At 42.1% G+C, this 66,859-nt stretch overlaps 4 protein-coding genes across 4 annotated transcripts; 3 read left to right on the top strand and 1 right to left on the bottom strand.

Annotated features, from left to right (window-relative positions):
* Positions 1–16,533: 16,533 nt before the first annotated feature.
* Positions 16,534–26,196, top strand: stom (stomatin). The gene is made up of 9 exons (XM_061068454.1): positions 16,534–16,579; positions 16,699–16,761; positions 17,773–17,805; positions 18,484–18,593; positions 18,883–18,955; positions 21,264–21,346; positions 21,502–21,705; positions 22,130–22,264; positions 23,371–26,196. The coding sequence occupies exons 2-9, from the start codon at positions 16,701–16,703 to the stop codon at positions 23,557–23,559; spliced, it is 888 nt and encodes a 295-aa protein (XP_060924437.1). The 5' UTR covers positions 16,534–16,579; positions 16,699–16,700; the 3' UTR covers positions 23,560–26,196.
* Positions 26,197–27,035: 839 nt separating this feature from the next.
* Positions 27,036–32,613, top strand: LOC133004831 (stomatin-like). The gene is made up of 8 exons (XM_061074364.1): positions 27,036–27,093; positions 27,840–27,923; positions 28,245–28,354; positions 28,633–28,705; positions 29,331–29,413; positions 29,574–29,777; positions 31,286–31,420; positions 32,425–32,613. Exons 1-8 carry the CDS (start codon positions 27,036–27,038, stop codon positions 32,611–32,613), a joined length of 936 nt encoding a protein of 311 aa, XP_060930347.1.
* A 546-nt stretch (positions 32,614–33,159) lies between these two features.
* gsna (gelsolin a) lies at positions 33,160–49,451 on the bottom strand. Its single transcript, XM_061069128.1, has 16 exons — positions 49,339–49,451; positions 42,637–42,837; positions 40,662–40,816; positions 40,090–40,251; positions 39,823–39,972; positions 39,662–39,751; positions 39,440–39,572; positions 38,952–39,256; positions 38,562–38,695; positions 37,573–37,663; positions 36,005–36,175; positions 35,724–35,898; positions 35,070–35,191; positions 34,871–34,948; positions 34,721–34,781; positions 33,160–33,926 (listed from the first exon to the last, which is right to left on the bottom strand). Exons 2-16 carry the CDS (start codon positions 42,830–42,832, stop codon positions 33,757–33,759), a joined length of 2,193 nt encoding a protein of 730 aa, XP_060925111.1. The 5' UTR covers positions 42,833–42,837; positions 49,339–49,451; the 3' UTR covers positions 33,160–33,756.
* Positions 49,452–53,566: 4,115 nt separating this feature from the next.
* ppp2r2ab (protein phosphatase 2, regulatory subunit B, alpha b) lies at positions 53,567–64,518 on the top strand. Its single transcript, XM_061075784.1, has 10 exons — positions 53,567–53,801; positions 55,725–55,793; positions 60,277–60,374; positions 60,578–60,743; positions 60,889–61,001; positions 62,195–62,372; positions 62,576–62,740; positions 62,855–63,024; positions 63,310–63,401; positions 63,873–64,518. Exons 1-10 carry the CDS (start codon positions 53,795–53,797, stop codon positions 64,150–64,152), a joined length of 1,338 nt encoding a protein of 445 aa, XP_060931767.1. The 5' UTR covers positions 53,567–53,794; the 3' UTR covers positions 64,153–64,518.
* The last annotated feature ends 2,341 nt before the right edge of the window (positions 64,519–66,859 follow it).

Below are 66,859 nucleotides of genomic sequence, written 5' to 3'. Positions count from 1 at the left end.
TCTGCCACATGAAAAGAAGGGTGGGCTTAGGCTTAATCTCACACCCCATTCTGTTATTGACTGTGCATGGCGCTGTATTCAGAGCGGGAGTGAGAGTGTGTGTCAGTCTCCGCCTGCCCCTGTGAGATGGTCGATATATATCACAGGGAAGAAGTGAGATTGCATTTATATTACATGTATAGGTGACAGCCAGTGTTGCTGAGTGTCTCGGTGATCGACAGTGAAGCCGAGTGTTGTGGAGAGCCCGGTGTGAGATTCTGCAGAGCTGCTACACGGACAAGTGTCTGTCATGCTGAGCTCTCTCCCTCTCTCCCTCTCTCTCTCTCTCCCTCTCTCTCTCTCTCAGCTTAACTCCCACCCTGCGTCTTCTTAAACAGCCTCTCTCCCACAGCTCGGGGCCAATTCAATAAGACAGTCCATTGTGTGTGTGGTCAATTTGGCCCCGAGGTTTTAGTGCGTTAAGGCCCTTTTGTGCCTCGTGTTTACAGACGCTTTACGTTCCTGGCAGATTTTTAAAAAAAAAACCTCCCGCTCACCACGAACCTTTGCTCAAAACCAAACGGCCTAATTCTCGTAATGCGGCGGCTATTGTGGGTTTGATTGAACAGAGGAACACCGGCTTCATCGAATTATCCCCGTCACGTATTTTCCCAGACAGCCTGTGCCATTTATAGAAGCTGTGGATTTACTCGGTGGTCAGAGAATAACGGCAGTATTTTCTTTAAAAGTTGACACCTTGTTAGGATTCTTTGTTTGGCCTCAGACTTTAGAAGTTTGGCTTCAGCTGAAAATGACAAACCGGATTTGTTGTAATTTAACATTTGCATCATTGTAAATTGAGTGTCATTGACCTTTCCTCAGTTTTTCCACCTGATTTGACTGTTATCAGGCCTCTGATTGGTCGTTTACAACAAACTGGACATCTCAAATCAAATCAAATCAAATCAAACTTTATTGTCACATGCACCAATGACAGCGTCATTGGAGCAGTAAAATTCTTGGGACATGGCAGGCAGCATCTACACAGTAGACGGGCTTTACAAAAATTTAAAAAATTGACATACCATATCATATAACATATAACGTATAACATATGAAAATGAAGCAGCAGTTTACAGGGTGAAAGAGTGGGGTATATTAAATTAAATAATATGAATATATGTGAGGTAAGTACCTATTAAGTGTGACCTGTGATCTTGTGACATGGCAGGCAAGGGCTCTACAAAATAAAAATAAAATAACATACCATATAACATATAACCTCTAACATATAACATATAACATATAACACATAACATATAACATATAACATTTAACATAGCAAAATGAAGCAGCAGTTTACCAACAGTTTGAAGCGAGGGGGATATTAAATTAAATAATATGAATATATGTGTAGAAAGTGTATTTGTATGGGTGGTGGAGCAGAATGTCTGTCCCATACACATGAGCTGGAAGGAGCCGACAGAACCCACTAGTAGGTTCAGCAGGACCTATTTATTTCATGATCTAGTTGGTGGAGCCCATGTAGGAGCAGAGGATCTGTTATCAAGCATTTGCTTTGCAGCTTGACATGAACCTATTATTTTTATTGATGGATAGATTTTCAGTCAACTTGAAGATGTTTCTTTGGACTCTTTCATTATTGTCTGACATGTTATTGACCGAGCAAATGATAAATCGTAAAGATAATCGGCAATGATATTGGAATGAAACTCCGCAGTGCACTCCACGGATATCCATTCACCTGGTGGAGGGATATGGGTCAGGGAAGAACCAAAAAATAAATTTTACTCACTCAGCATTCTAGATCAGGTTGGAATATTTATGATTATTCCTATATTACTGGATTTGCTTAAAATAAAATCTCTTCCCGGGCACTTTATGAATGTCTTATCCCTGGTGAGTTTAAAGTTGACTATAAACTCTATAATGTTAAATTCTCTAAATTCTAATGTTGCATGTTATTAAAATTGGAAAGTTATTAATTATAAAGAATATTCCGGACTCTCTCTCTCTCTCTGCGGCGGCGTCTGTGACCGTCACTTCACCCCAGGAAATTTAAACAATGCCAAGAGTTTGGACTTGAGCAGCTACTTTCCTGTAACATGACACCTCTCACATTGCCCTGATGGAGCCCAATCTCTTGCACTTTTTATAAATACAGTTTGTTCAGGGTCCTCCCCCCCCCCACCACCTCACCCTCCCTCTGCCATTCCACGTCTGTGCTTCCCCTCACACACTGTCCCTCTAATTTGCTCTCCGCTCACAACCTTTTGCTGTTTATTGAGATGCTCGCTCGCTTTATGAGCACCTAATCCCGAGGCAGGGGTGGGGGGGGGGAGATAATTTATGAAGCATTTACATGAAGAAGCCCAGCTAATTGGAAGCATGTGTCTGGCTAAGCCTTGCCAATGCAGACACACTGCAGATGAGCAGGGCCAGGATTCTCACCGCTTGTAATCATACATCATAATCATTATTTCATCTCAAAATAAAAAACAGATTCTGCACGCTGGCCAGGTCCTGAAGCCCGTGTGTTCGGGCGGCGCCATATGTCAAAGAGCCTCTCAGCGTGGAGAGGCTCTGGAAAGCTGTCTTTTGTTTGCCTGTACACGTACGGAGGAGGCGTTCTTCTCGGGCTAACCGCTCCATCAGCAGAGAAATGAGCCGTCCGGGAACCACTCGGCGCTCTGAAGCCTCTCAAGGCTTGACCCCCCCCCCGGTCTGCCGTGTCCAGGGGGAGGTCAGAGGTCAGGTAGGCAGGTCTTTGCCAGCCATCCAAGAGGGCACACGGCTGTTCTGATGTCAGATGACTCCTCGGCTTCTCCAGTTCACCGTGGCCCTATTCTCTCCGAAAACCCCTGCATCCTCCCTGAAAATACTCCCATCCTCATTTACATCGGGTCGTTTGTTATGACTTTATGATTATATATGGGGCTTTGTCTGGCTGTGCATGTACCTTCACCACTCCCAGCTGGTCCCCATTAATAACCGGGCCCTGGTGGAGACAGAGCCGGGGAGACGGAGGAGCTTGTTAGCGTCAGAGCCGAGCGCTGGGGCTCAGCGTGTGAGAGTGGAAGGGCCGACAGGACAGGAGGGAGACACACACAGACTCGTACACACACAAACACACACACACACAGTCACCTGGAGTATCCTCTAACACTCAACCACCAATTTGAAGTATATGACATGATGTCCAGCATTTGTCCTAGCAATTGCACAAAGCCATCACGGCGTGTTCGTGTGGAACTACATGTGTAAATGTGTCACTCGGCCTCTGTGTGTGTGTGTGTGTGTGTGTTTGTGGGCCACTGGGCATGTGTTGTGGGTGAGAGCATAATGAGGCTGACTGGTCGGACTGGGGACCCCGCCATGCAGACAGGCTCCATTGTGGGGTCCCAAACGGCAGCAGAAGCCCCCCAAAAAAAACCTGCGTCCTATGATCCGCGCTCCAGGAGTCGGCTGGGAATAAAGGCGTGGAAATAGGATTTATTTAGCACGCCTCATCAAAAGGGAATTAGCAGGGTTTGGGGAGGGAAGACGGGAGCTCTGTTTAGGAGCTAAGATGAATGGCAGGATCATCTCTGTAATCCTACGGGGCCCCCCACCCCACCCCACCCACCCACCTTCCTCTCCTCCTGCACCCCCGAAGAAAAAGGAGAGAATCACCCACATTAGCTCTGAAGGCGCCTCATCCAGAACCTCAAAACCGGGATAAATCAGCTCCCCGGCAGGTGAGGTTAAAGCACACAGCACCTGGAATCTTTTCTTCCTCTCCCTCCTCTCCCTCCTCTCCCTCCCTCCCTCCCTCCCGCCCATCTCTATCTTTTAATTCCTCCCCGGCGCTTCAAAAACATGGCCGCCGCGGAGGAGCTGTCACCCTCGATGACGGCGAGGGCTGACGGCAGAGAAGCTGGCGCGCCAACATGCAACAAACAACCAGCGAGCGTGTAAAACTAAAGCAAACAAAGCCCCTCTACCCGCTCCTCCAAAGGCAGGATCCCTCCCACCTGCCACCCGGGCGCCGCTGATGAAACGTACAGTAACAGAGAGCAGCCATTAAATGGGCGAGGGGGTAAAAATCGAGTTGTACAATATGATAGTGAGGGTGGGGAAGGGGAGGGAGGGGGGGGGGCTTGTTGTGGCACATCCCGCGCTCAGTCACACACACACGATGCTTGTTCATTATCATCCCCTGTTCGTGTTTGTGTTTTCCCTCCGACTCCGCGGCTCCAGACATGGCGGCGGCTGGGTGCATTGTGGGGGATTTGTTACCTGGGGGGAAAGGTGACAGGCTACAGCTAATCTCTGTCAATGAGGCAATAAATTTGTGGGTTTTGCTCCGGGTTTTCCGGACAAATCTCATCAACATCCCCACCTCGGTATTTATATAATCACATCGGGAGGAGGCTTCGCTAATTGACAGGCGGCTCCATTTTGCAGGAGTTGGGCAAAAATATAAGGTGAAACTATCCGGAGCCACGGAACAAAAACCAGCATCTGAAGTGTTTTTTTCTCCTCCTGAGAATGTGAACGTGTTTCTGGTCGATCTCTTAATTTCCCCTACCCACACTTAAATGAGGCTAAAGTCCACACATTTAGACAAATGAAGTTTTAATTGTGGTAAAATATGCAACAGTATTAATCTACATTTTCTCCTCCCAGGGGCTCATCTTCGTTCCCACTGTTCCTCTCCCTCCTCCTCCTCCTCCTCCTCTTCGTCTCAGGAGCTGATATAATGGGCTTGGCTAGAATAAGCAATGTTTGCCGTGGCCGTATATATATCTCGGCGCCCGGGTAATTCCAGCTCACTTGATGTGTCCTGGAGGCCCCGGCAGACCCATAGCTCCTCTCTGTAACACCCAGGAGAATCTGCCCCCTGCACAGGTACAGGCCTCGGAGAAACAAACACCATCAGTAACCTGTCTGCCGTGCACCGGGCTGCCGGGCCCACCTCCACCCCTCCTCCTCCAATCTATCCGTCCCCTTTTCCCCCTTCTCTCTCTTCTCTCTCTCTCTCTCTCTCTGCACCCCGCTACCTAATCATCACCGGCCCCCATTCCCCGTGATTTATCGCTCTACGCGCTGCTGAAAACCAATAGATCAGGCTTGCAGCGGGGGGGCCTTCGGAGGTAGAGAGGGACAGGGGATGGGGATGGGAGGCCCGGTAGGAGGGGAGAGGGAACCTGGAGAAAAACCCACCTATGATGAAGTGCTGCTGTGACGTGGAGAAAAAAAAACAGCAACAGCGACATCACGGCCTCTCAGTCGGCGTCCTGCCGTCCCTCTGAGTGCATCCCTCTTTCCCTCCTTCTCTCCATCTCTCTGCTGTGTCCTCCTCGGCTTCTCTGCCCCTCTCATCTTTTCTCCTCCTCTCTTGTTAAAGCTTCACTGTCTCACCATCAGAGCTTCAGGTTTGCATTAGGATCATTTTCTTATTTAATGTGCCCACAAAGCCTTTGTTCTAAATGCTGACGCAGCACAGTGACGTGGGATTCTGGAGAAACTGAAGTGATGAGAACAAGTGATTTGTCCTCCACCACCAGCCTGAGATATGAAGCCCACAATATTCTACAAAGCAAGGCAGCTATTGACACCCAGCCCTCAACATTAATTTATTAATTTATGATATATATTTATACTGAATAGTACAAAGTGACAAGTTCATCAGAGGAAGAGGCCTGAAAAAAGTCTATCGTCTCTGAATCCTTTGACCTTCTTGTTATAGTTTCTTGCAGAACCCTGCATACGGAACATTGTTTGGACACAATGTTTTTGTTTAATCATCAAAAAGTGTATTTTATCTTCAATTGATCCATTTTTTAAATTCAACAAATCTATTCATGTTGATTCTTTTTAACTATTGCAATACATGCATGTGATATTTGGATGATATCTGTGTCTTTCTGTCAATCTATTGAGCTGGAATATATACAGTTTATATATATTAAGTTATTGATCAATCAATTAGAAAACAGATTTATTTAAATTCAATAAATCTATTTTATTCCAATAGATAAATGTGATATTTGGATGTCTGTCTATATATATATATATATATATATATATATATATATATATATATATATATATATATATATATATATATATATATATATATATATATATATAATCTACCAATCTGTTGATCTAGTATGCATAGTGTATATATATATTAAATTGTATTAAGGTATTAAATTATTAAATTAGAACGTAACCTCTGTTGTGGAGAAAATAAATGATTTAATTAATTAGGTCAATTGATCAATTGAGGCAACATATCAGTAGTTATAAAACAATCCATTATAAAAATAGCTGTTCATTTCTTTTCAGTCAACTCACTGATTCCCTGGTTGTTGAAACTGTGTATTGTTGTAAAAAAAGGCCAAAGGCAGAATTAATAACGACTCGTTTGCAGTTTGTTTTAAAGATAATAAATAATAAGTATAATTTACCTGCTTTGCACCAAACCTCTCAATCTAAAACCAAACATTGTGGATGACAGAATCGATCCCGGCCTTGGGAAACGCTCAGAGTTGTGCAGGTACGGACGCACACTTAGACACTTGACCTTCTACCACCTGGCCTCTGTTTCCACAGCGGACACATGGCGTCGGTCTCCAGAGAGAACACTTCATTACAAACATAGATTGGATTAGTTCGTCCACAACAGACAAACCGTGTCCAATCACTGTGGTACGGCTTTGAATGAAGAATATTCACCTTATGTCTGCACCGGCGGGTCGGGAAGGTTGACACACGCACACACACACATGCACACACACACTCAGAGATTTGCCCTCCTGGGGACTGGTACACCGGGCTGACAGGGGGAACATGGGGGCATAAGAAGAAGCGAGGGGGGGGGAGTGAGAAAGAAAGAGAAATGTCTTTTAAATGACATCCCCATTGTGAGCCGGAGCAGGACGATGGCACTTTGCAAAACTGCTAACAATGAGCGCAGGAGAAATCCCTTCTCCTACAGGGGCCCGGCAGCATGCTCGCCATTACCATAGTCATTTAAATACAGTAATCTCATTTTCTGCCTCAGCCGAGAGGGCATGCTAAATTTCCCTGTGTGGGGGGGGGGGGGGGTGGAGGGAGGGAGGGGTGTGCGTGACGTCCAGGGCATGCAGGATTAGTGACTTCTCCTAATCTGTGTCTGCAAAAAAGCTCCACACTGTGGTCTCACTTTCACAGCTCGGGCCCCTCAAACATGTTGTAATCGTCACGTTGTGTTCAGGAAATTAGTTGCTAACGTTGTTTCATCAATAAAACGAAAAAAGTCTGATATGTCAAAAATCAATAGCAGTCACACGATCAGATGGAATATTTATAAATTAGTCAAACATGTATTTGTAAGTCGGGAAGAAAATTTAAGGCAGTGAAGCTATAACACAAAATGACCATTTTATTATAAATTGCTAAATTGTTTGTGATGTTTATTTCAACCTCCTCCACTGGGTTCTAATTTTGTGATGTTGTTGTTTACAGATCTTACACGGTTAGAACAACGTTATCCTGAATGATAGAAACAATGGAAAAGGACCCAAGTTGGAGTTATCACAGCATCCAATGCAGTGCAGGAAACTTTATATTCACTGTTAATTTATACTTTGAAATATAAGCGAGGGTTCCTAATTATAGGACTTTACATTTTCAGTTTGTATATATATAAAAATATCATCAATTAATCATTCTGTCTATAAAACACTGAGTCTTCTCATCTTGACCAACTAATTGTCCGAAACCCAACGATGAGGTTGTGAAGACGAAACAGAAAAGAAAATCTTCACAGTTCAGAAACTTCAACCCGAGTCTGTCTGTTGTGGATTAAAGGGCAACTCCATAAATTCTCCATTGAACTTCCATAAAAATGCAGTCACATGGTGAACGGATGTAAAGATAGAAAAGTCTTTTGCAAAATTACAAAATCTTCGCTCAACTCCCATATCCCAACAGTCTACTTCATAATAAAATTATCAAATGAAAAACAAAACATAGGCTTTGATGTTGTACATTTAAAGTCTTAAACCAAAAACCCACATAATCCCAACGACATAATCTGGGGTTGTTTTGTCAGATTTGTGTTTGCTCAATTTACACTAATTGTTGTTGTTGTGTCGCTTTGTGAATCTTACAATCAATTCAGTGTTTGAGCACCAAAATAAAGTTGATTCTGCTGGATGAGAGTAAAGTTGACTTCTAGAAGTTTACATATATGAGAACCCAACCTTCGGGACTTCATTGACAAAAGCGACTTGGTGATGGTGGACATTTTTCTTTTATTTTTTACACTGCAGGTGTCTATATGCATGAGCTAGAGTGTGTGTTTCATGATGGAAGGAGGAAGAATGTTATGTGTGTGTGTGTGTGTGTGTGTGTGTGTGTGTGTGTGTGTGTGTGTGTGTGTGTGTGTGTGCGTGTGGGCGCAGGTCGGGGTTGTGTTGCAGCTTTGGGGAATCATATCAGATTGAACAACAAAAGAGGAGCGAGGGAGAGAAAGCTGTTTCCACACAAGCTGTTTTCATTCTTCTCCGCTTCCGGTCCAGTGGAACAGTTGATGAAGTTTAAATGAAGCAGAATTAGGAGATCAAGCAGACACACACACGCACACATACACCCCCTCCGTACCCTGGAGAATGGAACCAGGGGCAGCTGCCCTGGATGAAATGGAGAGAAAGGGAGCCGTGGAGAAAAGGAGAGAAAAAGGCAGGAGGAGGAGGAGGAGGAGGAGGAGGAGGAGGAGGAGGGGAGCCGAGAGAGATAAGGGGATGAAGTATCTCCTAAATGTGATAATCTCCAATCACCTCTAACATCAATTCTGTCAAGGCCTGGGTTAATGAGCTCACAGCCGATCAAGCGTTATGCCACCGCCCCCCCCCGACACTCTCCCTCTCGCCCCCTTCGCAGTTGCTCTCATCATCATTGTTGTTCTTTTGATTTAATCCCTCTTACTTCAGCTGATTTGAGCAAGAGGGGAGAGAGAGAGGGATGCAGGGGAAGGGAAAAGCCTATTACCCAAGCTCCTCTGCTCTCAACTATCTAAATGCTAACGATGTGAGGGGGGTGAGAGCGGCGAGAGGAGGAGGAGGGTGGAGGGAAAGTGACGGCGCGGGAGGAAGAAGATGGAGGGGAAATGGAAAAAGGGAGGACGCCATGCAGGGGGGGGGGGGCTAATCTGCTGTTGCTCGGGGTCTCCAGGAGCAGTTTGGTTATTTTTGAAAGCAGGTTATAGCTGAAGAGAAAAAAGTCCAGCGTCCCTGTGAGCTGACCTCTCGTCCCCCGGGGGTCAAAGCACCTGATCCTGCTGCTTTACTTCCTCTCGAGCAGGTTTGACACCGACATCACCTGCTCACTCGCTCTCTCACTTCCCTATTGATTAAAAGAAGGGGGGGGGGGGGGAGTGGGCGTCCAGCCGCTGCACAGGTTTCCGGAGATACCGATGTGATTCACTTTGGCTGGTGTAGTTGGTTGGAAGCGACTGGGGTAAAAGCCTCGGGTCACCTTGAGCTGAGAGTAATGTCTGTTTCGATCCGGCTCTCTCCGCGGCGCACCGGGCGCACCGGGCCGACCACAAGGAACTCTCACATTGTCGCATTATGAGTTTTTTGCTCCTTCGCTCTCTGCCTCCTGAACAATTGTTTTCTTAGTTAGGCTTCTCGATACAGAACCCAGAGGCCCCTAAAAACAACTGAGTAAATATTTGGCAATTGCTCGAGCTGAAATGATGATTATAAGCCCCGGGTTTGGCACAACCACAGGATGCAGTGTTTGTGCCGCCGCGACGCAAACCCACCGAGCTTTAATTGGACTACAAATTCTCTCCGAAGAGAACACACGCACACAACCCGGTGTTTCCCCTTGTTTAATTTCCCTCTTTGTGAACTTTGCAATCACTCGGCGAGTAGGTACGTGAAGCACCTGCGTGTCGCAAATTAATTGCCTTGCAAGTTGGCTCAGCCTTGGCGGCTCGGCTGATTTACATGGCGGTACACGACGGCGTGGAACACACGGTTTGCGAGGTGCCACTCTTTCAGCTGTAACAATCATTTTGATTTGTTTTCTCCGCCTGGCACTTCGGCATTTCCACTTCACCTCGAGAACAATGGGGAGGAATTTGCTGGAAACACACACACTCACACACACTCACGCTCGCTCGCTCTCTCACATCTGCCTGAGAAGCACAGTTACTTATTCCCGTGCATAACAACTCCACCCCTCGGATTCGCCCCCTTTCAAGAATCCCATTTGATTTTGATATCGGCCAATGAAATGGTGGCGGGTGAGAGGCAAGTGAACAATCAATCTTTGTAATGTGATCCATGGATTGAGCGTGGTGAGCAAATGTTTGCACAGGCAGCCATCCAAGCCTGCAGTCAAACGAATGCTGCAGGAAACAGGAATCTATCCAGGGGCAGGCCTCTCTCTTTATCTCTCTCCTGCCCGACAGCAGCAGGTTATCAAGCACATTATATTCCAGCGCTCTGTGCATTTTTCATATAGGCTCGCCTTTTATGTTTTATGTACGCCAGCTCAGGGGAGAACAGCTGTGTGGGCGCCGCATCCTCTGTAAGTTTAGAGGGAGAGAGAGAGAGAGAGAGAGAGAGAGAGAGAACTCATTTCGGCAGGAGAAGTGGAGCAGAATGCACAAACGCAGCGAGCGCGTGTTACCTGCGAACAAACACGAGCTGCAGACCAAGGCCTGCCTCAGCTATTACATTACCATAATACACGGAAACAACACCTCGCATGCTGTTACTGCGGTAATTTGAAAACAGATTGACGGGATTTACAAGTTCTCAGCTTATCTTCACTCTGACCTCCGTGACCTCTATCTCCACTGTCAACTTTTCGCAGTGAAATTCGTACGTCGGAGGCTTATTCACGGACTTTTCCAGGATAATCTGGTATTATATACAGTACAATCATGGAAATGCTTCTTTTTGTGTGTGTGTGTGTGTGTTGCATTCGATTCTGTGGGAATGCAGCCAGACTAGAAACAGAGAAGAGGAATATAGAAGTGTGATTTTATAATTGACCCGACTTGCTCTTTCAGGCAGAGTTGATAAATCCCCACAGGATTTTTTTTCTCTCTGTCGGTCCGTTGGAGTAGAACAAGAAGATCTCATTGGATGTAACACCACAGTGCTAATAGAACTGCAGCTCCAGGTTACGCTGTAGATTAGTGTACGAGCTGCTGTGTACATGGAATAAAGGATCAATTTTAAAAACAAATAAGGTAAAAAACTACATGAAAAAGTAAGAGTGTTTTCCATTTTTCACAAGCCCCCATAAAGGTATTTTTTAAATAAATATACAAGACCTATCATAACTTTTTATTCTGGATATTCATATAGAATACAAAACAACAACATCTATTGATTTTTTGTGTTGGTTATTTTCATATTTTTCCATTGATTGAAATAAAGTTTTTCAGTGACAGAACATTGGGTCAAAACACAAAAAAGCAGCAGTTTAATCTCTTATTTCTCAGCCAGTTTGACAGGAGTGATTTAAAGCTGCGCTCAGTCGAGATTTAGACGCGTTTCTTTGCTGTTTGACATCTTTTCAGGGTAAAGCCCCCCCCCTCAGAGACCCTCTCTTCCCACAGCCCGAGCTCCTCTGCTGGAGCCGAGGTGAGCTCTCTCTGTTCAGAGGGACATGCTGCCACCCAGTGTCACAGGCTGTGAGGCAGGAAACACTGTTTGACCATTTCTCATTCAGGACTCTTCATTCTTCTAAATGCTTCAATCTTCCAGTCTGATGTTACACTAATTTTTGCTTTGTATTGCTTTGTATTTGTTCTTACTGTATATATTGATGTTTTGTTTTTATGTACAGTGGCAATTTCAAATATTTCCAACATATGCAACTGTTCAGTTTACTAAGAGGTTAACTTAGTTTAACCTTAGTTGACAAGTCACCAGAGTTACTTTTACACACAACAACACACACACACAGTTGTTTTCCTTGTTAATGAAAATTAACGGTCACCGCCTATTCCAGAAAATCTCTGCACCTTAGCACTGTACGTGCCCATAACTCTCTCACTGTATATATTGTTTTGTTTTATATTGTTTTATATATATATATATATTGTTGTTTAATGTCTGATTGTTATTTATGTGCACCAACCACACCAAGGCAATTTCTTGTATGTGCAAATATACTTGGCAATTAAAAGAATTCTGATTCTGATTCTGATATAGATATTTAACATCAGATATGATGTCAGTGGTTTCCCACTGTTGTTATAGTTTAATAATTAATTAATTAATTGGCCTATGTTTGTTGTTTTAAGGAAATTTTGTTAGTTATTTTCATTATTCTTACTAGATTAGGGCTGTAATTATTGATAATTCCATTATTGATCAATTATTTTGATTAATTGATCAGTTTTTGGTCCAGATAATGTCAGAAAATGTCGACCTGTGTTTCCCAAATCTCAAGTTGGCCTCCTCAAATGTCTTGTTTGTCCACGAACCAAAGATATTCACTTCATGTCATTAGAGCAAAGACACCAGAAGATATTCACATTTAAGAAGCTGAAATCTGAGAATCTTGACTTTCTTAAATTTAGATAAATCACTCAAACTGATTAATCAATTGTCCCTTGTCGACCTAGAATAGATGCAGATAAATATGTAAATAAAAAATAGGATTGTTTCTAAAAAGGTGCTAAATTTATGACCATAAAATTTCAAGATTATTCACAACTGTGTATGATATATATATAATACACATTTATTTCCAAAACATTAATCACTAAGCTGAGTTATAGGAAGGTTTGGTTCATTCCAAATACTTGGAATTTCGTAAGGATTAAGGAAAACAATATAATTTGTATTTGTGCTAATTCTCTGTTAAACTCATTGCTGAACTCAGTTTGTGACAATGAGACACAAACGACAAATGTCACAAGTGTCACAGAGGAGATTAGTTATTCAAAACCGAGTCAGTGCAACACATTTGAATCTGGTTGAATTTCACCTTCTGCTCATCAATCAGTGAAGTGTCTGTCACCTTCAGCCCAAAACTGGACGGCTGCAGTGAATCAGATTCTCCTGAGATGTCAAACACACTCAGCTTCAAACTTCTATCTGGTCGTTAGGATTTCCTCTGGTGGTTTTTCTGGATTAGCTCCACAGTAATATGTACTTGATGGTTGTTCCTTGATCAGACCCCAAATTTCTCCTAAAGCTTCTTTGTTTTTAACCTAAAAAAATCCTAAGAAGACCAGAGAAATCTTTGTTGCATAACTGCTTTGGAAGTATTGCAGTAAAACCTACTTTGCGCTGTATATATCCTGAATTAATAGATTTTACGTGTCTCCAGCATGTAGAGCTGAAGCCTTGAAAGAACTTGTGTTACTTTGTACTGTGACACAGCTTCTGTAGGCCCTGTCTGTACATGCTCAAAGATCTGAGGTGGCAGCACAGACTACAGTAGTTGGCTCCTAATTGATTCTTTTGTTCGCCTCAATCCCCATCAGCACGAGACTGAGCCACCATTATTGGCCACGGAAAGGAGGAGGGTTGGAAAGAACGGACAGACGGAGCATGAAGAGAGATAGTTAGGGATGGGGAGAGATAACGAGGAGGGCAAAGTACCCTGTGGGCTTAGCAAAAAGGGTGGATAATAGGGAGCGAGTGGGACCTCGGATACAGTCTCTCCCATCAAGAGAGAGTGGAAAAACAGGAATTTGGAAATGAGCGAATCATCCGCTGTAACTCATCCTCTCAGTTCAACAAAGAGCAGAAACAATTTGTTTTTAGATGCACGGAGGACAAACTCCAGGTAGCTGCAGGGAGATGAAGGGCGGAGAGGGAGGTGGGGGTGGGCGGATTTTTTCACGCTTGAGAGGGTCTTTGCTGCACCTTAAGTGGCCACACTGGCCAGCAGTCCTGTACACTGGTCCCAGCTTGGTGCTTTGTCAATGTGCTGTGACTAATCCAAGAGGGGTCCTGCATTTTCTCTCACCCTAATTAAAAGAGGATTAGATGCGATGGAGCTGTGGGCCACTCCGACGTGCATACTCCAGCGTCCCTGTGCTTTCCCAGGATAATCACACTCACTGGAATCGCCCTGGATTGTTCTGAACATGCCACCTGAACTCGGCGAACAGGTCGCTCACTGAGCAGTGTAATATTTATAATAACAGAAACAAATTACATATCCCACCAACTAAAGGGCTCAGTGTGTTTTGCCGATAATTGGTCGATTCGTCAGATTTGCATTGAAACTTTATTCAAACGCATTTTATCATGGAATGCTTGTATGTCTAGTACATGTCTTAAAAAGTTGCTATGCTCAAAGATCCTTTTCTTGATGTTTTCAAATGTTCAGAGCTCTTTATTCACTTAATGCACAAACCATGAAGCAGTGGTGGAAAGTAACGAAGTAGAAATACTTCGTCACTGTACTTAAGTAGATATTTCACACATCTGTACTTTACTTGAGTATTTATTTTCCTGACGACTTTTTACTTTTACTCGTTACATTTGAACAAAAATATGTGTACATTCTACTTGTTACATTCTCAAAACTGGCTCGTTACTTGAGCAGCGGAGGTTGACGCCGCACGCCTCTACGCTCTCTCTCTCTCTCTGTCTCTCTCTCTCTCTCTCTCTCTCTCTCTCTCTCTCTCTCTCATCTAGGGTTCAAAATTTGTAAAATTATACATTATATACATTATATTCATATTGTTCTTATAATTTTTCAGTCAGTTGAGATAAATCTTGAGGAGAAACATTTTGGGTTGTTTTGTGTGTCTATAGGACTACTATTAAAGGCACTTTGCATTTTAAATTTTGGTACTTGTACTTTTACTTTTGATACTTGAGTACATTTCAACACCAGATACTTTTGATACTTAAGTACTTTTAATATGAGCTACTTTAAGACTTTTACTCAAGTCATTTTCTGACGGGTGACTTTTACTTTTACCGAAGTCACTTTCAGGTAAGATATCTGTACTTTTACTCAAGTATGGCTTTCAAGTACTTTATACACCACTGCCATGAAGTACCTCATTTGCTCTGTGCTGCACAGGAACAGACGTGTGTCTCCGGGTTGCTGGCGTCATGCAGCCGTGAAGCCCAACGACTGGTTTGCAGTATAGCTTCAGATTTATAGACAGAATTACAACAGAAAGTTAATTTGGGAGGTTATTAATGGGAGAATGTGCTGTCTGTCAGCTGTTAACTAATCCGGCACTGTGGCTTATAAATAGCCAGCTGAGATTAGCTAGTTTGAAGTGCTGGCTAATTTAGCTGCCAGCTGACACAGAGATGGACCGAGCTTTATTCCCTGTGCACCGCTGGTATCTCCGAGGCCTGGGAGGGGCTCCTGTGGGTGTGGGGCCAATATTTATATTTATCATTATTGTTGTTGAGCTTCTTCGTTAACCCTCACCCCACATGCGTCTCGTGAAAGGATCTCAGATCAAATCTCACCTCCCTGCTCTATACAAACAAACAAATACGTAATATCTGTTCACAAAGACCAAGCTATGTTGTTTTTACCCAGTCTGAGTACACAAGTGTGTCTAATGTCGCTGTGTGTGTGTCTGTGTTGAAGATTTTATCTTAAATTTCGTCTGATATCCTAATGTATGGAGCCACTTTCAAGCTTGCGACATTTATGCCAAACAACATGTTGTAAATGACATTGACAATGTGGATGACACCACAGAAGCAGTAGGAAGTAAGCTAATGGAGCTGGATTGTGCTAAGTGCTGTATTAATGGACAAAAAGACATTTCTGGAAGCAGATCTGCGCTCAGGGCAGGAGCAGGAAGAGACACGGACACATGAGCACTCTTAATGCATGTTGCTTTTCCATTTTTGAGTTAATATATTTGCAGTGGTGCTTTAGCTTGCTCTGAAGCAGCAGCCGCTAAAGAGGTAACGGCTTTTATTTTTAACAATGTTATTATTATTATTACACATTACACTTGCATTATACTTTTTACTTCACTTTTTATATCTTTTATCTTTTATATATTTTTATTCAGAAATGTTTATGTCAAAATAAATGTTACTTTGTATAAATATGGGTAAAGAGTGAAGTAAATAAGAAGTAAACAGTGAGTAAATATATACTGGTTTCCTATTTTTTATTGCTCTCCTATGTATGTTGTATTTATTGCGTTTCTATGTTTCTATGTTCATTGTATACAACATTAACCAGAGCAAATTCCTTGTATGTGTAAACGTACTTGGCAATAAAATGCTTCTGATTCTGATTATTATTATTATTATTATTTTGTCGGTTTATTTTTTGCAAAGGTCTTTATGTTCTTTTTGTTGTTTGTGTTCTCCTATAGCCATTTTATTGCCATTTTATTTATTATTTTATTGTTTTTAACGTTTTAAATAACAATTTCCTTCAATTGTATTGGATTTGGCTGCAGCACTGTTTACCCCTTTTGAAGGGGGGGGGGGGGGGGGCGAGCTATCCCTTTAAGAATCAACAGGCTGAGCCACGCCCACTTGCACAAGCCTGGGAAAGCAGTAACCTGCGAGTCAAAGCTCAGGGAGAAGCTGCAGCTGAGCCCAGCAGCAGATCCACGGTCAGCTCAGGACAGACACGCCCACAAACACACACACACCCACCCACAAATACACACACACACACACTTACACACCCACACAACACACCACCAGAGCTGCTTTTATTTTTAACCTGCAGGAATGGACACCGACAGCGAAGCAGCGCCCATGCAGACCCCCAGAGGAAAGGGCCGAGTGTCGGGTAAGGCCTGTCGCTTTCTCCAGCAAGCTTACCGTTAATTCATGTATTCATTTTTAATTCCCACCACCCCCCCTCCACCTCTCCACCACCATCCTCCCCCTTCTCCATCATTCCCAGTCCCCGCACAGATCCATACTGGTGTGTCTCCCTTCCTCCTGCTTATGGAAACATGTGAAAACTCAAACGCTATGGAAACCATGTTATTGCTAACTCTGGCTTCAACGACCCCCAGAGAAACCGTTATAGTCTTGTAATAAGCCTGCTCCCCCCCACCCCTCGAATGCTAATGCTAGGGAGCGTAACGGTGAAGTAACGGTTTTTAATCGGCGCGTCATAAATTGAGACGCAGCCGAATTAAGCCGATTGCTTCTAAAATTCACCTCGTTAGCAAAACTCCAAATTGTTTTCATCCATTGTTCCTCTGAGGGTGAGATAAAGTTAAATCAATACATTTATCAATGGAGGCTTGATTCAGTGGATAAATATGTTACTAGCTGAAAAGCCTGATCAGGGTATAATCTGTGTCGAACTAGATTATACTAGTGAGCATTTTAGCGGATTTAATTCAGTGAAATCTCTTTTTTAGCTCAATGCTCAGAATCAGTATCGATCATTGAGCTGCTGTTGGTGAAGGGAGGTCTTGGACATGTCCTCTTCTCGCGATATTTCCCTCTCAGCTGGTCTCTAATGGCTCTGTGGTCCAAACCGTTATATTCCAGTGAGATCTTATCTGCTCTCTCCCTCTCCCTCCTCCCCTTCGACATGTAGAGAAACCACCTGCTTCCTCCCAAGGTCCTCCTCCTCCCTATAACAATAATAATAAACACAGACACTTTTCCGTTGTTTGCTCTTTATTTTCAGATTTTTCCCACCACATTGGGAATAACGACACACACACATCAGTGATGGAAAACGTCAGTTACTGTTTGTAACGTGCAGCCCCGATGAATGCTTTACTGTAAACACACTGCTTCAAGTTGTTTTTTGTTGACCTGTAAACTTTCTCTGTAGGTACGGGCAGGCATGATATGCTCGATGGCGAAGGTACGAATCTCAAAGCCGCTGACTTGCTTGCATGTCGTGTGTTAGATTTGAGGCTAAAGCTGCAAACAGGGCAGAGGATGTGACTGACCAGTGCAGCAGTGGGTGTGGCTACGTGGATGGAGGTGACTTTATATGTGACTAATCTTTTACTTTAAGGGTGTAACAGTAATCAGTAATCGTGGTACAGTTTGGTCTTTGCTGCCACTGCCTGAAACCAACAATTTAAATCCTGTTTCCCTTGCAGCAGTTTGTTCTGCTGCTACAAAAACACCTATGTAACTTGTTTTTAGATTGAGGACACAATATGCTATTGCTTTGTCGCTGGTCTGAATGGTTTGCAAGAAGAAGCTTAAATTTCTAATTAATCTAAAAACACACAAAGTTCTGCAGATGCATTGGCTGCATTTGTTCAAACCACATATGTGCTGTACCGAAAGGCCTGTACCCAAACCTCTATGCATACTGTTACACCCTTAATATACATTTATCAAGTTGTGGGTTTTCAGAGATGGATGAAAGCTGTTGCTTCTGAAAGAATCTGCCACGTGGAAGTGCTTTAGCTGCTGCTGCTGCTTAATTGTTTTATTCTTGATCTATTTCTATTTACTTAATCCCAATGTGAACTTGCATCTGGTGAACTCATGTATTCATTCATGTGTTTATCTTCTCTTCTTCCAGCTTTGGAGAATCCAGACACTGACATTGGCTTTTGTGGCTGGCTGTTGGTGGGCTTCTCCCTCCTGCTCATGGTGCTTACCCTTCCCATCTCCATATGGATGTGCATTAAGGTCAGCTGCTTGTCAAGTTCACTGTTTATTTTCCACTGTGCAAGCAAAGCTGGCTGGGTGGAGAGTAAATGACTGTGGATGACTCAGTCTGTTTATTCTCAGTGTTCAACTCTGGAGTGTGTGCTGCTGCAGACTCATCCCCTTTATTATGTGTATTTATTTAATTACCTTTAGAAGCCGTTGAACCCTTGTTTAGCTTTTTCTTAATTAAAAGTTACCCTCAGTACGCAGTTGGAAAGAAAAAGTGAATCTATTTAAGCCATTTGTGTGTTTTTTGCTCTGTACACAGATTGTGAAGGAGTATGAACGAGCCATCATCTTTCGCCTGGGCCGCATTTTGCGAGGAGGAGCCAAAGGACCAGGTCAGAAACCATTGTTTGTTTATTCCCTACGTCCAATCCACCAGCTGTTTTTATTCAAATTTTCTCCAAATTTTTTTCCAGTGTTTGTTTTAAATGCTCTTCTAAGTTCAAACTATTTTTCCACTGAATCAGTCGTCAGTTATTTTAAACCATGTCCCTGGGAAAGTGAAGTCATTGTGTGGCCTACGATTATAGGATTATCCTGATAGAAAAACAGGTTACTGTGAGATTTGCATGTAATTTAAGTTCATCTTTACGTCAGTGAATGTAACTTCAGGTTTGCTGGGTCAGTTCTACTTCCCACTGCCCTTGTTCTTCCACTGAGAACTGCTCTGCTGTGGTGGTGCAGTCAGGTCTGTGACTCTGGGGCGTGGTCCCTCTCTAGTGAAAAGTCACATGACCAGCTCGTCAGCCGACCTCACTGGTCTTGTCCTTCGTCTTTAATGGGTTTCGACTTCTGATTGATGACTTCTGTTGCAGCCGGCCCTGTGACGTAGGTTGCTATGACAACCCGGAGGCTCCAAGAGTATGCAGATGTATACTGTGCAGTGCAAACCTACATAAAGTATTTTAAGAGTGAATAATTATATTGTTTTTGCTGTGAACCCAAGCACTGAGTGTGTATATATATATGTGTGTGTGTGTATAATGAAGTTCATGTATGCATTTGTCCCATCAGTCCCTATAACCTCATATCTGTTGGCTCTAGTTGTCTGTCAGCTTTAAATTGAGTGTTTAAAACCACGTTAGACAAACACTGCAGGAACTCTAGCTGCATTAATACGCAGGCCTCTGGTTTTAGGCACACTGTGAATCGTGCACATCAGCATATCTTTGTTATCTTCAGCTGCTCTGCCAGAGCTGCATGTTTAGGACCATTGTTGTGAAGCTAGACGACTCTGTTTAAACACATCTAAGTTCCCATAATATAAATACACAGACTCTTAAACACCATTAAACCTGAGAGTCAACATGTTTAAAGTCACAGTCTAATCTCAGATCTAATGTGCTGAGGTACAAAAATGCAAACAATAGTAAATGCATTGAAACACAATCCAGATTAGGGTTGGGTCAGGATATACATTTTTTGCAGTGTAGAGCTTTGAGCTTTGTTTCCCTCCCTTCCACTTCCTGCTCTCCGGTGGGCAAGATGACAGGAGTCGTCACGGTAAAATCACTTGTTCAAATTAAAATGGAAGAAATACGTAGGGCCAATTATAACAACAACACAAGTTCCCAGGTCAAAGGTCAACCAGTTGACATGCTGCAACTTAGACGAGCACTTGTGCGTACACAACTAACTGAAGCTGCACTCCAGAGCCGTTTGTCTGGCAGCACTACGGCACATGTGTCTGCTGGAGATCTCAAAGCCTTTATCATCCTATTCTCACTGATGCCTCTTCTGTTTTTGAAAGGCAGTGAATTTGTTTAAATACAAATACAGACTCCCACAAGGATTAATTTGCATGCATCTCATAATTCACCGTCTCTTTTATCGTTTTGATTTCTTGTTTTCACTGGATCTAAAAACCCAGGCTGTGTCCTCTCAAAATGCTGAAATGTGACTCCTCAGAGAGTCAGGGGCTCCTTTTTTTTATGACAGCACACGGTAATAATAGCTCTCTGCCAATAAAACCTCTCGTTCCTTAGGAGCTGGAGGAGCCAATGCAGGAGTTGAATTCTGCATCTGGTTTCCCACAATGCCGCTCACACCCACCCATGAAATCTCGCCCCCTCTCCATCTACAGCAGCTGTTATTAAATAGTGACCTTCAACATGTCCCGTTACAGTTCATATTTTTTTTTTACAAGGCTCCAGAGGTCTGTTTTGTATCTGTATGAACAGAACTGTTTATTGAGGAGTTACATCAGTGATATTTTGTAGAGAATGCTGGGAATGTAGTGGCGGAAACGGCATGAGGAGTCTTTGTCTTCCTTTCCCCTCCCGAACAGATGGTTGTTATCTCCCCATTTAAATACACAATATCCTGACAGGAAATGCAGCCCACAAGTCCCTAACTGGCGTGGTATTAATGTTAGCTAAATGACTGCACATGTCAATTTCACTCAGGCTCATGCCTAGTAGTGTTTATTGCACTAATTCAATTATTGAACTGAACCAGGCTCATGAAAGCTGCAAATATCCAGAGCTTTGCGTCGCTGTCGGCACAGCTGCAGACTTACAGAGAGCTTGAGTTAGCCGTCTGTCAGAATTTCATTCACTGCGCCGTTTTCAAACATTTGTGAAGACGCTTCCTCATTATTGTGTTTACAGTGCTTTAGTCTTTGTTATTCTTGTGATTCCACAGGGTTGTTCTTCATCCTGCCCTGCACTGACAGCTTCATTAACGTGGACATGCGCACAATCACCTTCGATATCCCTCCACAAGAGGTAGGACATGCACACTTCCAAGTACTTCCAGCAAATGTGTTGTCTAATTCAAAGAATATCTAAATATTTGTGCAAATTCTTGAAACTAAAGCACTTGTTTAGCAAATAAACCTGGTAAAACATTTTCTTCGTGTTATTTCCTTTGTCCTTCTCAGGTTTTGACCAAAGACTCTGTGACTGTGAGTGTGGATGGTGTGGTGTACTACCGGGTGCAGAACGCCACTCTGGCCGTGGCTAACATCACCAATGCCGACGCCGCCACCCGACTGCTCGCCCAGACCACGCTGAGGAACGTCCTGGGAACCAAGAACCTGGCGGAGATCCTGTCTGACCGTGAAGAGATCGCACACAGCATGCAGGTAACATTCAGCAGCAGTTCAAATACTTCATGTATAAAACTAAGACATGCACTATAAATACCATTTGCAGGTTTGAAATGAATGCAGTACTATGATTATTGCAGTCGTTCCAGATTTGTGTAAATGAAGTGTAAAGTTTGGATTGTGTAATATGGTTTAATTATGCATTACAAGCACCTGGCATCACCTGTTATACATTTACACAATGTTTACTCTGAACTTAAGTCATTTATTTAAGAGAGAAACCTAGTTGAGCTCCATCTGCTGGACAGTTTGGAACAATACAAGATAATTGGCTTCTGGAGAAGAGGGCGAGGTCATTTTTTCTGCAGTGAAAATCTGAGTTGATAAATAGTGTGTGTGGGCAAGTAGAACTTTTATGGGGGCTCGTCCATGAAGGTCCAATGTCTCCCTGCCCTTTCAGTCGACCCTGGATGATGCAACAGATGACTGGGGGATCAAGGTGGAGCGGGTGGAGATCAAAGACGTCAAGCTGCCCCAACAGCTCCAGAGAGCGATGGCGGCTGAGGCGGAGGCCAGTCGCGAGGCCAGAGCCAAGGTGAGATCAGACACAACGTCCTCTGAAAGCTCGCCACCCTCCTGCACGTTCACATGTCAGGGTGATGATCAGGAAAGAAAAAATGACGAGTCAGCAGAGAAACAATTCATGCAACACTTGTAACATGCATTTACACACAACTCAAGATAAGGGTAGTGATTTTAAGTTTAACAAATGGTTACTTTAATTAAAATTTTCCAAAACAACTGATTTGTATAATTTCTAGACCAGAACATTTGTCAAATCTAACTAAAACTAAAAATATCTTTATTAAAAAGTGTCATTCTACCCAGTAAAAACCATGTTTCCCACAGAAATCTGTTACTGGATACATCAGACAACACTTTTTATATTAAAAACAAATGGGAGCTGGAGTTAAATATTATAATTGAGGATGGGGAGTGGGAAACAATGTGCATTGGATGTCATAAAGGTATCAATAGTAACATGTGGAAGGAGTTTGATTGGAAGATGAAGACTAGGTTCTTTAAGACGCCCTCCGTGGTCTCTAAATTTGCAAATAATCCAGCGGCATTATACTGCTGGAGACGATTTGGAATGGTTGGCGACCACTCACACATATTTTGGGATTGCCCAATGATGCTTCCTTTCTGGAAGGGGATAAAGAGCGAGATAGATAAAGTTTTGGGAATTAATATACTATTCACCCCAAGTCAGTTTCTTTTCGATCTAACTCCTGAAGGAATTTACACAAGAGACCAAGAGCACTTGTTATATATACTCTTGATGACTGCTAGGAAAATGGTGACAATAAAATGGTTGAATCCACAGCCACCTACAGTGGCACAGTGGAAACAAAAGCTATGGGAGGTGTATGGAACGGAGGCTTTAACTGCTCAATTACAATTAAGGTCTGATGTTTTCGTGAGGAGGTGGCTACCTATTGCAGGATACCTCTCTAACTGAGGGGAATCCTGTGGTACGATGGAATGTCTTAACTGCCCAATTATTTCTTTATTATTTTTCACTAATCAGTCTGTCATATATAATTTGTGATGTTGTCAAGGAATGTTTGTGTTTCTCTTCAATAAAGTTCTAAAAAAAACCTAAAAAGTGTCGCTCTTGCTTCCTGGTTCCTTCTCCAGGTGATCGCGGCGGAGGGAGAGATGAACGCCTCCCGGGCTCTGAAGGAAGCTTCCCTGGTGATCGCTGAGTCTCCGTCTGCCCTGCAGCTGCGCTACCTTCAGACCCTCAGCACCATCGCCGCCGAGAAGAACTCCACCATCATCTTCCCGCTGCCAATGGAGATGATGCAAGCCTTCATGAAACGCTGAGGAGTTCTTTGTACCCGTCGGTCATACTCGCACATCATTCACACATGATCATATTTAGGCCCTGTATCCAGTTCAGGAAGTTGTGATTTTGGCTGAGGAACCACCAAGCTTTGCTGAAAAGATCCACACTTGTGACCGAACCTTCTTTGCATTTAAACACACCACAAAGCCTATAGTCGATCGCCAACAAACACACAGGTGTAGTTCCACCTCTCTGGTGATTAGTAACCAGGACCATTCTCAAGCCTGTGGGTCTTGGGTCATTTGGTTCCAAACCGCCATTTCTGCAGAAAATTATTCTTTTAGATCTGTCAAAGATCTTCAGCAGATGAGGGGAAGTTAAAAAATTGAAATGTAACTTGTGTCACATGTTGGCTCAGATCTGACCAAGCGTCGCTGTACAGTATTTTAAAACGGTTATTGTGAACGACCCGAACCACAGCAGGTGGTTTAGCTTTTATCCTGCAGGTTCCTCTGACTGTCAAAACAGAGGCAGGAAGTACAAACCTTTCATCATCCCTTTCTCAAACACTTTAAAGGAAAGTGCCAGCTGGATATGCAGCTTTACAACTGTGCACACACACACACACACACATACACATCCTTGTATTTATTTAACTAATATCCCCTGTTGACATGGCACTACTACAACCACTGCCAGTTTCTTCGTGCCATTATTATTTTCCCAATATCCATCTGAGGGCTCTAATGGCTTTACTGCCAATCCTCAGAAACCTACCTCTGGTTTTAGGCTGTTCCCTGTGCCATGACATGTTTTCACAGAATTTCAAAGTAAAATGGTTCAAACACGAACCGGTACTTTATTTATTCCGCAAATGTTTAGGCTTCAACAAGGAGAGTGTTGTGAATACAGTATGTGTATGAATGCATGAACACATTCAACTGTTTGAATTGAAATGTATCAAATACTACTGTTAATAAGTATAAAATGTATTAAATGAGTTTAGAAAGAATAGGCCAGCGATATAGAAATAGAACTGCAGGAACTCACGCCAGCACATAGTGTCATTACTGTCATCTCACATTACAAACTGAAGAGCTGGCTGATGGGTCACATAGATTCCTACTGGTTTGCAGGCTTGATGTTGCTGCCTGGTATATGTTTACAGTTCACTTTCTATTCATACACAGTCTATGTAACGTTCAGGTTGCTGGACAAAATACAAACACTTCATATTTACATAAATTTCCATCTTCGTCAGCCACATGCGTATTCCTACCCCCTCGTCAGGCTTCAGTCTGCTCAGGATGAAGCAGCGACTGACATTTAATGCAAATCTTTCAGCCAAAGGCCTTAACTTACTGCCATCACTTCATTTTACAGTCTAAAATCTCACTTCTATGCACTGTGACGAGAACACTATGATTTTATGACTGCATGTTTGTTTTTTAAACAGCAGCATCTTGTCTCTTTCCTTCTTTCTGGGTGCAACACGCCAAGTAATATGCAGTTCTTATATGCTTCCTCCTCCTGACATATAGATAACAGGAGGGTTGTGAATGTACATTGCAGTGTTTAGTCCATGTCTCACTTAGTAGTGTAAACATATATATATATACATATATAAATGCATTCAAGTTAAGTCTGTTATATTTTTCAGGGCTCAACATTAACACTTGTCCACTTGTCCAGGACGAGCGTTATTCTTAATTCTTTATTTTTGTAGAGGAGAATATTTGACGTGTCCTACTGGACAAGTTAAAAGTCACAACAATGATAAATACCCGGTGTCATAAGGTTTTTGTGCGACTCATTACTCAGTTTTAAATGAACATCTGTTACATTCAGAATATAGATTTAGAATAGGTTCTGTTGAAAAAGCAGTAAATGTTCTGTCTGAGGAAATAATCTGCGTTGATCTGATGGAAAGATCGTTAAAAGAAGTAATGGCTCGAGATTCAATAGAACTTACTGATAAAATGAATCACCTATAAATGTATAAGCGTATAAATGTGACTCAACATTTTAGAGAAAATATTTACACAAAGATATTAACAAATTGGCAAATCACCTAAACAATGTTTTACAAAAGATTAATGTCCCTCAAACATCATATTCACCTAATTTTAACTGTCTAGGTCCAAAGTTTGTCCAAACGGGACGAGTGTCTTGTGTTGATGTGGAGCCCTGGTTTGCTGTGACTTGTTTTTAGGTTTCAAGTTTGTCTCAGCTTGATCCATGTTCAATGTGCATTGATCTGTTCCATTTATTCATCTATTTCTTGTGGAATACAAAAGCCTGTTAGTGTTTTACTAAAGTAAGTTCTATCTGTTCAATTTATTGCTGCAACTGAGACAAATTATTAAACTACAGCTACGTAGAATATTAACTTTTTATTTTTTGATGAATTGAAGCTGTTATTGGTCAGGTTCACTCACAGCATGACCACAAAGCCGCTTCTCTTCTTCTGTCTCTGACTTCTCATCTTTTTTGTGTTTTTTTTAATATAGTTTATTTAGCATCCATGTAACAAGGTATTCCACAAAAACAAATACAGAGAAAGAACCAAAAACAATGCTCATGTTTTCTGTTGTTTTTGTTGCCTTAGATAAGATTCCCATAAGGTTCCTCTTGACATATCTGGTAATAAACAATAATTTTATATTCAATCATAAGGAGTCTGCGATTGGGTCGTTGGCAAGTAACTGAATCAAATCTCCATTGTTTAAAGGTGGGGTTGTGATATGGAAAACTCTGATGTAGAGAAGTCGGGGGATCATAGTCTGAGGTTACAATACTATGCTAGTCACATGAATGTAAGTTAGAAAACAATCTAACTCCACCACCACGACACATGAATCTTCCAACGCACCTGTTTTGCTCTCTAAAATCCTACTCTGTACATGTGTTCTACATCTTAGTCATCTGTCATCAAAAGCAAAAACATATATATTTGTCAAGTTGTACTTGTTAACCTTGGTGGAGATGACCTTGAAATTAATGGTTATTCTGGAAAGTATAAATAACAATTTGCATCAATATCAGTACATTTCACTTTATTTCACCAGGATAAGTCAATATTGGTCGACATGGAGTCATTGTCCATTAACTGAATTCATATAAATACTGAAGACATGAGAATAAAAGTTTGTTAGGGGATTTAGAATTTAAGGCATGGATAAAAATGTACATTTATCCTTTGGTTTATCACAAACAACAACAAAGCAACAGAGTCGGCTGCCTCCAAACAACAAAGTCGCTGCCTCCAAACAGTGATGCAACAGAGTCGGCTGCCTCCAAACAACAAAGTCGGCTGCCTCCAAACAACAAAGGCAACTGCCTCCAAACAGTGACGCAACAAAGGCAACTGCCTCCAAACAACCAAGGCTTCTGACACCAGAAGTACCTCCAGGAGCTACCGCTGACCTTGCCCTATCTTGATCCACGGTTACTTCAGAACAACCACCATCACAGACCCACACACCAGAGCCACATTTATTTTTAACTGGCCAGAATGGACGAAAGCATAGAAGTCCCCATGCAGAAACTCAGAGGAGAGAAACAACGGTTGGGTAAGGCCTGACACTTTTCTGGGGATCAGTTAGCAGTAAGTCGTTCAACGGCAGCAAGTTATTTCATGTATTTCTTTAAATTCTACCCCTCCATCATTAACAGCCCCCCACATATCCAAACTGTGTCTCCCTCCTACTGGAGTGAAAATATCCAACTAAACGCTTAAAACCTTTTTTGCCAAATCCAGCTAAACAACCCCAGTCCACTAATTAGCCTGCTTCCCCTTGCATGCTAATGCTAGCAAGCATAACGGTTAGTAACGGTTTTTGATGGTGGATTTATCAGTGCAACATAAATTGCGTCATAGCTGAATTAAGCCGATTTGGTGTTTTGCTAACGAGTTTTAAAAGCAAACTGTTTTCAACTACTGTTCCTCTGAGGGTTAGAGATACGTCATTAATAAATGTATCATCAAAGGCTTGTTTTTAGGTGGAAAACTATTTTATTAGCTGAAAAGCCTGATAAGGGTATAGTCTGTGTCGAAGTAGCTTACACTAGTTAGCATTGTAGCCGATTTACTTCTAGGGTTAGGGTTAGGGTCTCAAATGGCTCTTTGATCCAAACAGTTTATTCAAGTAAGATCTGCTCTCTCTCTCCCCTTCGACATGTAGAGAAAGCATCGGCTTCCTCCAAGGTCTCCAGTCATGACGGTAAGTCTGAAATAATATTTGCTGAGCAATCTACTCGATTTTATAACACTACATTTATAACACTACATCCTGACACTGATGTTTTCCCTCTTTAGGGTATCATGCCAGAATGGACAGAAAGGAATCCAACACCAGAGTAGGCAACATGCGAGAAACCAGAGGAAAAGACTATCAAGCGGGTGAGGCCTGAGTCTTTTCTGGGGATCAGTTAGCAGCGAGTCGTTCAACTGCAGCAAATTATTTTATGTATTTTTTTATCCCCCTTCCATCATTAACAAAAAGCTGTGCTGATATATGATGGGATCAGAAAGTATCGATGGTTTAATGAGAAAATATTTCCTGTTACTTCTGAAAGAATATGCCACCATGTGGAAGTGCTTTAAATGCTGTTTTATTATTGTTTTATTCTTAATCTATAGTTTTTTTTATTTATTTCCATTGTGAACGTGCAGCAGGTGAATTCATGTATTCATTCATGTGTGTATCTTCTTTTCTTCCAGCTTGGGACACTCAAGACACTGGCATTGGCTTTTGTGGCTCTTTGTTGGTGGGCTTCTCCTACCTGTTCATGCTGCTTACCCTTCCCATCTCCATATGGATGTGCATTAAGGTCAGCTGCTTGTCAAGTTCACTGTTTATTTTCCACTGTGCAAGCAAAGCTGGCTGGGTAGAGAGTAAATGACTGGGGATGACTCAGTCTGTTTACTCAGTGTTCAACTCTGGAGTTTGTGCTGCAGACTCATCCCCTTTATTTAATTACCTTCAGAAGCCGTTGAACTGTTTTGCTTTTACTTAAATAAAAGTTACCCTCAGTAGGCAGGGCAATTGCTCTTGGAAAAAAAAGTGAATGTATTTAAGCCATTTGTGTGTTTTTTGCTCTGTACACAGGTTGTGAAGGAGTACGAACGAGCCATCATCTTTCGCCTGGGCCGCATTTTGCGAGGAGGACCCAAAGGACCAGGTCAGAAACCATTGTTTGTTTTTCACCCGTATATATTTTTCCCCTACCTCCAATCCACCGGTAATTTTTTATTTAAATTTCCTCCAAAAAAAACCTCGAGCATGTGTTTTAAGTGCTCTCCTACGGATGAGTTCAAAGTATTTTTCCACTAGATCATCATTCAGATATTTAGATATAATTCCAGCTGATACATCGCGCCGTGTAGACCCCAACAAAAGCGAAATGTCTAGAGCTTAAATATCTTTCAAGGAGCTTATATACACAAACAGATGAATATTGTTACAGTGAATCAGTCGTCAGTTGTTCTGAAGTATGAATAAAGTATATAGGGAAGTGTGTTTCTCCCTAATATAGGTATCAGCATCAGTCCCTATAACTTCATATCTGGTGGCTCTAGTTATCTGTCCAGTTAAATTGAGTGTTTATAACCATGTTAGACAAAAACTCTGCAGGAACTGTAGCTGCATTAATACACAGGCCTCTTGTTAAAGGGACACTGTACTGATTGGAGAAATATTTAGTGTGAAATTCTGATTGACCCATGACCCGAGGCAGTGAATGGTGCACGCTTCCTCGTTATTGTGTTTACAGTGCTTTAGTTGTTGTTATTCTTGTGATTCCACAGGGTTGATCTTCATCTTGCCCTGCACTGACATCTGCTCTGTTCGGGACATGCGCACAATCATCTTCGATATTCCACCACAAGAGGTAGGAACATGCACTCTTCCAAGTACTTTCAGCAAATGTGTTGTCTAATTCAAAGAATATCAAGATATTTGTGAAAATTCTTTAAACTAATTCACTTGTTTGGCAACTAAACATATAAACCTGATTAAACACTTTCTGTTATTTCCTGTTTCTATCTCAGATTTTGACCAAAGACTCTGTGACTGTGAGTGTGGATGGTGTGGTGTACTACCGGGTGCAGAACGCCACTCTGGCCGTGGCTAACATCACCAATGCCGACTGGGCCACCCGACTGCTCGCCCAGACCACGCTGAGGAACGTCCTGGGAACCAAGAACCTGGAGGAGATCCTGTCTGACCGTGAAGAGATCGCACACAGCATGCAGGTAACATTCAGCAGCAGTTACACACAATGTGTAAGTTTACAAGAAAACAAACAAAGAGCCAATCAGCAACAAGGAGGCATTTAGCGGACAAGGGAAAGAAGAATTGAAGAGGGGGGGGGGCAAGAAACAATTAATCTGACACATGCAAACAGACTGTGCAAGTTTAAAGACTTCATAAAATACGTCATCTACAAAACTTAAAGTAAGACACAGACTTTAAATACCAACTGCAGCTTTAAATGACTGCAGTAATATGATTATGATAGATAGATAGATAGATAGATAGATAGATAGATAGATAGATAGATAGATAGATAGATAGATAGATAGATAGATAGATAGATAGATAGATAGATAGATAGATAGATAGATAGATAGATAGATAGATAGATAGATAGATTGATTGATTGATTGATTGATTGATAGATAGATAGATAGATAGATAGATAGATAGATAGATTGATAGATAGATAGATAGATAGATAGATAGATAGATAGATAGATAGATAGATAGATAGATAGATAGATAGATAGATAGATAGATAGATAGATAGATAGATAGATAGATAGATTGATTGATTGATTGATTGATTGATAGATAGATAGATAGATAGATAGATAGATAGATAGATAGATAGATAGATAGATAGATAGATAGATAGATAGATAGATAGATTGATTGATAGATAGATAGATAGATAGATAGATAGATAGATAGATAGATAGATAGATAGATAGATAGATAGATAGATAGATAGATAGATAGATAGATAGATAGATAGATAGATAGATAGATAGATAGATAGATAGATAGATAGATAGATAGATAGATAGATAGATAGATAGATAGATAGATAGATAGATAGATAGATAGATAGATAGATAGATAGATAGATAGATAGATAGATAGATAACTTTATTCATCCCTGAAGGGAAATTAAGTCGTCATAGCAGCCGATATATTTGAATACAATAAAATACAATACAATAGAATAAAATAAAAAATATTGCGATAGAAAGAATAAAAACAGAAACACAAGATAAATAGGAAGATAAGGTGCAGTGGCAAGATGATGGTAATAGTACTGATGATATGATGGTAATGTTATTGTTAGACAGTATATAAATATAGTACAGTATATATAGTATATAATATAACATAATATATATTTATATATGATAGTAATAATACCAATATAATAGCAGTATATTGTAATAATGGCAGCAACAGTATATATAATAATAATAGTAATTTCAGTCGTTCCATATGTCTGTAAATGAAGTGTAATGTTTGGATTGTGTATCATGGTTTGAATATGCATTGCAAGCACTCAGCATCACCTCTAATACATTTACACAATGTTTACTCTGACCTTAAGTTGTTTTATTTAGCCAAAAACCTGGTGTGGCTCCATTTGCTGAACAGTTTAAAACAATACAAGTAAGTTGGCCTCCGGTGGCTCGTCCATGAAGGTCCCATTAGAAAACCCGTCTCTCTGCCCTTTCAGTCGACCCTGGATGATGCAACAGATGACTGGGGGATCAAGGTGGAGCGGGTGGAGATCAAAGATGTCATGCTGCCCAAACAGCTCCAGAGAGCGATGGCAGCTGAGGCGGAGGCTAGCCGCGAGGCCAGAGCCAAGGTGAGATCAGACCCAATTTGGTAACAATTAGACACAATTCAATCAACATATGTAACACGCATTTACACACAACTCAAGATAATGGTATTGATTTTAGGTAGGGCTGGGCAAGTTAACTCGTTTCAACCGAGTTAACTCAAGTGATGAGTTAACTCGATTAATTATTTTATCTCGCATTCACTCAGGTTTGATTATTTATTGTTTTATTGTGAAAGTCAGGCTTTTATTTTGTGAAAGTCTGTTGCTGACTGCTGCAGAACAGGAAAAAAGAAAATAATTGGCGGATAAACAATCGAGTTAACTCATCACTTGAGTTAACTCGATTAAAACGAGTTAACTTGCCCAGCCCTAATTTTAGGTTTAAGAAATGGTTACATTAATAACATGTCTTTAAATTTAGAATTGTGTGCCTTTGCATGCAATGCATTCGCCATATATTACTATTCTGTATATTTGTTATTTGACTTCTTATTCTTCTTCCGTATGAAATTTCATCCCGCTACTCCTCCCGCAGTTTAATGCGCAAAAGAGAAACAGATTTTCAGCTTCTTTTTGGTGCCTAAACAAATAGAGGTTGTCATACATGATCAAAACACAGGAAACTGTGTTAGCTTTGCAGAAATGTCACGATGAAATCTTTCGGAGCTGGACTTTTGGCGGTACCCATTTTTTTTTATTTTAGTTCTCCAAGCACCCTCTCCATTGGGTCTAATGTTAATTTTTGAGTGGAAATTTCTCAAAGGATGACAAAGTCTTGGAATTCTTACAGTGTTTTTATTTCACAGATTTATCTTTAGCCTTTGCAGCTTTTATAAATGTCTCTCTCGAGCCTTCACACATTCAACATTTCTCGGAAGGAGCCATTTTTCGATTTGTTCTCTAGACCAGAACATTTGTCAAATCTAACTAAACCTTTGTTTAAAAAATATCTTTAGTTCCTAACAACGACAGATCTAACCTATTGATGCTGAGATGTTGCTCTTCCTTCCTGTTCCCTTCTCCAGGTGATCGCGGCGGAGGGAGAGATGAACGCCTCCTGGGCTCTGAAGGAAGCTTCCCTGACCATCGCTGAGTCTCCGTCTGCCCTGCAGCTGCGATACCTTCAGACCCTCAGCACCATCGCCACCGAGAAGAACTCCACCATCATCTTCCCGCTGCCAATGGATATGATGCACTCCTTCATGAAACGCTGAGGTGTCTTTGTAATGTCCTGTTCAACGTTTCACAAGTTTGTCCCTCACGCTTCTTGTCCAAAGGGACGAGTGCCTTGTGTGATTTGGATTGGATTTGGATTTGGATTCAATTTATTGTCATTACACAGAGTACAAGTACAGAGGCAACCAATGTAAAATGTGGAGCCCTGGTTTGCTCTGACTTGTTTGATGTTGGAAGTTCGTCACAACTTGACCCATGTTTAATGTGCAATGATATGTTTTATTTATGTATTTATTTCTTGCGGAATCCAAAACTCTCTTACAGAGGTCGTGGTCGCAGCATGACCACGAAGCAGCTTCTCTTCTTCTGTCTCTCACTTCTCTCATCTTTTGATTCAATATTTCATACAAGAGTTATGGTTGTGTTAGTTTTTTTGTACACTTTACTAAAGTTTGATATGGTTTTATCTTCACATGTAAAGACTTGAAATAAAGATTTTATCAAAATCATTTCTTCTTTAGATTTCAGTCTTTCAGAAAAGTGCCTTTGTTAAAAGTGTGTGTAAAAAAAGACATAAGACTTAACATGTTTAATTTAGTTTTATTGAAATGATAACAAGGGAAACCTGAGAAAGTGTCACAGGAGACGTAACTAGCTCGTAAAGCAGCGAAGCGTCGGTTTCCCGTGAAAAGTTTGCAACTGCAGCATCACTCAAGCTTCCTGGGAATAAATCAGCTATTTAAAAAATAAATAGAAGTGTCAAACAAACTGAGGTCTGAAGGAATCCTTCAAGTTCAGCAGTACCTTGTAAAAAGGTTCACGAGTTCCACAGGTTAACTGTAAACTAGAGGAAATAATTTTAAGGCATTGGTTGTATTGCTTTAAATAGGCAGTGGGCTTTTTAATGTCCATTTAAAAAACTGTATTTGTAGCAACTGACTTTAGTGCAAAACCCTACAGGAAGTATGTGTATCTGTTAAAGCTCGATTGTTATTGGTTGGTTAAGAAGTATAATCATCAGTGTAGCGTGTGAGACAAAGTGAAGGAAGACACTAATTTATAGAACTCTATCCTTTTAAAAACAAGAGAATATAAAAAAAAAAAATAAACGACAAAACTGCGGCTGGAAAAGTCTTAATGATTGTGGCGGAGCAGGGAGAGGGGAGGAGTTAGGGGACGGCTCACAGGGCCAGTTCAGCCATAGCGCGCTCCAGGGGGTCGCTGGTCCAGTAGTCGTGGTCCCAGCCCAGGAACCAGCCGGAGAAGGTGGGCGGCTCGAAGCCTTGCTTGATCTTGACGATGGGCGTCCTGCGGTCTCTGTTGGCCGGATCCGTCTCGATGTAACGGACGGCTGAGGGAGGAGGAGAGAAATGATTACTGAGGACCGAAGAGAACATGCAGAACAAAACCACAGGGATGTGGAACCTGTTAGGATTTCAAACTTTTAACTATAGTCTCTGCTGACAGAATTCCAACCAAATAAAGCTAGAGACAGTTTTAGCTAGACATTAGGCATTCATACAAATGATTTTAATAATAACCTTTTCCTTCCTAGGGTTTAATCTACAAATTAGAAATGTGTGTGCGTCACGAAGTTCTGGAGGTCGGACAGAGCGACTCTGTTGACTTCATTCCGGGACATTGTTTGGGTTCAGTTGTTGCGAATGTTTACACAGTCAGGTTTGTTTTGATATAGCTGAAACCGTTTTGGCCCGTCATGGCATCTGCTGAATCAAGGCCTTTAATGAAGTAAACAGGTTGCCGAGCAACTATAGCGTCATTTGGAGTGTCTCACTGTTCTACTTCCGTATTCCAAAAGCCAGGAGGATGGCTTACGCTTGCGCACTTCCGAGGAGGGAGGAACGAAGATCTACTGCTATAAAATAGACAGGCGCCGGATGTTCGTGGCGCTCTAATACAACTAGTGTGTGGAGGCCCATTGCTTTGCTGTAACCTGTTCATTGTTTCCTAAATAAATTCTTGATTGAACAACTGAATTCGGCTCATCTTCTCTTAAAGGATAAACAAACACGTTTAACAAACCAGACTTTTGTAAGTGCAGTATTTTCTTGGGATTCACAATTTAAATATGACTATGACGTGTTTTTTATTTTGCAAAATGATGATAATACGATTTTTTTTTACCAGATGCCATGGCTTCAGTCTTCTCTTCCTCTTGGGCCTCGATTCCGATCCAGACAAACACCTTAAGAAATAGAAATGGTTTGTGCATGTTCTCTCTTTTCATTACACTGATTTTGAATCCATGTCTCTCCAGAGCTCTGGTGGCTTTACCTGATCCCAGGTGTCGAGGATCATGACATCATCCGTGGCGAGGTCTTCCTGGGTCATCTCCCCGGGTACCTCCTCAATCTGACACGCATGATCATTTCATTAATGTGCTGTGGCCTCAGAGCAGTACATGTACATGCATGTTGTATAATTCTGTCTGATTTAAAGGGTCGGTTCACTGAGTTTCTCTTGAAATACTCACGATGAAGTTTCCTGTTTTATTGGAGCAGGCGAAGAGTCTGGGTGGATGAGCGTCCATCTTGTCCTTGAGTCTGGTCGACGTGCGATAATCGGCTTTTCCTCCCAGAGCTTCCCAGAACTGATCTGTGGTGACGACACACACACACACACATACACACACAATTTATCCAACATCAAACATGATAATATGATTTTAATATTTACATATGAATCACAGAGGCAGTAAAGTAGTGTCAAAGATATGTTAACGTACAGTGTTACTCAAATCACAGCAGGAATTTGGTTTTGTTGTCTTGAGCTCATAGAAATAAAATGTTGCATTTTGTCTTTTGGAGCTTTTAAGAACTGAAGCCGTTTCTTAAAAGCAAGGCTTTAATTAAAAATTCAATCTGCTGTGTTTTAGCCTGAGGTTCTATAATCCAGTTTCTTTTAGAGCTTTGAAGCATCACAAGCTCACTGATACAATCTAGAGGGGCGAGACAATCACGGCTTTGTTTTAATATGGATGAACATGAGCTACAAGAAACAAAAAGAAAACTACTTCAGACGGAAGAGCTACATTTTCACAGCTTGACCACAGATATAACTCTGTAACACAACTATTATATTCTGCTTTAAAATAAACATGAGAGAACAGTATCCTGAGCTTCCTCACCGGCCTCTCCTCCCTCCGACAGCTCGGAGACCGACGCTCCCAGGATGTCGCTCAGCTGCTGAGCTCCCTGCTTCTCCGTGTCGCTGGCGCCGACGCCCACCCACACGAAGGAGTCACCGGGGGTCACCAGGATGAACGCGTCGTTGGAGTTCAGGTTGGACGCCACCGCATCAAGCTGCAGAAACACACAGGTCCTTCAGGTTAACTTCCATTTACAGAATATCACCGGGCTTGTGCTTTAGAATGACGACATTTGAAGGTGGCGTCGGGTGCTCTCTTACCTCCACAGCTCTGGTGTGTCCTGCAGAGTTGGATCGCACCTGGAAGAGTCGAGTCTCCGCAGCGGCCGACTGACCTCCCTCTCTGGACGTGCCCCCCTTGTACACCACCATGGGCTGTCCTCCAAACAGACTCATCAGGTGGGCGGGCTCCTTCCCCTGCACCACCCTCACCTGGTACGACAACACCACAGTGAGCGCTCGGGGGCGACAGGATGGTGGTTACAGTAAAAACACTTCATGCATTAACAATATGTACAGAAATGCTGCATTCCCCTGTGCAGACACAAGATGGCGGCACCGAGCTGTGCGGCCTGTGTCACAAAGTGATGAAAGTCAGTTACGTGAAATTTGGAAACTTTGATGACGCAGAACTATGTCTGAAAAGTTTTGTGAGTCTTTGGTCTGAAGCTTTTGTTATAAATGTTGATGGAGGTGAGGTCGTGCAGTCAACTGTGACGAGTCTGTAGAGTTTACATGTTGTAGTTCATGTTTATAGAAAATTCAATAGATTCAGATGATTGGATTCTTCATAAGTTGATATTTGTATTTTTTGGTTTCTCGACTGGACCAAAACGTAGAGATTGTAGGCTACTGGTATCAATAAACATTCAAACCAATCCAAACGATTCTCAAACGATACCCGGGACATAACCAAAGTGAATTAAAGTGTAGTTAGTTAGACACAAAAAAGTGACATCTGCACGACAGCTGTTCTTTATTGTTAAAGTGAGAGCTGGGAAACACCTGGAAAAATAAACGTGACATTTGCAGCACTGGATGGATTCAAACACACACACACACACACACACACACAGTTTCATGCTGTCACAGCAAAGACACACACAGGTTGTACATGCAAAGTAAAGACACACCAGTGGAGTGAAGTGCAGAAATGAATGAATGAAATGAAAACTATTTTATGAGCTGTTCTGTTACTTCCTAAATCACATTGTGTTTGTGCATCTAACAAACATTAAGACTCAGTGACCGTAGACACAGTGTTGCTCTGATTTCAGCTCCGGGCGGAGAGAGAGAGGAAACGGAGGAGGAGAGAACCTCCCATCAACACCTGCATCTCAATGTCCTGTTTGTGTTTGACCGAGAAGATTTCAATGTAGATTTGATCGATTTCATTATCACATTCAAGGCCATTTAAAGCCCTTTTTGGTCTCATGATATTTGTATATATCTTTTTGTTGTTTTATTCTTTTTATCTCTGGCTCTGGACCAAACCGTTTTGAGTTATCAGGAGGAAGAGGAGCAGGAAATGAACGGAAAAGTACCTGAGTGGTAATAGGAGCACCGACAACCTAAAGGCACAGAAAAGGTCAGAACCCAAGCGGGAAAGAAGCAGCAGCAGCAGCAGCAGCAGGAGGAGGAAGAGGAGGAGGAAGAGGAGGAGGAGGAACCAGGAGGGGAGGACACAGAGTCAGAGGATTTAAGGTCAGACAGGAGGTGAATGAGCTGAGTAGGTCAGGGGAAAAATTAATAACAGGAATGATCAAATGAAGATAAGCTGGTGAGAAGGAGAAAGCGAACAGACACGCTGAGGGAAGGAGGTGTTTCACCTGGACAGGACCACCGCCGAGCTCCTCGTCCAGCTGGGCCCCGAGGATCGCTGAGGCGCCGATCTCGTCCTGACTGGAGTCCGCTCCCTGCCTGGAGAACAGGTCATTCAGTCAAGAGGCTGCACAAACTGCACGCCTCCGCCAAGGGGCTGATGTTTTCATCTGCGTTTGATTGTTTATTTATGTGTTCGCAGGATTACGCTTAAATTTACAATACAGATAGATAGATAGATAGATAGATAGATAGATAGATAGATAGATAGATAGATAGATAGATAGATAGATAGATAGATAGATAGATAGATAGATAGATAGATAGATAGATAGATAGATAGATAGATAGATAGATAGATAGATAGATAGATAGATAGATAGATAGATAGATAGATAGATAGATAGATAGATAGATAGATAGATAGATAGATAGATAGATTACTTTATTCATCCCCGAAGGGAAATTAAGTCGTCATAGCAGCCGGTATATTTGAATACAAAAAAATACAATACAATAGAATAAAAGAAAAAATATTGAGGTAGAAAGAATAAAAACAGAAACACAAGATAAATAGGTAGATAAGGTGCAGTGGCAAGATGATGGTAATAGTACTGATGATATGATGGTAATGTTATCGTTAGACAGTATATAAAAATAGTACAGTATATATATATATATATATATATATATATATAGTATATAATATAACATAATATATATTTATATATGATAGTAATTATACCAATATAATAGCAGTAAATAGTAATAATGGCAGCAACAGTATATAGAATAATAATAGTAAATATAATAATAATAATAATAATAATAATAATAACATGTACACATGTATAAATATGTGTATATACACTTATATATACAAAGAATATACAGGGAGTATGATATAATACGATGTGATATATAGTAGAGGTATAAATATAAGTATTTGACTATACAATGACCATGACATGATGACCATGACCCCTCGTATTCTCACCACATGTAGATGATGTGTCCCCGGCGTCCTCCGTGCTGGTAGTTGTACAGGATGATGTAACTGTCTCCTCCGTAGAACTGTCCATGTGTGGACGGATCCACCTCCAACTTGTCGGATCCCTCAATCCGCCAGATCTGTCAACAAAAACAAAAAATCATGAGAAATCAAGCTGTGAGATGATTCTTTTAAATATTTTATTTAATTCTTTAAAATAAACTCATGTAAGCTGACATCATGAATTCATATTTAGCAGGCTTAGGGTTTTCCACAAGGGGGAGCAGTTCTTTGATTGTCAGAATAATTCTACGCCTGCGCCCCCTACAGGATTAAAACAGCTGGAACCAGGAGCACCGGGTCACCAGCATCACTGACCCCCCTCCCTCCTCTCACCTGTTTCTCGCCGCTGCCGTCGTCCACCATGCCGTGCTGCGCTGCCATGGCGGCGGAGTCGTGCAGGCCGGCGGCGTCGAAGGCCACCTTCTCGATCTTGGCGATGCTGTTGGCGATGTAGGCGACGCCCAGGCCCTGGGTCTGATCCCTGTCCCGCCAGTTTTTGAAGAACTGCTTGAAGAGCGGCGTCTCGCCCATCTCCGGCAGGATCTGCACCTGCGTGTGTTTGGGGTAACCCATCTTCTTGATGAACTCTTCCGCCGCCTTCATCGCCGCCTTTCGCTCGTCCATGTTTGCATCTTTGCCTGTTGAAGCAGAGATAGTAAGGATTATTACATTTAGTCAGAAAGTATTGCAGTTTTTATCCCCACCATCTACGTTTGTGTAGACAAAAGTACTCAACCGATTTCCACGAGATCTACCTGTGACCGTGAACCATTGTAGAATGAACATCGTTCTTGTGAATTCACTGAAGCTCCTTCACTGACCTTTCCAGACGAAGATCTTGCCGGCTGGGCCGTGGTCCAGGATGAAGCAGTCACCGGACTCCAGGGCGCTCTGAGCGAACGGGTTCTCTGCAGCCACCAGTGCGATGGTCATGCCTCCACTGGCGTTGGACACCTGTAGAGTGAAAGTAATGAAACCTATATAACCACAGGTATGACATGTTAGAAAACCTCTGCATCTGAGGCGTGACCCATGTCTCTCACCTTGTAGAGTTTGGCCATCTTCCTGTTGGCGGCGTCGGCCTTGATGTCGTCTGAGCCTCCTTCAGGCAGATCTGGTTTTGGACCTAAAACCTGAGAAGAAGCAGCGGTTTTAACACAAGTTTCTCGCAGTGGAAATAAGACTCTTGACTCCCTGTTCTCACCTCTAACATCTTCTCTCTCTCCGTCCCCTCCTCGCAGACGTAGACCCGAGCCCTGCCGCTGCGCTCGTTGTCACGGATACCCTTGGCGACCTGCGTGGCCTTCAGCTTCTCGAAGCGGTTGCTCTGGGAGCCGCACCACTGGTAGATCTCCTGTTCATCAACAACAGGAAAGAGCAGCAGAGCAGGTGAAGATACAACGTTATTAGTGTTGTATATTGTTTTAATCATTATTTAATATTCAGTATTAATCTGCTCGGTCTGACTCACATTTCCCAGGTCCAGGATGAAACAGTCTCCCTGGTTGAAGCTGTCCCAGCTCACTGCCACCTCTGTGGCCCTGACAGAACGACGACCTTTGACCTGGAACACCCGCTGCACGACCACCTCGTTGGTGACCACGTGCTTGAACCCAGAGGCCACACCTCCTTTCTGTAAGGTAAGAGTTGCACGTCAGAAAATTCAAAATAAAACCCTGAAACTTAAAGATTTAAACCAAACTAGAATCGTTTTAATTCTTATTAATTAATTCTTAAAGACATAACAACACAGGTGAACTATTATACAGGTGCCGATTGACAATTCTGATTATATTTTATTACTTTTAATGATTAGAACATAATAACAATACTTTTAATGTATATTTGGAAAAATAAAAAAATATATTGTATCATGAATGACTGGATCTTCCCAATTTTAACACTAACTAAATTAAAAACGCAGTTTATCATTTAAAATGTGATGAAATATTTCAGCTTAAACAACTTCAACTAATAAACAGGCAGGTTTGAAATGCACCAAACCAGAAGCACTGTGCCATCTTCATGGCAGATGGATCTCACCATGTATTTGATTCCAGACTTGAAGTAGCCCAGAAAGGTTTTGGACTCGTGTCCCTGGACCTCGCGGTACTGGATGGGTTTCCCCCCGAGGAAGTCGTCCATCTGGACGGTGAAGATGGCCGCCGAGCCGCTCTCATCCTGGGAGCAGAGGTCACCTGCGCCAAGAGAAACGTCCATTATTTATCCTCTAGTCTCATTCAGTCTAACTCCAGATCCACACAGAGAGAGAGTCACATTCTGTGTTTCTGTCACTGACGACTCAGGAGATCGATGAGTGGCAGCGGCGGGGGGGGGGGTCGGATCCAGCAGACACATTAATATATGAAACATTTTTCTATTCCCGGTCACACGGTGAGTTACATCAGATCCTGTTTACTGCTAAATGTTGTTTCCAGGATCAATCACGTCGACTAAAAGCACATAGAGTCGATAAAGGAAAAAAGAGCAGACTCAGCTTCTGTCGCTCCAAACTAAATCCTAATGAATGCCCCCCCCCCCCTTCTCGTTTACAGGAGCCACAAACCAGTCTGACCTCTGACCCCATCTGTATTCAAGAGTGTGGTCTTTCAGTTTTAGAGCAGGACGTATTAATTAGTGTGAGAAGGGCTTTAAGTATAAGCTTTACAAAATCTAAAAGATAAATCATTGAGTCCTGCTCTGGAATAAAGATGGAAAAAAACTACAACATAATATATAAAAAATATTTTGAGTTTCATGCATTTAAGAGGAGCTGCATGACTTCATAGTTTTAGTTTGAATTTGCTAAAGAAAGTTATCCCAACAAAGTAAAAATGCTGCTTTATTGCCTCTAATCAGACTCAGCTTCTGTCGCTCCAAACGAAATCCTAATAAATGCCCCCCCCCTCTTCTCGTTTACAGGAGCCACAAATCAGTCTGACCTCTGACCCCATCTGTATTCTAGACTGTGGTGTTTCAGTTATAGAGCAGGACGTATTGATTTGTGTGAGAGGGGCTTTAAGTGAAAGCTTTACAAAATCTAAAAGATAAATCATTGAGTCCTGCTCTGGAATAAAGATGGAAAAAACTACAACATAAAATATGAAAAACATTTAGAGTTTCATGCATTTAAGAGGAGCTGCATGACTTCATAGTTTTAGTTTGAATTTGCCAAAGAAAGTTATCCCAACAAAGTAAAAATGCTGCTTTATTGCCTCTAATCAGACTCAGCTTCTGTCGTTCCAAACGAAATCCTAATAAATGCCCCCCCTCCCCCTTCTCGTTTACAGGAGCCAAAAACCAGTCTGACCTCTGACCCCATCTGTATTCTAGACTGTGGTCTTTCAGTTTTAGAGCAGGACGTAGTGATTTGTGTGAGAGGGGCTTGAAGTGAAAGCTTTACAAAATCTAAAAGATAAATCATTGAGTCCTGCTCTGGAATAAAGCATAATATATAAAAAATATTTTGAGTTTCATGCATTTAAGAGGAGATGCAAAACTTCATAGTTAGGGCCCGAGCACTGACATCAAAGGTCAGGTGAGGCCCTATTGAAATTGTAAGGATTATTATTATTATAATCAGGCAAATGAATTGGCTTTTTGAGGGACTTACCATGCTCAAATTCTTACCAAAATTTGCAGAAAGTTAGAAAGTGGTGAAAATTTACGTATTCTGAAGGAATTTTCAATGGGCGTCGCAAAATGGCTCAACGGTGCCCCCGAGACCCCTGGAACGTGTTCACATCGACCGGTCTTCACAAAAATCAATATACAGGTGTATCATGACCAGACAAACAAAAAAGTATGCAGGTGCAGTTGGAAAAACACAACAGGAAGCCTGCTATTTTGCATTTAGTGGCCATTTTGGCCATATTCCACATTTTTACTTTGATGTACTTGTACTTTTAGTTTGAATTTGCTAAAGAAAGTTATCACAACAAAGTAAAAATGCTGCTTTATTGCCTCTAATCTCATCGTCTCTCTTTCAGTAGCAGTGTCTGTGATTGGCTGCACTCACCCAACCAGAAGTGGAGGTCGAACTGCAGGTTGCCCGAGCGCTGTTTGATGGTGTTCAGGATGAGGTAGGCGTCTCCGGTGTAAAATCCGCCGCACAGGTTCTCTGGCACCGGCACCAGGTCAAAGTTCTCCACCCTCCACACCTGGAGGCCCGTCTTCTGTCCAGCCCGCTCAAACTCTGGGTGATGCGCTGCCATCCTGCCTGCGGAGAGAAACACGGCGACACCTGAGATTTAAGTGCTTTCCCGACACGTTCCCGTGGCAACAAGCCGTATCGTCACAAATCCGTGGATCAAACACAGATAAAAGTCGTAAAGCTTTGTAATAACCTTTGAAAAGTGCGACTGGGAGGTTGTTATTTGCTCTGGAAAATAAGAAGCCACCCCCTCTTAAGGCCGAGCTGTCACCATGGATACAAAGATAAAGTTTAGGGTTATAGTTAGATATTAATGCTCAGCAGCGTGAGTCACTGGAGCCCCGTGCACTGGGTGTTTCCCCCGGTGAGAAGGAAGAGGAAGTCAGAGGGAGTCATGAGGGCCAGTGACGCTGGCAGAAGAAACACTCTGTATTAATATCTATCTATAAAAGACACTGATTCATAACGAGATATTTTTATTCTTTCAACTTTCCTGACTATATTCACAGAGACTCAGATAACTGCTCACTATGGGAGGGAGAAAATCATAAATCAACACAATGGAAAAACAGAAAAACCTGCAGAAAGGAGCGGTGGGGGGGTCAAATTCCTTCAATTCAAAAGATAAATAAGTCAGTGATTGAGAAATCTTACACACACAGTCAACCAATCACGAGATGTTCTCAGGATCTTGTTTTTATTGCATCAAACAACAAATTAAAAACCACCATTACATCATCAGTGTCATTAGAGCGACCTACAATGACAGAAAGCATCATGGATGGCCACCAGGGGGCGAGTTAGATGTTTTGGCTTCCCTTTTTTGCAGCAGTTATGTCGTCCATCTTTATAACTTCTCTCCATATTCAAGCTCTTAAACATCTGGACGCTAAACTTCCCATAATCCATTTCCTCAGACATATTTGCGTCAGATCCTCCTCATCATTGATTGTCCACATTTCAAAAAGCACTTCCTGTTATGAATGAGTCATCTTAAAACACAGCAGCTCCATCAGAATAACAGAAACCTTGATTGGTCTCTCAGGGACGAATTACATCATGTTGCCAACGGACACATCAGCAGTCAAGTTAATTCATTAACGCTCCCACGATACACTTGAGTCGTATCTAAGAGCAGAAAGGACACATGGCGCCGGATCAAGTGTCTGAAGTACGTGTCTGTGCAGCATGAGGTCTGCAGGCCTCTGCTGCAATCTGAACGAGGTAAAATTAAATGACTCAGCAATTTCTGAGTCATTTGTGATCATATTTCACGTGTCAATCTCAGAGAATTTCAAATAATTTATGAGGTGGGGTTTGGCTTAAACATGATGTTGAAGGACTCCTCTGCTGTAAAATGAAAGTAATTGTTACTCTTCATATTTGTTGAAGTGATGGAAACGGGTCAGTTCAATTTCCTTTGCAGAAATATTTAGATCTGACTTGTATTTTCTACTTAACATTTTAACACTTCCACATTTAACAGGCAGACTTTCTACTTTTGACTCCCTTATCTCTCTTTGACAGATGTATAGTAACTGTTTTGTGGTTAAACCTAAATGTTTCTTATGACGCAATCCGCTCTGTGAAGCAACACTGCTCCGAGGTGGCGTGTGTGTTTGCAGCAGACTCTGACGCATACACACACACACACACACACACACACACACACACACACACACACACACACACACACACACACACACACACACACACACACACACACACACACACACACACACACAGGCTCCATATGAATTGATGGTTGGCACAGTAAACACTGCACAGAGATTGTAAACAGTTTCTAAACAGTGGAGCCGTGTTCTCAAATTAGAACGTCACGTCTCTGAAAAGAGCTCCTGTGGCCTCCTGCTGCATTTTGTCCAGATTTCACTCGCTCAGGTATCCACCAAAAAACACAGACTGGAGGTCACGTAGTTCGTTATGAACCCAGATTCTAGTTTTACACTGGAATGCTGCTCGGATCCGCCGCTGTTCAATTTGCACGACTAACCGTCCGCACTGGAACAAGAATCGCTCATTCTTCTTCGCGGCGCTCTGCCCACAAACATGGCAGGAATCTGCTGCTCGCCCTGGAAAAGGGAAGTGGCCAGGCCAAAGAAATGTGGGGTTCCCCCCCCCCCATCTCTGCTGTTATGCAACAGTCAGACTCACGTTCAGCAGCTGTGGCGTGTTCCCACATGGAAAGATATGTGGATTGGTTTGGCAACAACCATTTTCACAGTCAAGTTTCCTGAATTTTGAAACTACATTGCAAACCTCTGCCAAGGCCCAACAGTTCCATTATGAAACCACATTTGAATCCACTAGAGCCACATTTTTATTTGCATAGATATCAGTTCCCTGCCTGATTATTTTCCTGGGGAATTAGTGAAAATGTCCCAAAACTCCCAATCTCACAATGTTAAAGATAAAATCACAATAACAAACAATCTGCATTAGCCCGTGATCCGTGCCCATGCCAAGATTTAACGGGTTCTTTCTTTGGACCATGTCCCATCATTCCACCCGTTTTCCTGGGAATGTGTGCAGCCGTTTTTGTGTCATCCTGCTCACAAACAAACAGACGGAGGTGAAAACACAACCTCATTGGGTCACACTGTGAAGACGTTTGTAGCCTGAACGTCCACGACTCTGCAGCATCTGTGTCCTGGTTTGACCGGACCAAGAAGATCTGGGGCTGCTGGGGAACGATGAGTCGTTATAGTTTGATAGAGGACGTGGAAAAGCTGAATTTTCCTAAAGACGCCTGGTGGAAACTTTCCACCTGGGTGACGCCTGAATCCCACTTAAGTCAGACAGCATCTGTGGCCACGGGGGAACACTTATAGTTGGAAAAACTGTTCTTTCTGTGACGTTAAACCTTTGACCGATCAGCCGAAGAAATAAATCAGCTGGAGTTCCATCCACGTACTGTCGAGTTGTCTTGTTCACACACCGACACAGAGACAGGGGTGGAAACAATATTTCTCCGCTTCCAGCTACGCAGGTTAACAATAAGTTCCCAGTCAGCTCGTAATAAATCAGTTACTTCTTTATAACATTACAACCATTCATTAACTTCCCTCACACCTTGTAATATGCCAACAGCTGGAACGCAGAGATGTGAGATAAGTAAGAGGATCCTGTTTGACACAGGGACGGATGTAAAACACTGTCGCTCCTATAAAAACCTAAAAACACCTAAAACTGCAGTAATGAGACACACATGGAGTATATACCGGCATAGAGATCAACAGGAAAACTTCATTTTTAAGTTGCTTGAAGTAAAGTTTTGCACCTTTGCTTTCATATGGGGTGAAATGTCTCTGACTCAACCCTCATGATTACTGTTTAAGAAGCACACAGAATAGATCTCTTTCTTAAAGTCTGAAAATAGAGACGTCTGAAAGAACTTGACTTGTTTAAGGAAACTGTGCTTTTCATCCAACAAAAGCCACACACCTTTACCCTGAGTAGTCCCGCTCACTGGAAACCTCACTTTAGTGCAACTTCATTATCTGCAGATTCTCGGTGGTGCTGAATAAATACGACTGCCTTTGACTGTGAGCTTCGTGTGATGGAGTGAAATCTTCTGTGTGTCGCTGCAAATGAAAGCTGCTTCATCCCGGAGTTAGATTCTGTCAGTGACTTAATAAAGGAAACATCAGCTTCTGGTTCACCTCACGCTTTGAAGGATCACAGCTTATATTAGAGAAATGAAAGCTAAAGAATCTAACAGGGACACAAAGTTTACATTTTTAAAGAATAAATCCTTGTGTCAGTGTGATTTTTTTTAATAAAGGGCAGCAGCTGAATTAAAAACAACATTATTAAATATTCCAGGTTGGATAAAAGCCATTTTTCAGATACCAACTCCGCAGAATGTCCGCACAATCGGGTCCAGAGGTTTTCCGGAGTTTGTCTTTCACATAAGAAGAACGCACCAGGAGATCGTCCAAGTCAGACACGTTCACAAAAAACGTGAACATCTCTGGAGCGTTCAGGTGACATGATGTAGAACTTCTTCTGCAGAAATCACGTGTTTTCGTTTACAACACATCGACACCTCTTTTCCATCAAGCGATATTTTCATTTGTTTTGTTATTATTTTAAGTTTTGTGTCCATCGCGTGTTTCAAACGTCCCTAACACGTCCACACTTGAGACATTATCCGGAGTTTTGACACGTGAACTGGCAGGAAAACCTCTGGAGAAAACCTGTAGCAACTAACCCGGACATTTGGGAATCCTTTCAGGAGATAATCTGGAGTTCAGTGCGTGTCTGAAAGCAGCTATTAGAGGGACGGTGGTTTGACTCAACACACACAGCTACAGGCTGAAATAGAACAGGTCACATGACTTTCGGTCGACGCAGGCCTGCTGGTAGGAGCAGGCGTCGCCCGCAGGCCAGCCCACTGCTCTGCTGTGATATATGTGGAGTTCCTACACCCTCATGCCTCTTTGTGCCCCCCCGAGCTCCAAACAAACATGGAGTGGGCCTGTCATTCCATCCACAGTTATTCACTCCCCTCCCCCATTTTCACCAGCCTCTCTTTTGTGTCTGCCCCTGCTCGGGGGCCTGAGTCAAAACACAACCACTTGATCCATTACGCAGATAGTGAAAAGTGGATTCTTGTGACAGTGGCACCCTTGTGATTCCTGTTTTAGAGTTAAAAACAAGCAGATAAATAGTTGTTATGTGTGAAATCTGGGTTTCTGGGCTCAAACTGAACGCCTGTACTGAGGAGTTTTTCCCAAAAGAAAAAAGGTTGTTCCCTCAGGGAGGGAAATTCTTGATGACTCATTTTCTCCGTGCACTCTGCTCTCAGACTCTCGAGGTCTCTTCAGCTGCTTCGCAACTTGCCCGGGACACATCAGATGACACGGACACGACACTTTAATAGCCCCTGTACACCGCTCATGTTCCCTTTCATCTGTTTGCACAATGTAGAACAAGCAGAACCAAAATGACTGTTTATGACTTTGTAAATAACAGCCCTGATACACAGATGGTTATTAAAGGATACGAGAGGGCTGTGTCACCAGGAACCAGTTTTATCTGCTTTCAGAACTGAAGTCTAACCCTTCCTGGAGGGGCTGCATGTGATAATGCAAATGTCAAAGTCTGTAGCACGGGACATTTTCACGCCCAACATCATGACCTGTGATACTGTTTCAAAGATGTGTGATCATTCTCTGATCTGCTGCAGTTTACAGAACTTAAACCTTCAGTTGGAAAGAGACATCTGATGATTCCCATTAAAATTAAGCGTTATTCGGTTAAAATGTTAAGTTTAATGAATGGATTTAATTCAGTGTGTAGTCAGGACCTGTTTCACACTGACATGCACGTATTCAAACTCTGAAACAATGATTATATTAAGCAGCCATAGCCCAGTTTGAATATGGACATCTCATATTTCCATATCATCCTCCCTTACGGGTTTTACAGCAGCACAACAAATGTTTATCCTCTTTTGCAACTGTAAGAAAACAAGGAGGACAATCGCTGCAAAACCACAACAGCTTGTTTGTCAGGAAACAATTTTTCATATGAGGGACAATCTCCTAAATTAAGGTTTTCCGGCTGGCAGAGGGCGGCACATGGAAACTTTTTGGCGACTTCACAGATGCTGTATCCGTGTTTACCGCCGTGTTTCCTGCCCCAGATGAGGCTGGTTGCAATCAACGAGATGATGAGTTTGATAAACATGATGATTTCATCAATATGTCCTTTCTTTCACTGAGGATCACATGTCTGCAGACCAGCTCAGCTGTCCCATAGTGCACACAGTTGTTTGAGGCTGAAACAGAGAAGGGGTGCAGCTCTGCGGTTGAATTCAGGCATCCCATAATCTCTGTCTGCCTGCACAGCTGAGTCAGGGGGGGTCTGACACGGTGCTTCCTGATTGGCTGGAGACCTTTGTGAGACAGACATATATTGACCACACTGACACACTCCTCGCGGCTGCTGCTGCAAACACCCACACACACACACACACAGGATTCTGTGAGCAACTTCCTCAAGCTCACTATTTGGTTGTGCGTTCCCACGGCAACCAGAGATGCCTCCTCCTCTCAAAAGAAGAGGCAGCTGCTGAGGAGACCCCCTCCTGCTTCCTCCTGTTTCCTCCTCAGCTGCTCAGTAAATTATTATTTATTTTACTGTAAAGCAGCTTAACTCAACTTGTTCCCTTCTCTCCTGTCTGTGTAGCCTGAAATTATTGTTCACACACTGAACAGAGTTAATTTAAGGTGGAACCAGGGAGTTTCAGCAGCTTTGTCCATATATGGCAGCAGCTGCGTTTGGACGATGAAGAGCCTGGTTGGCAGAAAACAACCTGTTTGTTTTAAACCCATTTTATCACCATCTTTAACACACGTAACCATTTTACGCACAGGAAGGAGACGAATGGCCACGTTACGCTCGTTTTGCGCAGCTTGGATGACAAAAGAACGGGAGGTAACGGTGCACTATCCTGTGATTAAGGCGTCGGATTACTGCGCAGAAATCTGTGCCACAGCCTGGAGAGGGAGAAGCGAAGTGGGCGCTTGTTTCACTCACCTGGACGCGGAGCTTTGGATCAGAAACAGACGGACGGGTTCGGCTGTGGTTCGGTCGGGTTCGTGTGGAGCTGCAGGCGGAGCGGGGAGGCGTCGGGTCGGCGGAACAGCGCAGAGAAGAGCCGCTGTTTATGAATGTGTCCCGGGACACTCCCCGTTATGACCCTCCCCTGCTGGGCCTGCACCGCCTGCAGTGGGCCGGCGGACACGTGGACGCGCACATGCACTGTCTGTCTGCCGCCTATCTATCCATCCATCCATCTATCTATCTATCTATCTATCTATCTATCTATCTATCTATCTATCTATCTATCTATCTATCTATCTATCTATCTATCTATCTATCTATCTATCTATCTATCTATCTATCTATCTATCTATCTATCTATCTATCTATCTATCTATCTATCTATCCATCTATCCATCTATCTATCTATCTATTTATCTATCTATCTATCTATCTATCTATCTATCTATCTATCTATCTATCTATCTATCTATCTATCTATCTATCTATCTATCTATCTATCTATCTATCTATCTATCTATCTATCTATCTATCTATCTATCTATTTATCTATCTATCTATCTATCTGTCTATCTGTCTATCTATCTATCTATCTATCTATCTATCTATCTATCTATCTATCTATCTATCTATCTATCTATCTATCTATATATCTATCTATCTATCTATCTATCTATCTATCTATCTATCTATCTATCTATCTATCTATCTATCCATCTATCTATCTATCTATCTATCTATCTATCTATCCATCCATCTATCTATCTATCCATCTATCTATCTAGCTATCTAGCTATCTATCTAGCTATATATCTATTTATGTTACCTATTGTAATCAATCCATATCCTAATTAGAATTAAATTAGGATTGTTGATTAATACACAGATCAAGTACCACACATTTATTCTACAAATGTCTAATCAAATCGTCTCAATAAGCAGCTTTGATAGTATATATTAAATGTATTATTATTATTTTTTTACTTGCAGGAAATTTAACCTCAGCCACGTTTGAGTTCACTCCTGCACCAGAGTGAGCATCCTGAACAACACTGCCCCCTTCTGGACTGGTGGTGGTAAGGATGATATAAATCCAAGCCTTCAGTTTAGGCCTGAAGATGCAAATTGCTATCCATCTATCCATCTATCCATCTATCCATCTATCTATCTATCTATCTATCTATCTATCTATCTATCTATCTATCTATCTATCTATCTATCTATCTATCTATCTATCTATCTATCTATCTATCTATCTATCTATCTATCTATCTATCTATCTATCTATCTATCTATCTATCTATCTATCTATCTATCTATCTATCTATCTATCTATCTATCTATCTATCTATCTATCTATCTATCTATCTATCTATCTATCTATCTATCTATCTATCTATCTATCTATCTATCTATCTATCTATCTATCTATCCAAGTTTCATCAAATTGTCTGAATTGCAGCCTCATTACAACTAGAAAACTCCTCTGTACTGGTGGTGCTGCACCTGAAGATGATGCAAATCCACGTTCATGAATTGTGAATAATTCCACACACAATAAAAATGCAGCGCTGATACACATGCATGAATGACACCGTGCAATATTTATGCTCCAAGCCTTAAGTGTTATTACATATCTATTTGGTGTAATAAGGGCTGGTCCGTATGGAACAAATATTAAACTTAATATTGATATTGCCACTGTAAAGAAAAGTAGCTTTGAAAAATAGAAGAATTACATTAAAAACCCAAAGCTTAAACATCATCTGGACAGTCTTTTAATACACCTAACAAATAAGGAACATCAGATTCACTGTTTATACAAAAACAAAGAATCTGGGCGTATTTTCTACAAACATTTGCAGGTAGACAAAGCACAGATGAAGCAGGCATCAGGCACGTACCACATGAGCCTCTGTTGTCTCTGACTTTATTTACCTGGTTTGATGAAGGTCCGTGGCAGTTCGTGGAAAAACAGGGTTTTCTAGTTTCATTGTTTACCGAGTCTTAACGTCTTGGTTTACCTCTAGTGGACAAAATGCCAAAAGAAGTTCCATCAAGATGTTCAACAGACGGACAGAGACTGCAAACACACAGCAGTTGACTGAGAAGTAAAGTAATGGTAGAAAGAAGTGACCCTCCTCTTATCCTCTCTGATGTTTATTAACCCTAAAGCATGATGGGTGTATATGCTATGACAGTGAGGAAGAGGGATTTCTTTACATGATGTTATTGTCGGCAGTATTTTATTGATGTTGCGTGAGGACAACTGGAATATAGTTTCACTCCTCTCGGGAACAACTGCAGCTTGAAGGAAATCCCAAGTTGCCCATTGAATCGCTGTGTTGTCTGCCAGAGTCTAAAATTAACTTGTGTAATTTATGCACATTGTGGAGCTCCGGTTATGACTTGAAAATCTTGTTTTCATGCTGCGTTGCTGCCCTCGGGCTGATGGTAGGACAGGTTCTGCCTAAACACACCGAACAGGAGACTGGAAATTAGGACTGGAGTTGAACTTAAAGGTCAGTTCAGAATCAGGTTTTTAAAGGTCAGTTCACCCGATTTTACCTCATCAACACTCTAAGATGGTGACCATGATAAATATTACACCTGCTAAGCATCATATATTACCATTGTCACTTTTGATAATCTACCAGAAACAAGCACAGATGGGGTCCCAGTGGAGGCAGCTGGAGGTGAGGTTGTCTAAAGATGGATCCACATGGAACTGAGTCTGCCAGCTCTTAAATCTGAGGCCTTCAACAGGGCTGTCCGTTACCCTCCTCTGTGTTCCTTGTATTTCTTTGCTTCAAAGCTTTGAAAGGTGAAGTGGGTCAGAAAGCAATCGACAGTTTCACCGAGTCTAATAAGACGTTGCAGCTGACGGTTGTGACAGTTCTACTCCGACTGAACAAGCCTCTGGCGAAGAAATGTTCGTCTCCCTCACATTCCTGCATCTCTCTGCTGAGTTTCTCTTCTCGTCAGGGGGCTCAGTGCGTCTTAAAAAGAAATGGTGTCCGTGTGGGCGGTGAAACTATCACTTACACATCTGAAGGCCTCTGTGTTTGTGGTGCTACGAGCTTGTCAGTCCTCTCCTGAGCTCGCCAGCAGGCTGTGGTTCCTTTGGCACGACTTGCTGAATATAACACAAAGCTTAGGAAAATATTGGCAGGCAATTAAATACTTCTACATTGTGGATTTCTATTGTCATGCAGGTCAATAAATATTCAGAAAGTTGCACTTGCTTGTATTATAATGATACTACTATATGTTGATTTGTGCACATAAATACACATTGAACAATGTATATAATCAATAAGGTAAAAGTTTATGTATGTCTCTACTGTTGAACATTTTTATTCTGTTTCTAGCTCTCAGAGAATCCAAAATAATTTCGTCCATACCTGCTGTGATTGTCTGAAACGAAGCTTTCGAACACTGATGGTTGTTATTCGCAAGCTGCAACATTATATGAAGTTGGATTTCACTTTTGTGCAGAAGTGTGAAGTTAATAGAAAGAGAAACAGATGAGCATTCTACAACCAAAAGTAATTTTCCTCCGATGCAGCACAGAAAAAGCTCATATTTCATGTTAAACACTGTCAAGTCCAAGTTGATTTATTATTCTAGGTCAATGCTCTGTTTTCTTGTTCTTTGCTGATGCTCTGCAGCTACAATATACTTCTACAATATACTGTCTCTTGCTTTATTGTTTGTATGCTGGACGTTGTGTTCACAGCTCTCAGTCAGAAAATGTTGTGCTCATCCTACCTGATTTATCTGCAGTGAAGATTATTCTTAAAAAGGAAACAGAATTTTCCTAATTACTGTTCACGTGTGTGGTGCATAATTATATTTGAATGACGTCAATCGCGGAGTTATCTGCATACATGTGTATATATATATACACACATTTGTACACAAACATACCTATAGATGTAAACATAGATGTACATACACATACATGCACACAAACATATGCATACATTGACACACAAACATGCATGCACGTACACACCATATGTACACTTACGTACATATATACAAACATAAACACACATGCTAAATTATATGAAATTATTGCATGGAGTTTGCGCGTTACAAATACTCGTGTGTTTGGACCGTCTGGCTTTCCATAGACGCGAAGTAGCCGGCGGCGAGGGGGCGAGCGAGAGAGAGAAAGAAGGAGAGAGGGAGCGAGAGAGAGAAGGAGAGAGTCATAGAGTGACACGGAGAGAGAGAGAGGAGCGGGAAGCACCGGAGAAGAACCTCCCTCATTAAAACATCGGTGTTGCGGTGATTTTTGCTCTCCACAGCCAGGTTTGTGCGAACCAGCACCGGGCGGAAGAGAAGGTTCCTGTCCCAGGAGCCAGCGCCGGGGAGCGGGAGCAGGATCGTGACTGACGGAGGCTCCAGTGTCTGTCTCGTCATGGCAGGTAATTCATCCGAACCCCAGCTCGCACAAAACCCCCGATGAACCAGCGGGGCCGGCCGGCTCCACAGCCTCCCTCCGCCCCGGCTCCACAGCCTCCCTCCACCCGGGCTGCGGGTCTGCACCGCCCGGGCTGCGAGGCTCCGTTCAGCTAGCTGCACTTAGCTTAGCCACACTTAGCCCGTGTGCTAACGCTAGCTAAGCAAGCTGCAGTGCCGTCGCCCATCTGGCCTGTTTCTTTTTTTTTGCCGACTAAAGCTAACTAGCTAGCTAGCTAGCCAGCTGCTGCCGCTAGCACACGGCTAGCTGTTAGCACACGGCTAGCTGTTTGGACCGGGCTAGCTGTTAGCACACGGCTAGCTGTTTACCAGGATCCGCCGGCCCGGGACCAGTCTCTTCCAGCTAGCCCCTGCGTTAGCCAAACACAGCTACCCGTGACAGTGCTGCTAACTTCTCCGGGTTGATTCTCCATATTGTGCAATGGCTGTCTCGTCTAAATCTCCCCCCCCTTGTTGCTGGGATTGGGGAATAAATAAAACGTGTAGCTGGAGGGGGAACCCGACAGCTTCCACCCCGGGGAACACGTTTCTGAAACGGGGCTAGGACTGGCTGGACAAGACGGGCGAGCTAACGCTAGCTCAAACTTTGACATTGCCCACATGCAGGCTAGCTGCCCGGGCCTGCTGCAGGCGGAGCGAGCCCCTCGGTCGTGTTATGTGCAGTTTTTATGCCTGAAATGGCTGAAAACTCCACAGAGAGATGCATGCAGATATAAATACACTTCAATGGGAAACCACCCCTCCCTGCAGATTACACCCGGATAGTCATGGGTTCGTTTCACGTTTCATTCATCAGCTGATACGCGAGTTGTGGATGTGGAAACACTACAATTGGCTTCCTCTCAATTTCTGATTGATTCCTGAAAATATTAGGTCACTGGTGAGATATTCAGTAAACGCGTTCACTCCCTATGGGCGGGGAGAGGACACTGATCTTCAGCCATTGCACATTTATCCTCCTGCAGAAACCCACGGGTCACATGGATCCCATATTGCAAAACCTGTTTGCTTTATGCATTTTCTTCCAAAAGGGAAGGCCTGTCAAGCTACACCTTTTTGTTTTAAAACCATGATTCATTCCAGAACCGGTGTGTGATGAAACCACGGTGACTCATTCATGTCCTTGGTGATTCTGCAGAGCTGCTCCACTACGTGCAGCCATTGCTGTTGACGAGTGACACCACCTTTTTTATTTTAATTGTGTAATAACATAAATGATTACGTGCACAAATGTGTGGAATTCAAAAGGGTTTGCGCAATGAAACGTTGCGAGGATAATAACCACGTATCACTCGCCTCAACAGGTTCGACATCGACATACCATAACATTAAACTTGGCTCAAAAGCAGGAAGCCTCGAGACTGAATCCACCAATTGTTGCTTTGATCTGCAGATAAATCATAATTTATTAATAGCTTTTCATCCACCTTTTTATCTTAGAAAGAAAACCACCAGCTCAAATCTTTTAAAGAGACGGTAAAATGTCCTGCAGTTATTTGCTGGATGCATTTATTCAGTTTACGGTTAACATGTATGGGTTGATATTAGATCAATAGAAGTTGTGAGAGAATGTGTGCACAAGTACAACCACACAAATATTCTCCACAGTTCTGTTATCTCACTATGGTTCCAACTTTTCATTTATCCCTCGAGGTGTTTCTCTGGAAATACTTGCATGTACACGTAAGGAAAGTCAAAACACGTTCTCAGTTTAATGTTTTAATGCTCCGCCTTAGTTAATACGGAGGAAGGAAGATTTCAAACCTCAACATCCTTAAGCAGCATTGGAAAGATTCAAATTAAAGTTCATTATATGCGATAAACTTGCAATCAGTCAGTATTTTTTCCTTTTTTTTATATCTGTGCAGGACCTGGAGGTGACATGCAGTGGTGCTTCTCTCAGGTGAAAGGAGCCATCGATGATGACGTAGCTGAAGGTATGTTATATTTTAAGCATGAATGGGAAAGTGGGGAAAATGTTATTTGAGAAATAAAACGACGCGCAGTTCCTTCTTTTCTTTTGATTTAGCTGTGTTGATAAGCGGTACTGCACACTCCATGGTGTTGCTCAATAATATAACTGGTCTTTACCAGGACTGCAGGCTATTAGGAAAACACTACATGCAATAACGTTGTTGAATGTTGAGATGACGATATGACCTGCGATAAATAAGCAAATACTTAAGTATACAGTGTTAGTCTTTCTGCTTTTCGTACATGTTTGGACAAAAACAAAAATTAACTCTGTCTATCATTTGTGCTGCGCTCTGCAAACCGGGTCAAGCAAAACGGTGTCCACTGCTCTCTTCTCTGGCTCCATACGTCTCGATCGTTATGTGAGGATTAGTGTTGATATTGTGCCGTCTATTTGAACAAATCAATGTTTAAACTAAAGGAGAGAAAGATCTGAATTTGACCCGGGAGACGCCACGAAATGTGACGCAGGCACCTCCCAATTCTCTTTGCAGAACCCTGGACACGCACATCAGGGATCTCAATATCTATGCTTTATTATCTTGGGCAGCAGGGCTCCGTCTGATTGGCCGAATATATTTACATGCAAAGTGTGAATGCATGGTACATAAAACACCATTTATTGCAGTTCAAGCAGTCTTTTGCAATTCGGATATCGTGTATGTTGATATCGTGATGAGATGTATTGTGCAGCCCTTACCTTACCTTAACTGTGACTCGCCCCTCCCTTAATCCAGCTTTGTCGTCGCTCATCATTGACGCCTCTCTGTCTGCTCTTTATTCAGATGAACACACAGAAAGAGACAATTTTATCAAGGTTACTGTATGAATCTTTTTAGAAATTTTGCGGCCCCTGTGTGACATACTCCTGCACTGTCGACTTATTTTTATCAGACACCCACCTGCTTCCTAAATCCTTGGACTGTGTTGGAGGTATAATTCCTGTGTTAAAGTAGCGATAACACAACTCAAACACTTGCTGCTGTTTCTGATTAAATAATTTCCACTGCAGAAAGTGTTGCCTTGTTGCCACTGAGTTTTTTTTTGTATTTAGTAGCAGCCACATTGGGTTGGTTTGAGAAAGAGCTGCAGTGAACAGCATTCGTTTTGTGCTTCGCCTACATCACTGAGTCCCATCTCAGTTGCTCATGGTGCAGTGCAGGTTTCCCAACAATAGGGAAATGTGGTAACAGGGCCCGCCGCAGGCCAAGTGGCTTGTGATGCAGATTGTTGCATCCAAACATGTCAGACACTTCCCAGTAGTTTTTACTCCTATTAGACAGTATTATGTAAAGAGTTGTCACAGCAGCAGCAGTAGTTTTCACCCTCTGTCGCAATGACTGCAAGGTAAACAGTAGAATCAGCAGAATGCTTTAACCATTCACGACTTTAGGTATTTTACCTTGAGCGTGTGAGTACATGCTTGACTGGCCAGTGCAGTGTGTTGACAGTTGAATTAATTCTGTGCTTTAGCTGGAGCCGTCTAAGGGAGCAGCCCCTCTGTCCTAAAGCAGTTGACTCATTGAAATGAATGTGGAAGTGTGTGTGTGTGTGTGTTCTTCAGGCACAGTGCTATTTTTGGTCTTTCCGTCAAATTGCGGTTGGATGGCTGCACCACAAGAGATGCAAAAAGATTTACACTTGCTGCACATGGTGACTCTATGTTTCGGCCTGATCATGACTCATCAGACATTTATTCAGCTGACAGGCTAAATCGTCAGGTGTTATTTTGCATCTTAAATCAATTACATTAAATTTATGGAGATTGATCTACAGTCAGCATGAGCCTCCTCTGTTCCGCTCGACCCAGGTGCTCCCCTGCATCCTCCTCATGTTCACCGTCTCAGCTAATGCAGGAATCGGCAGCTCTCAAGCCTGTGACTCAGCCATAGTGACGTCTTCCAGCAACCAACACTAGCATCAAGCCTCTGTGTGAGAGGAGTAGACCTTGGCCTTCTCGGATCGTTTAGAGAGGGGCGATGCTTCCTATAAAAACCTGAAAACCAGGCTACCAACTGCACCTTTCAGTCTTCTATCCCTAAATAATTTAAAGAGATTTCTGTCTCACGCCAGCTCTCGTGCGCAGTCTGTTTTAAACATGCTAAGCTGGAAATCTAAAGAATGACAACATACTTCACTGTAAAACAAAAATGTCGTTCTGCTCATGATGTTCTGCAGAGCTCTGGTATGTTTTTGCTCTCTTAACACATGCCTCTGCAGTGACAGAAAAAAATCATACACTGTTGTTGATTCATGCAGCATTCAGACACAGATACTGGCTGCCATTACTCATTAATAACTAATGCTACATCTGCACTCCCTCTCTGTTCTCTCCTTGTTGTTTGTTTATTTTATCATTGGTAGATACTCCTCAATATTACCCTTTCAAATGATTTCACATTAACAGGATTCATTTTATTTTGTACCTAAGACAGATATGACAGAAAAAGGACACTGTACGAGTCCCGCCCCCACATGCTCTATATGAATGTGTGTGTGCTGAGCTGAGCGGGTGTGTTCTGCAGAGTGGAGAGTCGTCTGCCTTGTTTCATAACTGTCGGTCACAGGGAGCGTAATCTGTTATCTGGAAGTAGCTGTACCTGGTTAAACTTCTATTGTATTCAACTGCCGAAACGGATAATAGGTTGTCCAGCCTGATCTGATGTGTAGTGAGATAAGTGAATCAAACTAAAACATTTTTAAACTGTAAAAGCCAAGTAGGGATTCTTGACATAACTTCGAGGTACATTAACATCTGAAGAGCCCAAAATTTCTGCAACTTGTGTGAAGAAAAGCTTAAGCAGCAGCATCATCAGCGTTTCCCATGGAATTAGATTAATGATTGTTGTGAATGTGCAGTGAGCTCGCACACAGCTCACTGCCCTCCACAGCAGATCCTGAGTGACAGGTACACAGAGAGCGGTGTTAAACCTAGTGCTTCCTGCCTGCCCTGGTCTGGCTGTCTGTGAGGATGGTGAAACTTAACGGCTGTTTTGACAGCACAGAAAACAGGAGGTATTCTACGAATGCAGCGAATGTGACCATGACTTACAAGTAAAAGTGTTTGTGAGTAAGGGAGAGCGACACCGAGTTAAAGAGCCGCAACAGCTCTACATAAAATGTCTCAAAACAATCAAAGCCTGTTATATGTTAAAAGTATTACCAAACTTGCGGGGAAATTTCGACTACAGCCGATCACCACAGTCTAATAGCCCTAACCATAACTTATTGTTTTACTATTTTTGGGTGCTGACTAGAATTGGAATGCTGACTGATGGGGTTTTAATATGACCACAGTTGCAAAACAGTTTTGTTTTCGTGTGGGAATTTGGAGTCGAGAAGGTTTCACAGAAATGTATCCCCTCGGGAACTGATTCCTGTTCCTTTTTATTCTGATACCACATGAATGCACCATCTGACTTGTTTTTCCAATCTCTGCTGAGATGGAAGGAGAAGCACTGCAGTTACGTTTCTACTGGTTTGAAGAGAAGCCTCCAAGTTCAGAGAAAGTCTGAACTTGTGTTGCTCTGGTCAGGGAGGATTGATCCTTTCTATATGTGCACATGGTTTATATCTTTAAAAATGGAACCATGGTGTAAGTGTTGCTTGCTTATTTCACTCTACAGTGTACAGTCATGCCAACATGATCAAAGCATGTGATTTTTGGGTCTGATATGTTGATACAGTTTTAATGTACAAATGTTCTACAAATACTCTTTATTTTCAACATGGTCTAACCAAACACTATATTCTCACCCCTGTACACTCCTGCTGATACAGCACACATACTGAGTGTATGGGCACTTGCAGGTTAACACTGCTCTTCTGTAATCAGAAGGTTCAAAGTTCAATCCATGCCGAGGGCAGTTAGCAGAGGCAGCAGGTCCTTGCACCCACTTACAGTTTCCTCAGGAACAGCTCTATATAGTTACTTTCTAACTATAGTATAAAGGGATCTGTTGTGGTAATACAGTTAATGAAGGCTGATGGATAACAACAAATAAGTCAGTAAACAGTCCTGTCCTCAAGTAGCTGTATTACTGGGTCACATGTTTTAGCTCTTACATTGAGCTGCAGGGAGCTCAACGTTCACATAGACCTCCTTCCACAACCTCCAGCAGCATTGTCTTTCTGCTTCGTTGGCCAACAAAGGGTTAAGTGTGTGTGTGTTTGTGTGTGGTGAGGGAGAAAGAGCATGCTTCAGTATATAGCAAAACTAGTGCTGGGGGTAATAGAGTGAGGAAGGGGAGAGAAAAGAGAGAAACTAGGTTAGTGATCATTTCCCGTCTGCTCTACATGCTGCATCCTCGGCCGACACACTCGTCCATCTCATGCGCTTAGGATTTGTCTTTGGTATCGTTAAGAGGTTGTTCTATTTCCGTACACCCAATCTGAAAATGACATTGTTACGGATGTAAGCTTCCATGTTTTGTGTTTGTTTTGCAGCGGACATCATATCCACAGTTGAGTTTAACCACACGGGGGAGCTGCTGGCCACGGGAGACAAGGGTGGGCGCGTCGTCATCTTTCAGCAGGAAATAGAGGTATAGTTTATCTTTTATTGATTTATTCCCACATATTTAGGGAATAATTCAGTTATTAGGATGTTTTACAAAACACACAAGACTATTCTGCTTTAGATCTCTGCCTGTTCATTTCTTGGTGTTGGAATTCTTTAAAATATTGTCATTTTTAAATAAAAGTTATCTTCTCGTCTAACATCAGCTTCTTCTTTCTCCCCCGACAGAATAAGAGTCAGCCTCAGTTCCGGAGCGAATACAATGTTTACAGCACTTTCCAGAGCCATGAGCCAGAGTTCGACTACTTGAAGAGTTTGGAAATTGAAGAGAAGATCAACAAGATCCGCTGGCTCCCTCAGAAGAACGCCGCTCAGTTCCTGTTGTCAACTAATGGTGAGTTAGTTATAAGTTACTTGGCACATAACCAGATATTTAACAGAGGTGAGATAAAACCATTTATACTGGAGAATTCAATAAATCTCTCTTCACACTTCAGTCAAATGATAAAATATTATCTGAGCAATTTCCTTTTTTTCAGATAAGACAATTAAGTTATGGAAAATCAGTGAACGAGACAAGAGACCAGAGGGTTATAATCTCAAAGAGGAGGATGGACGCTACAAAGATCCAAACACTATTACGTCACTGCGGGTGAGTACTTTAATCAAACACAACCTGGGAGCGGTTAAAAAAAACAACAACCCGTTTATACAGAGAACACAGACGTTTTAGAGCTAAAATTTGGGGCTGAGCTTCCCTTCCCTAATGGGTGTGACAAAACAAGTCAAGCACCATGTTTACATGACTAACAGACTCATCAGAGGAAGTCTCATCGGGCAGAGCTACTGAACCTTCATGCGTGGGTGCAACATAGGTGTGGGACTAATAACTGTCAAAGTGCAGATCAGAGGTCATGGCTGTGTATGATGTATAAGATCTATACTCTAATACTTTGCGTATCTGCCATCATCGAGAATTGATCCAATACAATTGTATTTATATAAAACAACAACTCCTATAACGTATTTTAACAACTCTATGCTACCAACCCTGTATGAAAGGGATCATTACTAGAATTGTTGTTTGGCCTGATTCAGATTCAACCCTTTAAAATAACAAATACATACGACACATAACATCTTGTATTATCTACCTGGACTGTGACAACTGGGAAGGAACATGAATAAATAAATCTACAATAACCTTTGAAACTGAAGTCTTCCGTTTCGCTGTTTTATTTGTGGGACTTTCCAGCTTGAAATATTGCCAGATTGTTGATATTCATGTCAGCTCTGGCTAACACTACACAATTGGAAATAACTTCCTTGGCGCTCTAAATGCAGCCCGTGCCAGCATCAACACAGCAAAACCGCATTACTTTAGAGCTGGTGATTTTGAATGAATTTCAGTTTTATCTGGTTGGAACCAGTGTACTCTAAAGACGTGGTATAGGATCGGTACATAAACGTGTGTACTCGTGATACCAAACCTGACATTTTCTGCAGCACCTGAGGCATCTACAATATAAAAACAGCTCTGCCCAGATATCCCTCCCCTTGGTTGTCTTCACCATGGATTAAACAGACTGTTTCACATCTGTCAGTGTTGTGGCTGGTGCAGACGTCTGTATTGATTTCAAAATAATCTAATTGTCAGACTTGCATGAGATGAGTCTGAGAAATAACAGCTGAAATGAATCCTGTGTAGAAAGGTTGTTGGTGCTTCTGGCTGCCAGCTCTAATATTTAAAGTCAATGGACATTTTTTGGAAGACAAAATATTTGTGCCGCAAGCTTTGAAACTGCTTGCCTGGATTACAGCTCATGTCCTCTGTTCTCATCTCAGGTACCGGTTTTAATACCCATGGACCTCATGGTGGAGGCCAGTCCACGGAGGGTGTTTGCCAATGCCCACACCTACCATATCAACTCTATCTCAGTCAACAGCGACGAGGAGACCTACCTGTCTGCGGACGACCTCCGCATCAACCTCTGGAACCTCGAGATCACTGACCGCAGCTTCAGTATCTTTAAATACGTGAAGACATGTTTGTCTGTTGACCTTTCTTTTTCCTATGAGTTGTTCTATTGCTAAAATTCTCATAGAACTATGTAGGGAAACTTTTGGTGCTGAAACAAATTCCACTCCACAGTCTATCACGTATAGTTAAACCAGGAGAGTGCTGGTCCTTTCGAAAGGATTGTTCTTCTTAACCGTGCTCTTCAGATATTGTTGACATTAAACCAGCCAACATGGAGGAGCTGACAGAGGTGATCACGGCGGCCGAGTTCCATCCTCATCAGTGTAACACCTTCGTCTACAGCAGCAGCAAAGGAACCATTCGCCTGTGTGACATGAGGGCTTCAGCACTTTGTGACAAGCACTCAAAACGTGAGTATCTACTTTTTAATCATCACATCTTGATTCGAACAGTTTCTCACTCAGACCTTTCACTTAAAACGCTTATTTAGTTGTATTTGTGACATGCTCTTTTCTCTGCTGCAGTGTTCGAGGAGCCAGAGGATCCCAGCAATCGCTCCTTCTTCTCCGAGATCATATCCTCGATCTCGGACGTCAAGTTTAGCCACAACGGACGCTACATGATGACCAGAGACTACTTGTCTGTGAAGATCTGGGACCTGAACATGGAGAACAGGCCAGTGGAGACCCATCAGGTGAGTGCTGTCAAGTTTAATACACAGGTTATGAGCAACTTTGCAGAATTTCAGAATTATTTCGGCTTTTTCTTATTGTTTAGTCTGAACAGGCCACCTTGTTATTCCCCTTAACCATTCCTTACAATTCCACATAGTGACCACTAGGTGGCATCATAACGTATCAAATTGGGCTGTGCACAGGCTTTTTGTTGCTGTTGTTGTGATAAATGAGACGTGGACATAATCTGATAAACCTGCATATTATTCATATTTCATTTGAGCCTTTGTCTCTGATGGTTTCAGGTTCACGAGTACCTGAGGAGCAAGTTATGCTCACTCTACGAGAACGACTGCATCTTTGACAAGTTTGAATGCTGCTGGAATGGAAATGACAGGTGAGGATCTGCAGCAGGTAGAGAGAATAACACCATGAAACCTGATGTTGGTAGAGTTTGTCTTTGCACAGATTCCTATATATTCAATGTAAACTTTTGTTTGATTAATGCACTTCTTTAAACCTGTTGTATTGTCTGGAATTCAACTTATGGCATTCAGTCAAATATTATCCACATGTTCTTGTATAAAATATTTCAGATTGAGGTTTAAAAATTCTTCCTGTGAATGTTGGAAGAAACGAGGCGTCAGACTATGCTCTGAAACGTGTAAACAAGAATATGAATAGAATATCCTATTAGCAACTTGTATAAACTTATTCAGAAGCAGGTCAGTAGTTTGATTATTGTTGTGTAAAGAAAGTCAAATTAAGTCTCTTATTCTAATTTTCTCTGAAACTACAAAGCTGTTTCGTACTCAAAGATCACTTGTGCTAAACACTTACACATCTTCCTCATATCCCCCACCATCAGTGTGGTGATGACCGGCTCATACAACAACTTCTTCCGGATGTTCGACCGCGGCCAGAGGCGGGACGTGACCCTGGAGGCGTCCCGGGAAAACAGCAAGCCCATGCAGGTCCTCAAGCCCCGCAAGGTGTGCGCAGGCGGCAAGCGCAAGAAGGATGAAATCAGCGTGGACAGTTTGGACTTCAACAAGAAGATCCTCCACACGGCCTGGCACCCGCAGGACAACATCATCGCAGTGGCCACGACCAACAACCTCTACATATTCCAGGATAAAGTGAACTAACCACAGGGTGAAGGTCTGGCGTGGATGATGTCACGTGTACCACCTGCAGCCTCATCCCGAGTGATCTGCGGTAACGCCGATAACCAGCACCCCTGTCCGTTGCTACTGGGTGACCCAGACTGCCACTTTGTTCTAGATGTGGACAGAGGAAGCCTCGCTCTCGCCCATCATCGGCCTCTTCGTGGCAGAGTGACACCTGCCTTGTCGTTTAAGTGATGTTGTGCCAATTTCTTTCCTTTTTGGTATGTTTTTTTTTTTTTTTTTTTTTTGCGAGCCCACCTGCCCTTTTTCTTCCCCTGGGGTATCATGGGTAAACCAGTTTAATTTACTTTAAAATTCTGAATACAGACACACTTATTTTTATAACTTTTCCCGCCCCCCCCACCCCCCAATGGCTCTGATAGAAAATCAAAAACACTTCTCTTTAGTATGTCCCCTTATTGTCCTGTGCCATTGTAGTGTTTATTTTTCTAAGAAAAAAAAATTGCCAGTTTCTTTTCTTTTCTTTTTTTTGTGTATACACATTTTTATTAATTCATCCGTTATACTGTCATAGTATTCTTTGAGTCTCTTCTCACGTCTCATCTCAACGGTCACATAAGTACACTCACAGTTCTCGTTACACGCTCGCTGATCAGGAAACGGCGGTCGCCTCCTCCAGGAATTTGAGCAGCACCTCCGTACTGTCACAGATTCGAAGCCCGGTCCAGTGAGGGGTCTTCTCACCCACTGTCCCGGCTTGAGGCTCTGGCTGGCCAGATAGGTCTAGTCTCTAGAAGAGAGGGGTCTTATTATTCTTCTTATCATTTCCTTTTTGGATTGGCTCTGTGTCTTGACATCTCTGTGCATCGGTTCCTCTTCCTCCTTTTTGTTTTCTATTCCACGGTAGTCAGGTATAAGAGATAGCCTATTCAAAGATAAATATTATGATTGTCATATTTATATTTAAGCAAAGTCACCAGATTTGTTCCGTCCTATTTTGTGAAAAGGAAGCTGGACCTCACGCATATCTTTTCTGAGTGATCTTAAAAGTATTTGTCCTTCCATGGTTGTTACCACAGCTCTGAAACCGTGCTTCACAACAGGGAAAACCTTCTTCTTCTTTTTTTGATTTGACACTGGACTTAATTACCGCACCAACTAAAGTACTTGTCTGTGTTGTAAAGACTGCAGTTTAAAAATAAGACATTATTTGAGGCATTAAGTCACTTAAGAGTGTTTGCTCAAAAACTACTGCAGGCATTATTACTGCTCCTGTACTGTATGTGATGGTGCAACACGTTGCACTTGGATTTGCAGCAGTTGATGTCGCCACGCTGTATTTAAAAATTAAAAATGTGGACAGTTCAGACTAAATCGATGCCTCTAGTAATGTATAACTACAATTTTATTCTATGACAGTGAAGATAATAAACTACTTTTTGCATTCTTGTGATTGCTTGATCGTTGTTGGGATTCAACCGGTGTTAACGTCTCATTTTGTGTTACAGGTGTTGACCGCAACAATGTGTTTGTCGAGGTTGAGTTGGTCTGTTGTCAGAATATCAAGAGGGGAGATGTTTGTTTACATTATAAACAGCTGATATCACAGATGTGGACACCTTCAGATGCACAAACTTTCTGATCTTTTGCCATCAGGTTCCCAAGGCTCTGAATATTATTGCCAGAGGAAAGAATGTCTTCTTTTAAGTCCAAGTCAGAAGTCGTATCCCTGAATTTACTCAGGGTGCCAGTCTTATCTCTATTATTATTATTCCAATTGTTATTTATGTACTTTCTTCTGTGCAGCACTTTGTTTTTTTATGTGCTGAAAAGTGCTCTATAGATAAAGGTATTTACATTGGTCCTTTCAAAACAGCTGTAACAAAGTGCTTCTCATACAGGGCAAATAAAAATAAATGATAACATCCAAGATAAGATATGTTTTTAACTTTTTTTTTATATCAGAGACTGCAAATGATACGATACAAAATCTATAATGAACGAGCGTTGGAGCAAATAAACGAAAAGAAATGGCCAAAATAAAATACCTGAAAGAAATCAAACTTTCTGTCAGTGGGTTATTTTGACCCAGATTTGAACAAGGGTTCATAACTGGTTGGTTCAATTTATTCTGGAATATAAAGAATCATGCCTTTTTAAAAAGGAATGTGGCAAGTGATAGTCATTCATTCATTCAGCAGAATGTTGGGACAGTTCCTCTCTGTGCTCAACTCGGACCTCGTGATGTGTATCATATAATCTTTTGTTTAAGTTCTACAAAATGCCTTTAGGTTGTGAGTCTGAAGCTGATCTGTCTCGTGGGGAAAGAAACAGCTTCACGCTCTGTGTGCGATTGCTCAGGACTGAAGAACTGAGTCAACACTAATACTGATATATGAGATATTAGTCTGTAATCAAATGATAATCGATCATGATCTTACATTTCATCACATGTGGAGGAGTTTTGTGTTTAAGCTCATTACATAACCCCTCCCCCTCCCTCTCTAACTGTCTCTCGCTCTCACACACTCTCTCTCTTAAATGCTTTATTGAAAAACTCAAACAGTGCAAACAAGTAAAGAATCAAACGTGTCAATAGATAAATAATTAAATAAAGTTTTAAAAACAAAAATGGATAGATTTCCTTTGTAGGTGATATTGAAATATATCTTTCATCAGTGTACGTTACACGTCGACTGTTTTATTACTTTTTTTGTTTATAAGT

This window comes from Limanda limanda, chromosome 1 (genome assembly GCF_963576545.1).
Source record: "Limanda limanda chromosome 1, fLimLim1.1, whole genome shotgun sequence".
Lineage (NCBI taxonomy): Eukaryota > Metazoa > Chordata > Actinopteri > Pleuronectiformes > Pleuronectidae > Limanda > Limanda limanda.
This window is presented reverse-complemented; position numbering and strand designations above follow the sequence as displayed.

What these genes read in the sequence shown, in the direction of transcription:
- LOC133004831 (XM_061074364.1), top strand. Translation starts at nt 27,036, where the DNA reads ATGGACGAAAGCATAGAAGTCCCCATGCAGAAACTCAGAGGAGAGAAA. An exon ending in AGGAAAAGACTATCAAGCGG is followed by an intron (nt 27,924 to 28,244) that starts GTGAGGCCTGAG and finishes CTTTTCTTCCAG; the next exon opens with CTTGGGACACTCAAGACACT. An exon ending in AGATCGCACACAGCATGCAG is followed by an intron (nt 29,778 to 31,285) that starts GTAACATTCAGC and finishes CTGCCCTTTCAG; the next exon opens with TCGACCCTGGATGATGCAAC.
- gsna (XM_061069128.1), bottom strand. Translation starts at nt 42,832, where the DNA reads ATGGCAGCGCATCACCCAGAGTTTGAGCGGGCTGGACAGAAGACGGGC. An exon ending in GGACACATCATCTACATGTG is followed by an intron (nt 37,664 to 38,561) that starts GTGAGAATACGA and finishes CCTGTTCTCCAG; the next exon opens with GCAGGGAGCGGACTCCAGTC. An exon ending in GTCGGAGGGAGGAGAGGCCG is followed by an intron (nt 35,192 to 35,723) that starts GTGAGGAAGCTC and finishes TCGTCACCACAG; the next exon opens with ATCAGTTCTGGGAAGCTCTG.
- stom (XM_061068454.1), top strand. Translation starts at nt 16,701, where the DNA reads ATGGACACCGACAGCGAAGCAGCGCCCATGCAGACCCCCAGAGGAAAG. An exon ending in TGATATGCTCGATGGCGAAG is followed by an intron (nt 17,806 to 18,483) that starts GTACGAATCTCA and finishes CTCTTCTTCCAG; the next exon opens with CTTTGGAGAATCCAGACACT. An exon ending in AGGAGGAGCCAAAGGACCAG is followed by an intron (nt 18,956 to 21,263) that starts GTCAGAAACCAT and finishes GTGATTCCACAG; the next exon opens with GGTTGTTCTTCATCCTGCCC.
- ppp2r2ab (XM_061075784.1), top strand. An exon ending in CGATGATGACGTAGCTGAAG is followed by an intron (nt 55,794 to 60,276) that starts GTATGTTATATT and finishes TTTGTTTTGCAG; the next exon opens with CGGACATCATATCCACAGTT. An exon ending in TTGTGACAAGCACTCAAAAC is followed by an intron (nt 62,741 to 62,854) that starts GTGAGTATCTAC and finishes TCTCTGCTGCAG; the next exon opens with TGTTCGAGGAGCCAGAGGAT.